Source organism: Capricornis sumatraensis, chromosome 5 (genome assembly GCF_032405125.1).
Source record: "Capricornis sumatraensis isolate serow.1 chromosome 5, serow.2, whole genome shotgun sequence".
NCBI lineage: Eukaryota > Metazoa > Chordata > Mammalia > Artiodactyla > Bovidae > Capricornis > Capricornis sumatraensis.
Window position 1 is genome coordinate 113,368,199 of NC_091073.1, and position 72,089 is coordinate 113,440,287.

A 72,089-nucleotide genomic window follows, 5' to 3' on the forward strand; every position below is an offset into this window, starting at 1 on the left:
TTGGAAAATACTCTGATGCTGGGAGGGATTGGGGGCAGGAGGAGAAAGGGACGACAGAGGATGAGATGGCTAGATGGCATCACTGACTCGATGGACATGAGTCTGAGTGAACTCCAGGAGTTGGTGATGGACAGGGAGGCCTGGCGTGCTGCGATTCATGGGGTCGCAAAGAGTCAGACACGACTGAGCAACTGAACTGACTGAACTGAAATAAACTTACAAGCTTTTGCACAGCAATGGAAACTTTGAAAAGACAACCTGTGGAATTGGAGAAAGCTTTTGCAAATGATGCAACTGACAAGGGGTTAATATCCAAAATACACAAACAGCTCACACAACTCAATAACAACAGCAAAAAAACCCACAAAATAGTCCAATTAATAACTGGAGACTTCACCAGACATTTTTCCAAATGAGACATAAAATGGCCAACAAGCACATGAAAAAATGCTCACCATTGCTAACTGTTAAGAGAAATGCAAATCAAAATCAAAATGAAGTATCACATCACATTGGTCAGAATGGCCATCATCAAAAAGTCTATAAACAATAAATGTTAGAGAGGATGTAGAGAAAAGGGAACCCTTGTAAATTGTTGATAGGAATGTAAATTGATGTAGTTACTATGGAAAATAGTATGAAAGTACCTTGCTGCTGCTGCTGCTACATCGCTTCAGTCATATCCAACTCTGTGTGACCCCATAGATGGCAGCCCACCAGGCTCCACCGTCCCTGGGATTCCCCAGGCAAGAGTACTGGAGTGGGTTGCCATTGCCTTCTCCTATGAAAGTGCCTTAAAAAATTGCAAATAGGACTACCATATAATCCAACAATTCCACTCCTTGGTAGACATCTGGAAAAAATGAAAACACTAACTTGAAAAGACACAGGCACTCCAATGTTCATAGCAGGACTATTTATAAGAGCCCAGACTTGGCAGCAATCCAAGTGCCAATCAATACATGATTGGATTAAGACATGGTATGCATATGTGCACATACAAACACACATGTACACAGTGGAATATTACTCAGCCACAAAAAAGAATGAAATACTGCCATTTGCAGCAATGTATATAGACCTAGAAAATATTTTGCTTAGTGAAAAGTCAAATAGATAATGACAAGTACTATATGATATCATTTATATATAAATTTAAAAATAATACAAATTAATATACAAATACAAAACAGAAACAGATTAACAGATCTATAAAATGAACTTGTGGTCACCAAAGAGAGGGAGGGACAAATTATGGAAATGGAATTAAATGATACAAACTACTATGTATAAAATAGCTCAGTTACAAGGATATCCTGTATAACAAAATTATAGCCTTTATCTTATAATAACCTATAATAGAATTAATATTTTATAAAAATATTGACCACTATGCCATATACTTGAAACGAACACATTATTGTAAATAACTATACTTCAATAAAAAATATGAACCCTTACATAAGGTAATAAAAAAACGTTTAATTTAAAAAAAGAAGTTTTGAGGAACTTTGGTTCAAATCAACTTTAAATTGGTATTTCAGGTTGTTTTTTCCGTGTGGTGTTTATAATATTAAGAGAGTATAACATTTTTGGGGATACACATACATTTTTGGCTCAATAATAACTTTACTATGAACCAAGAAATCACTTGAGACAAGGAGATTTAGTTAATCATGCACATGCTGAGAGATTTGGAAGAAATTTACTGATGTCTGCAATTTAGTTTGAAGTACACCAAAAATAAGATGGCTTTGTAATGGGAGATAGAAATGGAATAATATTTACTTGATAAAACATTTATAAGGAAATGATAATTTTGGAATCTAGGTGATGACTGTCAGCTCATTATAAAAGTTTTCCAACTTTGCTAGAGGTGTAAAGGTTTTTTGACAATAAAAGATTAGAAGAAAATATAGTGTCTGTATGAGGTATCAGTGCTCCCTGAATTCATTTCATATTTTCCACCCATAGGACTGATATAGAAATATGGGGGTGGGGTCACTCTAGCTGTGTTAAAACATTTTCTCTGTACTCTTACAAAATAGAAATTAGGAAAAGGATCAGGCCCAGAGGAAATAGACTTATCCAAACCTGAGCCTGGTATAATTTATAATTTATATATATATATGTATATTTCTTATGATAGGAGCCAGTTGAGCTGACTGTTGATATAAGCGACAAGAATTTAGGGGATTAGTATTTTAGCCATTTTTTCACATGATTAAGATTGAATATTCAGTTCAGCTCAGTTCAGTCACTCAGCTGTGTCTGACTCTTTGTGACCCCATGGACTGTAGCATGCCAGGCCTCCCTGTCCATCACCAACTCCTGGAGTTTACTCAAACTCATGTCCATTGAGTTGGTGATGCCATCCAACCATCTCATCCTCTGCCATCCCCTTCTCCCCTGCATTCAATCTTTCCCAGGATAGTGGTCTTTACAAATGAGTCAGTTCTTCACATCAAGCCAAACTATTGGAGTTATATTAAAGGCATGCAGAAAGACATATTTGTGCTCAATGACTATGATTATTTAATGAAAGAAAAATGAACATAGAAATCCTGACAATTAAGTGAAAGACAATGTTTTACCATTTGTGTAGTGCCTTTGGAAATTTGTTTAATTTAATTTGTATTGGAAATTTGAAAAAATTATCAGTTAACCATATCTAACTAAATACACAAGGTTTTTTTGTTTGCCTTTTTTTTTTTTTAATAATCTCCAGGGCAACATTAGAAAATTTATGCTTTCATCTTTATGGTTCCTGAATCATTATGATGTTGTAATTAAAAGCCAAATGAATGAATTAGACTCTAAACACTATAAACTCACAAATCCTAGAGACTGCTTATGAGCTGAAGAGTTGAAGATTTTACTATAGAATGTGAGATAAAATATACATCTCATTTTTTTTTGCCATGACCTAAATTCAAGACTCAAATAATATTTACTCAGCTACTCATCCTTGCTAATTTTCATATCTCTTTTCCAAATTTTCTTTTACAAAATTCTCTACAGAACTTGTTCAAACTCTTCTTGCATTAGAAATTAGAAAAAAAAAAAAAGTCCACACTATGGACTTTGGGAACATTGCTCCTTTTACACCCTGATCTTTACTGAAATCAAATTCTTATTCAAGGACTGCCTTAACTTGAATGTTGCAAGGAGCTAGTTGCTCTATATATCATGAAAGTGAAAGTGAAAGTCGCTCAGTCATGTCCGACTCTTTGCAACCCCATCAACTACACAATCCATGGAATTTTTCAGGCCAGAACACTGGAGTGGGTAGCCATTCCCTTCTCCAGGGGACCTTCTCAACCCAGGGATTAAACCCAGGTCTCCCACATCACAGGTGGATTCTTTACCAGCTGAGCCACAAGGGGAGCCCAAGAATACTGGATTAGGTAGCCTATCCCTTCTCCAGGGGATCTTCCTGACCCAGAAATCAAACACAGGTCTCCTGCATTGCAGGCGGATTCTTACCAACAGAGCCACAAAGGGAAGCCCTACACATCCTAGAACTTGGGAGAAAGAACATTGATATCCTTCTAGGAACCAAGACCATTACACACTTACTTTTATGCCCAAGTCTTTCTCTCTGTGTGTTCTCCCAAATCCACTGTAATAATTAAAGCCAGGTTACTTCCTCTCAGTCACTGATTGTCTGCTTCACTGAAGTCCTCTCAGTGCGTGGCTGCAAACCACCCTGAACAGCTTCAACACCCTGTGATCAACCAAACACATAGCTCTGAGTCAAATCTTTCTTGGTACTGTTGGTTCTAGTTGCTAAGTCCAGCCTGACTCTTGCAACACCATGGACTGTAGTTCACCCATCTCTTTGACCAATGCTCACTTCAGCCCCAAGCTCTCATGAGCAGAACTCAGATCTTGTCATTTCCCTAAACTGTAGCAACTTTGAATCTCAATTTCCATCATAGAAATCTCACTCTCTTACTCTTTCTCTCATGCTGTTTAGAAATGCAGACCTTTTCCTACCAAACACTACTTCTCTCCAAATTCTAGGCTCTTACACATCCTAGAACCTACAGTTCAGGGGGTTCGTGGTCCATCATTTTCAACCACTTATCGTCAGCACCTTCAATGCCTAGGTCTATTTTCCTTCCATTGTCCTTACCTTACAAATCGCCAACCTTGGATTAATCTACCCAAATTCCCTCTCTGCTCCTAATAGCTAGCTACTCAGTATGGCTGAATAAGAGAACGCATCAGTCAAGAACTAGTGCCAATCCAAGGTCATGGTCTCCAAGCTCAGCTGGGTCTTGGCAGTACTATGATGCTATTTTACATGAACCTGGCCATTTTCACATGCCACATGACTAGCCAAACCTGTAGCTCTACATATCACTGTAGAGCCATGCTCCAAATTTTCTGAGAAAAATTATGATTTTCCTAAATGTCCATTACCGTTTCCAAATGTTCTGCTCATTTTCACTTTCTCTCCTTTGAGAAAAGCTATATCATCTTTGGAGGGAAAGTTATGACCAAACTAGATAGCATATTAAAAAGCAGAGACATTACTTTGCCAACAAAGGTCCATCTCAAGGCTATGGTTTTTCCAGTGGTCATGTATGGATGTGAGAGTTGGACTGTGAAGAAGGCTGAGCGCCGAAGAATTGATGCTTTTGAACTGTGGTGTTAGAGAAGACTCTTCAGAGTCCCTTGGACTACAAGGAGATCCAACCAGTCCCTCCTAAAGGAGATCAGTTCTGGGTGTTCATTGGAAAGACTGATGCTAAAGCTGAAACTCTAATACTTTGGGCACCTCATCCAAAGAGTTGACTCGTTGGAAAAGAGCCTGATGCTGGGAGGGATTGGAGGCAGGAGGAGAAGGGGATGACAGAGGATGAGATGGCTGGATGGCATCACCGACTTGATGGACATGAGTTTGAGTTAACTCCGGGAGTTGGTGATGGACAGGGAGGCCTGGCATGCTGCGATTCATGGGGTCGCAAAGAGTTGGACACGACTGAGCAACTGAACGGAACTGAACGGATATCATCTTTAAATTCAAAGTATACTTTTTCACTGTGTCCCATTTCTGACACTCCACTGCAAGTTTTCACACCTGGGTTTTAGAAAGACTGATAAAGGGGACAAAAAGAAAATTTTTAGAAAGAGGCTAGATTTAAGCTGACATAGGAAATTTAGTTTTAATCACAATTAATCAAAATTCAAATTATGTACATTTTTTCTAATAAAGGGTTAGGAAAATTATAAATGAAAAATTATCAAAGTTTGGGATTTCCCTGGTCATCCAGTGGTTAGAAATCCACCTTGCAATGCAGGGCACTTGGGTTTGATCTCAGGCCAGGTAACTAAGGGGTTTCCTATGTGGCTCAGTTGGAGAAGGCAATGGCACCCCACTCCAGTACTCTTGCCTGGAAAATCCCATGGATGGAGGAGCCTGGAAGGCTGCAGTCCATGGGATCGCTGAGGGTTGGACACAACTGAGCGACTTCACTTTCACTTTTCACTTTCATGCATTGGAGAAGGAAATGGCAACCCACTCCACTATTCTTGCCTGGAGAATCCCAGGGACAGAGGAGCCTGGTGGGCTGCCATCTATGGGGTCGCACAGAGTCCTACATGACTGAAGCGACTTAGCAGCAGTAGCAGCATGTGGCTCAGTGGTAAAAAAAAAAATCCACCTTTTGATGCAGGAGATGTAAGAGACACAGATTCTATCCCTGGGTCTGGAAGATCCTCTGGAGAAGGAAGTGGCAACCCACTCCAGTAGTCTTGCCCAGAAAAATCCATGGAAAGAGGCGTCAAAGGCGAGACTTAGCAACTGGACATGCACCCACATGATGTTTGCACGTTGCCACTGCAGCATCAATAACAAGAAACTTGACCCAGAATGGAACTGTGATTTTGACAAATTTTGCAACTGGGGATTATCCTCAGTCTTAGGTAGTATAGCAGTTAAGAATACAGATTTTGTAGTTTGGATTTCTGATGGTAAATTCTATCCTTGACAATTACCACAGTAGTAAGCAATGTGAAATTTGGAAAGTTACCTAACTCAATGGTCATACACCTTAGGTGCAAAGTAAGGAAAATTAAATATTCAAATCATTAGTCTGTTTTGTAAATTAGTTAATGCATATTAAAATATGGTATAACATGTGAAGCACAGTAAATGCTCAATAAATTATAGCTATCATTAATATTTGATTGTAATTTTGTCAGTAATTCAAACCAAGCTAACTGAATTGCTTTCCTGCCTAAACTCAATATACATGAATCGTGAATGAAAAGCATAACTTTACATTTGAGGAATACAGCTGTTCAGTATTTTTATCAAACTGAAACAACTTTTTACTATGTATTTTTCTTCTTATCTATTAAGTTATAAAGAAAGGTAAAGTTGTTTAGTTAGGAATTAAAAATTGTCTTAAACATTTGAGAGTTCTTGTCCAAATCGACTATAATATCCAAAGTGGCCATTAAAAATAATCATTTCTTCTGTGTTAAAAAATTGATAAGCCCTTACCTTACAGATCAGCTTACCCCTACATCACTGACATTGGCTTTGCGGCATTACATCATTAAAGGCATACTTGTACCATGAAACACAAATTTTCTATTTTTTTTAATACTCAAACATGTTTGATATGTTAATAGTGAGGTGCAAAAATACATATTAAAATGTTTTCTATACTCTAAAGCATTGCATTATTTACCAGAATTGTTGTCTTGATCTTTCAGAAAAGATCATTCCTATATGAAAAGGTAGGAGCCATCATTGATAAAGGGGCTGAATATTAGCAACAAAGATGATCCAGATGACAAGAGGCTCTACAATTTGGGGATAAATTGTAATTGAAAGCATGTGTGCCTGAAAAGAATCAATGAGATGATGCTATATTAACAAGCCTAGGCAGATGGTCTATTTCTGTCTAGAGTAGTCAGATGAGACTACTGCAGCTAAAAATCATGGCATCCATTTCAGAACCAGAATTTCTAGATATCATCTCTTATGTGGCATATAAAAATAAATGCATCCTTTTATAGACCAATGCTGTCATGTGGAAATAGCTATTACACATGAAATATTGTCTTTCATTATTGTTAATTATAGCACAGTTTTCATGATTAGATTACTTATTTTTTATGTGAGCCACTACTGTGTATAAACAATGGGATTTTAGCATGAACTGAATGACTATATCTGATAGATAATTTAAAGATCATCAGTGATGTATTGGCATATACCCAACTAAATATTATAATATCATTTTATAAAGAAACATACAAAAGAAATGAAGGAGTTAATAAGAAAAAGATGAGGGTAGTCTCTACTGTGTAAGGAGGAAATAGGAAGTTGTTTAAACATAATTTATATCAGAAGCTTAAACACACATGTATATACATATATATGAATCATTCATATTATCTTAACCAGATGGTACCCTATTTTTTATCACATTGTTTTTTTGGTTATTAAATGTTTGTGGCAATTATCGTACAATTAATTACAGGACATGTGTATCGTGCACCAAATATATTGCATTAAATATACTGCATGTAATTTACATCTAAATAGTAATGACAGTATTATGATTCTAACTTTATTAGAAAATTGAAAGTCAGAAAGGTAAAATAATTGGAACATATTTCCAAAAATATTGAATGTCTGATCTGTGCTTATAACAGTCTTGTATGACATGAAATCCCGTCCTTATATTTGCCAATGTTTGATTGTCAAATAGAACAAAACTAGAGGGACATGTGAATATCCAATTGATTGATTGATGTTCAGTCAGTCATGAGCTACTCTTGGCAACCCCATGGACTGCAACTAGCCAGGCTTCCCTGTCCTTCTCTATCTCCTGGAGTTTGCTCAAACTCCCGTCAGTTGTTTTGAGGAAGCCATCCAACCATCTCATCCCCTATCACCCTCTTCTCCTCCTGCCCTCAATCTTTCCCAGCATCAGGGTATTTTTTTTTTTTTCCAATGAGTCAGCTCTTTGTATCAGGTGGCCAAATAATTGGGGCTTCAGCTTTAGCATCAATCCCTTCCAGTGAATATTCAGGTTGATATCCTTTCGGACTGATTGGTTTGATCTCCTTGTTGTTCAAGGGACTCTCAAGAATCATTCTAGCACCACAATTCCAATTAGGCATCTAAAACTGTTTTCATAAAGGAGTCTTAGCAGGCTGATGACTGTTCTTTTAATATAGGCTATACTCCAAAGTCCTCTAGCTCCTTGCCATGTTTACTGCATTCATCCTCAAAAGCCAACTTTAACTTCACCCTGGGCATCTTGTTTATCACCTACGGCCAGCCTGGTGGTCTGTAGATTTCTTTGCTCAAATCTGCGGCAGCACTTACTGCATTTCAGTGTAATTCCCTGTTTACTCTTTCATCTCCCACCCTTGACTATGTGCAGAGTTGATGTGAGACATTTTATAAAGTCACTCAGAGTTTGGTAGGAAAGCAAAAGTCCCCAGGCTTACTTTGTCTTTATAGTAAGAGAATCCCTTATTTAGCGGAGAAAAACAAAGTGAGGCTTTTGATCCTGAACTGAGAGTTACTTGTTAAACACCAAAAACACCAATGTGCTCCCTCTATCTCTCAAGGCATCTTTTGGTTCAGAATTTCTGCAGTGTGCAGTATGTCGGAGCTACCCCACGACTGTCTGGACTCTTTGAAAGAGACTGAGAAATCAATGTACATAGCAGTTCTGCAGGATCAGATCTGGAAGAGTTGCCTCAGATGTCCTGCCGCTTATGGGTGATGATGTCTACAGCACACATCGTATGAAATACACTCTCCTTAAACCTCCTATTTACAGTCTTGCTGTATAGATTTTGTCATTTTGGATGTAGCTGCCAAGCTGCTTTCTGCTCAGTGTCTCCAGAGTCAGTGTTATGGCCGGCTTCTAAGGACCTTGGGACATTTTTGGATTATGACACACAGAAACATTCATGCTGAAACCTGCCTGGAGATGGACTCTTCTGACATTAAAAAAAAAAAAAAAAAACCTGCTAAGATATGGGTTGTATAATGTTAGGGAAATGACTCAATGGTGTAGTCATTATGTGCGTATTGACATGGACACCAAACAGGATCAATTATTTACTTGGATGACTGCTATTAAACATGTGAAGTAACACTGCCATTGGAGGATCTTTGGGCTGGTGTTCAACATTCATCTCTACAGGACGTGCAGTTAGCAAAGGCAAGCTATTGTTCTTAAAATTGATTTATAAGATTATTTTTAGTGTTATGAATATTCCCCAGAAAAAAATGTATATCATCCTGCTGCTAAGTCACTTCAGTCGTGTCCGACTCTGTGCGACCCCATAGACGGCAGCCCACCAGGCTCCCCTGTCCCTGGGATTCTACAGGCAAGAACACTGGAGTGGGTTGCCATTTCCCTCTCCAATGCATGAAAGTGAAGTCGCTCAGTCGTGTCCAACTCTTAGCGACCCCATGGACTGTAGCCTGCCAGGCTCCTCCATCCATGGGATTCTCCAGGCAAGAGTACTGGAGCGGGCTGCCATTGCCTTCTCCTGTATATCATCCTATATTCCTTTAATTTTCAAGATACTTGTACTTGCAGTATTAATTTCATCCATTATACTTCCAACCAGATAATCTAGAAAGAACCTCCTTTTACCCAAAATTATATTCAGTGATTATTTTTACCCCAAAGCAGTGTTTATGCTTTGTCATCTATAAATAATATCTAGATTACAATATGCATTCATAAGGTAACAAAAATTATAAATACTTTTAAATGAAGTAACAAATGCAAAAAGTGTGGTGAAATGTAGGCCACGTATTTTTAGTCTCCTGAAAATCTATATACTGGGCACACATTTTTAAGTATTTAAAATAGAGAATCATGATAACTACTGATAAAAGTGTTTTTATAAGCCTTGTCTATTTATATTTAAAAACATGAAATTTAAAAATTAGTTTGCAACATTGATGAAGGGGATGTGTACACCTACCTAATCTAAAAGATACTTAAACAGAAAAATAAAAAGTACAAATTAAAAGGATCAAAAGTGTATTAAAATCATGAAACACTAAGATGTATTAAAATGTACCAACTACCATAAATTAAATAACTTCTGCAGTTTAGAGCTAAGCAAATTTGGGCTTAGTGGCAGACAAAAGAAAAAAAAAACTAGTTTATTAAATATTCATTCACTTGTGATACAAGGAAATAAATGAGCTTTTCTGAAAATATCCGTTTCTTGACAGATAATTCCATGAAGAATTAATTTCTAAATACACACCTAAGCCACATTGCATAATATGTTTGGCAATATCTTGGAGTAAAATATAATTATTTTAACGTTTGTATCAATATATCACTTATTTTTGAATGGCCAGCTTATAAGAAAATATCATCTCTAATTTTTAGAGAAATATGTAAAATTTCCTACATGACAGCATTAGTGGGAAGTCACTCAGGCATTAGACCCTTCAACACAATTATTTCCCAGCTCTCGGCTGAAGCTCTGTGAGGCATGAAGCCTATAAAATTGGGAGAATTCCCTTTACAAACAAGAAAAAATTAAATCTCAAATTTGGGACATTTACAAGAATATGTCCACGTGTTTACCTAGGATTTGAAAGGATCCAGAAAGTTAATTGTATTAGTTCCTTGGGCAGCAACTTCAGTCCTGCTTCTGGAAACGTGCCCATTTTTCTGAACCCTTGAATCCCAACCCAGATCTCAGACCAGAAACTTGAGTGAGCATAAATAGATTCTTCCCTCCCATTAACACTCTCTCCCTCCTGCCATGCTCACTCCAAATTTGATATCCAAACATATTGATAATTTTAATTCCTAATCCTTACCATTTTCTTTCTCTGAAGTAAGCCAACAAACCCCTTCTGGCCCTTGGTGATTCTAAACATTCCTCTTCATTTAACCTGTGCAGTCAGCACCTTACTGCCATGCAATCTAAGCAAACAGGTGGTTCTCAAGCTGAGAGTGGGTCACAATCACCTGAATAGGTCTTGAGAAATCGAAAACATCTGGGATCCTTTACTATAGACTTGTGTGATTGGTTCCGTGCAGAGAGGCGGGAGTGGGGAATGGGGTAGAGGTTCTTACTGTGAATTTTTTTTGAAATAAAAATACCTGACATAATTTATATACAGACAGTGCTCACAGTGAGCTCACTTCATGTTTCTTTTCCTCCTTCACAAGGCACAGTATCTCGTATATCACAAGCATTCAATAAATACATAATTAGCATGTGAAATGGTAACATTAAAATATTTCCATGGAGTAATTTCCAGATGGAGTGAAGCTCTAAAGAAAGGGATTGATGCTTGACTTTCCATGGGGATTAAATTTAAAGACCCTAGTACGGTCTGATCATTATTGGAATCACAAGAGGTACTTGCTAGAACTTTGATTTTCAACTATAACCAGACCTTCATACCAATCTCTGGGTAATTTACATTTTCATTAGCTTACCAAGTTATACTGTTATGTACTTTCATACTTTAGTGACACAAAGTGAAAAGTGAAAGTGAAGTTGCTCAGTCATGGCCAACTCTGCGTATGGACTGTAGTCCGCCAGGTTCCTCCGTCCAGGGGAATTTTCCAGGCAAGAATACTGGAGTGGGTTGCCATTTCCTTCTCCAAGGGATCTTCAATCTTCCTGGACTAGAGATCAAACTCGCATCTCCTGCATTGGCAGGCGGATATTTTACCACCAAGCAACATGGAAAGCTGTCACAAGTAATCCTGTGGTTAAACTCAGAAAATAACATACTTTTCAGATATCATTTGTACACTGATAGAACCTTATGTTGAGAACATTTTAAGGAACTATATACCCTACCTGTTATAGATGTCTCTCTTCTGTTATCTCTTTACCATGAAGGGAGACCACAGCATTGCTGCGAAAGTGGGTGTGCGTGTATCCTTAGGGGGGAAAAATGTTTTTAAATTCCTAAAGAATTTAGACAGGGATTCAGCTGCAACTCCAGAATTCTGAGGAGAGGATTTGGGTCTCTTTAATATAAAGGTCAATAACCCATTTCAACTATCTTTTTTTTTTTTTAATTAGATTTGTTATTTCAACTAAAGTTGAAGTCAAAGAAAACGCAATCCTAACCCAGCACTTTAGGGCAAGGATGACTGTTCTGGGATCATGCTCAGTGCTTTGCCAGGGCATCAAGCTGGTCTAAGTATTTAGATGTTTAGAGCTATGCTTTTGCGGGATGGGGTATATTGAGGAAATCGGAGGAGTGATTCTGATGAATTCCTGCACTCTGTGTAATTTATCTCCATCTTCCACAATCCTATGAGTATTACATTGCCCAGACTTTTAAACAAAAATGTTATCTTGGGAATGAGGGATTTTTTTTTTAAGCTGTCTCAAAAGATGGCTATTTCCGTATCAAAGCCGGTACTTGCTGGGAGAAATCCGTGCTATAACACAAAATCCCCGTTGGATTCTGATTTCTTCTTGCTAAGAGCTTTGATCTGGTCTTTTTGTTCCGGAAGTCTTAACAAACTGTTGCCGGAACTTCTGCCTGCATCTCAGATTCTTTTTTTCTTCTTACTTGCCCAGTTCTAGAGCCGCTTGACCTTGTCTGAATGGTAAGTCTTCCCCGTTTAAAAGGACAGTGTTCTGCCTGATCTGATTGCTCTGCAAATCAACCCTAGCACCTACACTTCACTAACTGCCTCCCGCTAACAACTCCGACCTTAACCCCCCGATGTGGCCCTGTGGGGCCCGGTTAATATACTAAGTTTCAGCTGGACACCTCTGCCTCCGACTGCTTCGTCAGATATATAGGCTGCTTGTTTCTCCAGACTTTCCTGTGTCAGAAGCTGCTGCTTCTTTTTTTTTTTTTAAGACGTGGATTTGCTGTGGTGACAAAGCAAAATTTCCTTTTAGTATGTTAAATGCGATTTTGGCAGTAGCTGCCAGCAGATCAGATCATCAGAGGTTCTATTCATTAAATTGTCCACAATCACCATTTTTATTTGCCCGGTTGGAAGCAATTCATCATCATTAAATGTTGCAGGGAGGCCTTGGGAAAGAAACTGTTTGTGAAACCGATTGTTGGTATGCCTTGCTAACAGTTGGTAGATGAGAATGTTTCAGGCACAGAACAAAATGTTGTCACTTCCTAATAATTTGTTTATCAAATGATTTTTGGCGATATTCACAAGGCTTTGAGGGTAGACAGTAAAGAATTTTAGGAGGAATGCATGGAACTGTTCACCTCCAGATACAACACTTGTAAATATTCTGCAATATTGTTATGTGTATTCATTTGATGAGGCTTTTTTCTTTAGCTCTGGATATTAACAATGATAATTCCACAAACAATAAAATAATTCTTTATGTCTGCCTAAAGATTCACAATTTCCAAAATGTTTTTATGTGAATTGTCTCATTCCATCACAGCAAAAGCTCCATGATGCAGGCAGGGTAAATTTTAACGTACCCATCCTACATCTCAAAGACTAAAAGCCCACTGAAGGGACCTGGTTTGTCTTCTACTAAGAAATGGTGGCCCAAAGCACTTGCTTTCCTCTACTATACTCAGGGTTTCCTCCTGATGAAGTTCACCCGTAATTACCAACTATGCATCAGAGGAAAGCAAAGCTGGCTAGTTGAGCCTGGTAGAAAGTGCCCAGGACTTCTGTAAGTTGAGACTTTTAAGTCCTAATATTCCATATAACACAGTTTTAAGAGAGAAGTTATGTGATCAAGTCTGCATTTAAGAAAAAGAATAAAATAGAAAAAAAGGAGAGATTACTCTGGCATAATAGATCAATAAAAAGGGGAGCACACATGAGCGAAAGTCAGCATCTATCAATTCACAATAGGTTAGAGATGCTGTAAAACTAGAAAAACAAGCTGAAAGATCACATGAGTTTTGTATGAACCATATTTAGGGGGATTGGGCACCCACACAAGTTTACCCTAATGTATTCTGGACAAGATCCTTCTAACTCAACATCATTTTTTCTTTCTAGCAATAATCATTGGAAAGTACTTTTAAGTATTATGTGTCTATTTGCTTAAAGAAAAGAACTCATGTTACCACTGCAAGTGTATTGAATATTTTATAAAACAAACCACAGACTACTCAGGAAAATGCCCAACACAATAAATCCAGCGCAACTTGCATGCCTTATCCTCTTAAATTTTGCTTTTAGATTACACTCTGCTTCATTTAATACACATTGTTACCTGATAGCTCAGCTGGTAAAGAATTCGATTCCTGGTTCGATTCCTGGGTTGGGAAGATCTCCTGGAGAAGGGATAGGCTACCCATTCCAGTATTCTGGTCTGAAGAATTACACAGACTGTAAGGTCCATGGGGTCACCAAGAGTCAGACACCACTGAGCAACCTGCACTTTCACTTTCATCACAGCACTAGAACTTGGTATAACAAATAGATTAAGGACTTGATTTGCTGGTAAAGAAAACTAAGTTCAGACCTAGCTCTGGAAATTATTTCTTAAATGAACTTGGACCAGTTAATTATAGAGGGTATCATTTTATCATTGTAGAATAGTGATAGCAATGCTTACTTTTTAGGTTAATTTTATATATATATATATATATATAAAATCCTGTTTCACTTACATATTTGAATTTACATATATATACATAATCCAGTTTCTATATCAATCTAGTTGCAATGCCTAGAACATAATAAATAAATGCACAATTAATATTTGTCATTTCAACTAACCTCTAAGGCTTCATTTGAGCAAAGTGTCAGAAAAATGATAACGATGGCCTGAGAGTCAGTCTGATTGGCCAAACGGACCTCTTGAAACAGAATTCCTCATATATTGGCTGCTTCCAAGTTTCAGAAAGTGTTAGTTACAGGGTGAGCCCGGAATATCTCCTTGTTCCAGAAAGTCTCAAAGTGCTTAAAATAAAAATAAAAAAGCAGGATCATTTCACATGGCTGCAGAAGCCAGTGAAAAGGGGTTCCCATTAGTCAAAACTGGAACATTATTAAAATTAAGTACAATAATCAATTATAAGCCATTGAAAAAATTGAAAAATGTGATTTCATATTGATAATGAGTAGACAAATGAATATATACATGTTTGCATGCATATAAAGAGACATAAACAAAGGAGAAGGGAAGCCTTTTGCTTAAGTAGAAGGGGGAAGACCACCTTATAAATGGATAGGTGCAGGTCAAGTGGGGAAATCATTTTCTATCTTCATAGTAGGGATTGGATCAGCCAAAAACCATCACTGAATGTTAGGTCTGGGGAAGTTTCAATGAGAAGCAGAATATTTGCATGGTCTTAAAATTTTTCCCAATTGAATACTTACTAATTACAAGGAAAAATAAAGTAATTATACATAAAGATAATTGTTCAAGTGACCAAAAAGATTTCAATACTAAGAGACAGATGGATTTCATGACCCTGAAGACACTTCACCTGGGCAATAAATACCACTCAGAATGAAGACATCTAATCTAATCACAAGTATATACCAGATAAGTGCAAAATGAACATATTTCTCTCAAATACCAAAGAAGAAGGCAGCTGAATTCTTCGATAGATTAATGTCCTAAAAACTAAGAAAGCCTGTGTTAGTATTCCAAATTAAGGAAATCTGAAGAGGTGTGAAAACTAAATACAATTTCTGACTCTAGACTGGGTCCTGTATTGGAAAAAAAATCTACAGAGAATATTATTGTGTTATCTGACAAAACTGGAGTGTGAATGATAAATTCCGTTAAAATATTTTCGTGTGTTGTTATAGTCATGTTAAGGCTTTTGAGGTTAATACAGTAATTGTACTGTAGTTATATGAAAACATCACTATATTTAGGAAATACTGAAGTGTTTACGGGTAAGAAGCCATGATATTTGAAACATTCCTCAAAGGATTCAGGAAAATGTGTGTGTGTGTGTGTAAATTATATGTGTGTATGTGGTGTGTATAAATAGAGACTGAGAACAATAAACAAATGAGGTAAAATGACAGCAAATGGGTAAATCTAGGGAAAGAAAACATGGATGCTCTTTGTTCGAATTTTATTTTTGCAATTTTTCTGTAAGTTTTAAGTTATGTCCAAATCAAAAATTAAAAGATAAAGATAGAACTTTGAATAGCAACATATTATTTTCATCAAAATAGAATAACCCTAGTAAAGATCTCTGAGCTCAAAATCTGTTACTACATTTATTTCATTGATGCATTTTCTGAATGCCTTACTGACATGTATTCTTTTTTTTATCCAGTGGAAATGAGGATCTATCCAAAATCACAGAGTTTGCTTTGGTGAGTTTGTGGGTGGATTTTGCTTTTCTCATAGTATTTTTTTCCTGCCCTTTGTCATTCAATTTGCTAAGCATTCAACAATGGCTTGTTTTATGAATAATAAAACGCATACAAGTTTTACTTTCAGTTTTTATGGAAGAGAAGGAGCTAAGGGCAAAGACCATGTCTTATAAATGCTCTGAGTATTTTTATTGAGTTTTTTAAAATTCACAGTTGTAAGATTTTACAGCTTTGAAATAAGAGACTTTGTCATTCTGTATCTCTACTATGCATATAGATTTAGTGGGCATATCTTTTTTAAAATTACATATTATATGATATAGAACCAGTGATAAATTAATAATTTCACCTGTGTTTTGTTTTGGGGGACATTCTCACAATGCTAGGAAGTTAAAAAATGCTTTCAAACCTTTATAATCATTCTATGCCAGTTCTGGAAAAACTTCAAGTTCTGCTGAAGATATTTTTGTATCCAGTAAGTTTCACATTGCTATTTTCTTTATCATTTCTTCTTTAATTATGTTTTAATTGGTTGTTTATAATAATAAATAAAATGCTGTTTTTGGTTCAGAACACTCACAATACATGAGAATGATTGAATTAAACATTTACCAATATTTGAACACATAGAAAATGCCAAATAGATAAATGAAAGTATTTAATTAAGTTGAATTTTAATAATCACATCTTCATTAGCCTATAGTAGATATTTTTGGTACAAGGAGATTTAATACACTGACACCTGAAAATCCATGCATCTAAAAATAGATATAGTTGAACTACTGAAAAATTCTAGTTGAATTTCTCTGCCCTAGTCTCTCTAATAAGATATTTTAAGTGTTCAAAATCTAATAGAATTGCTTCAGGCTTTGGTTTGAATTCTCAATGCACTGTCTAAAATAACTTCAGGACTAAACTGTAGCGCTTTAGCTATTTCTGAAACATGGTAATGGAGCACACTAACTCTAGTGAGTACTACTGAATGAGGAGGGAATGGGCAGAGGACTTACATAAGTAAATTCCTTAAGGAAAGTTATTACAGCATTGAGTTCAGCTCAGGGATTTTGATCTGAATACAAGCAAAATATATTTATAGTCTATGGAATTATTTACTGAAGCCAAATTATTGATGTGTTAATCTGCTCAGGCAGCCATAACAAAATACCAGAGACTTAAACAAGAGAAATTTCTTTTCTCACAGTTCTGGAGGATAGGAAGTCCAAGATTATGGTGCCAGGAGATCTGAGTCCCCATGGACGACTCTCTTCCAGACTGGCAGATATCTATCTTCTCTTTCTGTCCAAACAACTGGGAGAGAAAGGGAGGGTTGGGAACTCATGTACACCTGTGGTGGATTCATGTCAATGTATGGGAAAACCAATACAGTATTGTAAAGTAAAAAAAATAAATAAATTTTAAAAAATGATAAATAAATAAAATAAAATAAATAAATAAAGCATGTTAATACCTTTATGAGGGCCCCACCCTCATGATCTCATCAGGACCAGTTTATCTTCCAAAGGCCCCCTCTCCAGATGCCATCACAGTGGGGTTAGGGATTCAAGGTGAATTTGGGGGAACACAATTCAGTCCATGACAATTGTCTTTGAAAGATGTTTGATAATCCTCTAACATGACCTTTAATTATGTGCAAATCAGGTGGCACAGTGGTAAAGAATCTGTCTGCCAATGCAGGAGACACAGAAGACGAGGGTTCAGTCCTGGGTTGGGAAGATCCCTGGAGTAGGAAATGGCAATCCACTCCACTATTCTTGCCTAGAAATGTCCATGGACAGAGGAGATTTGTGGGCTACAGTCCATGGAATCACAAAGAGTGGGACACAACTGAGCATGCACGTATCCTTAATTTCCACTATTGATTGTGAAGGATGGTATAGACATGTTGAGAACATATGGTATAGACATGTTGAAAATAATATCTTTAATAAAAAAAAGAAAATGTTTAACTTATGTAAACTTATTGCCACTGCTAAATAGTCTTGAAATTTGAAAACTTTGTATTATAATTCTTTATCATTCTGAAAGAAGACTAAAAATGGCACAATTTCTTCACACTTTGCTAATCTTATTATCTAAAAGAAATGGGTGTTTTTAGCCTATCTCATTTATTTTTATGGAGAAAGAAAGTATATTTCATTATAGCTCACAGTACTAAGACGAAAACTAAATCAGATAGATATATATTTCTTGTCCTTTAAAATATGTTTAATTCCCCATTTTCATTTTTGTTTGGATTCTCTAGGTATAATTTCAACTATAGAATATATGTTATGATTCCTAACTAATAAAAGATAAAAGTAGAAAACAAACTGAGAGGATGAAACACTTAATCTTAAAAACACAGAAGGAAAATAAAGAATTCTGTATTTGAAACCACTGTTTAAATCTCAAAGCACAGAAAAAAAAAGTGTTTAAAATATGTAATGATATGGCCCATTAATAACTGAAATCAACAAAAATTTTATAAAATTAAAAGTACTCAGATAAATATTCTTTTTAAATCTTTTAATTTGTACTCAAAATTTTTCCTTCGTTAATATAAATAATGTATATTAATATAAAACTTTCTTTTTATTAGAAAAAAAGCTTTAGTCATGCATATTTTGCCTTCTGATAAGAATATAGAGGCCTAGAATTTCTCTGATTATATATTTAATGTTATCAATATTTTTATAACATTAATGAACAATTGATCAATATATTGTTCATTAATGGTCAAACTGCCACCGTGGGCTGAATCTGGTCCACTGGCTGTTTTTATAACTTTATTGGAACATAGCCACAGCCATTTATTTGTGTACTACCTATGGTTGCTTTCATGCTTCAACAGGGTTCAGTAGTTTTAACAGATCTTCTGGCCCTAAAATATTTGCTACCTGACAGATTACAGAAAAAGATAACCAGCTCATGCAAAAAAAAAAAAAAAAAAAAACTTTACCCAAAGAGTGGATATTCTTTTTTTGTTGTTAAGCAGAGTTGAGGGAGAGAATATGCTTATGTATTTTTCATGGTGCTCATGTATTTTCATTATTGCCTTCAGTAGCATTATTTTTACATATATGGGCTATAATTCTATAGTTGTCCTTAATTGTTTGTGAATCACGCATTCTATAATATGTGGTCTGTTTTACAGGAAGTCTTTTTCAAATTGTTGTTTAGGACACATTTGTAATGTCAAATTTGGAGATTTAGAGTACACTGTGGTATAGAGTACACTATGATGGTGATTGCAGCCATGAAATTAAAAGACTCTTACTCCTTGGAAGAAAAGTTATGACCAACCTAGATAGCATATTCAAATCAGAGACATTACTTTGCCGACTAAGGTCCCTCTAGTCAAGGCTATGGTTTTTCCAGTGGTCATGTATGGATGTGAGAGTTGGACTGCGAAGAAAGCTGAGTGCCAAAGAATTGATGCTTTTGAACTGTGGTGTTGGAGAAGACTCTTGAGAGTCCCTTGGACTGCAAGGAGATCCAACCAGTCCATTCTGAAGGAGATCAGCCCTGGGATTTCTTTGGAAGACTCCAGTACTTTGGCCACCTCATGCGAAGAGTTGACTCATTGGAAAAGACTCTGATGCTGGGAGGGATTAGGGGCAGGAGGAGAAGGGGACGACTGAGGATGAGATGGCTGGATGGCATCACTGACTCGATGGACATGAGTCTGAGTGAACTCCAGGAGTTGGTGATGGACAGGAAGGCCTGGTGTGCTGCGATTCATGGTGTTGCAGAGTCAGACACAACTGAGCAACTGAACTGATCTGAACTGAACTGATGTTATAAAGCCTTAAAAATTCAGGCCCAATAATATGTATTCCGTGACATTTAGGAAAATCTAGAATAGCCTCCAGTGGCTTAACTACAAGTTCCTCACTCCCTCCAATGGAGGAAGTCCTCTAACCAAACAAATGACCATCCCTCTTACAGGGTCCAGGCCCAGTGCCTGATTATCCCTGAGCAGTAGGTTTTATCTCCCTGTCAGCTGTAGAATTAATCGGTCATACCACAGGCACCAAGAGCCACCTCCTCAGCTTGATCATATGAAGCCTGTCATACTCAGGCATTGTCATTCGCTTCGTTTCCAAGTAGAACTCCATGTGGTCCAGCATGGTGTATAGTATCCTTCATCCCCAAGCTGGGATGCTCTGTGACTAATATGCTGCTGTCAATCTCATCTATCTAATTACAACTATCACTTTAACCCAAGAAAGGGACTCGGTCTTCAGCAATGGAGTGAATAGGAGGTGACTAAAATATATCCCTCCTAAAGGAAATCAGTCCCGGATATTCATTGGAAGGACTGATGGTAAAGCTGAAACTCCAATACTTTGGCCACCTGATGTGAGGTACTGACTCATTGGAAAAGACCCTGTTGCTGGGAAAGACTGAAGGTGGGAGGAGAAGGAGATGGCAGAGGATGAGATGGTTGGATGGCATCACCGACTCAATGGATGAGTTTGAGTAAACTCTGGGAGTTGGTGATGGACAGGGAGGCCTGGCGTGCTGCAGTGCGTGGGGTCGCAAATAGTTGGACACGATGGAGCGACTGAACTGAATTGACTGAAAATATATCCCCATGACTACCAGTTCTTTGGCACATTTGCAGCTTTTGAAGCCTTAAGACATTCAATAATACATGTACATACTTTCAACTTTTAGTGACTATTTTTATTAAGGTTTCTGATAAATTTATACCATTTTGCTTGCCCAAATTCACTAAGCAAATACTGCAAAATAACAGTAATCTAGTTCTTCCCATGTATCTCCCCTGTCACTTTAAAAAATTTTTTTTTCAAAATAAACAATTCTTATGTACATTCCCTTGCTTCTAAGAGACTGGTTTATATTCTTAAGAAATGTCTGCTGAGAAAAATAAAACAGTCTCATTTTCTGAACAGTGATAGTTGAGTTCCAGTGTGTGTTTTTGGTGAGACTCTATGGAAGCATGCTCCTAGTGCTGAACTCTAAAGAGATTAATCTGGCTTTCACAGTATCATCCAGGACCACCGCAGTGCTCCTTGGCAGCTAGAAGTGTAATTCAGTGTCTCTGAAGCTGATCACCAAGGAAGCACTTAAGAGGTTGCTTTGATTCCTGACAGCATGTATGAAGTTTAAAAAAATGGGGTAGGGAGCCACAGAGAGGACTTGGCAGAAGAAGCATTTCTCTGTATACAGAATGTAGATATGCAAAAAGTTCAGATATTAGGGAAACTGTATGTTCTAAAATAATGAACTTGGGCTGCATTTGGAAAGAACATTTTTTTTAAATATTTTAAAACATTTTAAAAGATTTATTTAAATATTTAAGTTTTTTATTTTTTAATCACAATTTTAATAAAAACAACTTAGTCAGTGGGTACCTCAGTGCAAACATCAGGGCATGCTAGCTGGAGCACAGCAGTGACAAGGTGAGATAGTGGGGTAAGGAGATCCCCTGGGTAAGAAACATTAGGTGACATGTGGCTTCAGGGAAGGATGGAAGAGTGTCCAGAGCTTCTTTGTGCCAGAAAGAAGGGCATGGGGGTTAGCAGAACTGAAGAAGTGTTTGATTTGAAACAGGGAGATCTGGATGCTGTGTGACTACACAAGCAGAGCATGAATAAAAATCAGGTATGTCAGCAGACCCCAGTGTTTAAATGGATCATTCTGAGAACTGGATGGGGCAAAACACATAGACGCAAACTTGGACAGACAAGGACAGATCAGGATGAAATAATGTCCCAACCGTCCTAACTCCCAACAGTATTATTCTAGAATGACATTCCAGGAAGAAGCCCACACAGTGGGGTGGGAATAGCATTAGAGAACTCTGCAAAGACTGAGCTTACACCTATAAATCAATTAACCTAGAATTGACTCATACGTCTTCTGATGTTAGAAAGAATTGTTGTTCAGCAGCTAAGTTGTGTCTGACTGTTTGTGACCCCATGGACTGCAGCACCCAGGGCTTCCCTGTTCTTCCCTATCTCCGAGAAATTGCTCAAGTTCATGTCCATGAACTGAATGGGGGGGCTTGAAATTAAAGCATTGCTGAATGAGTAAGAAATTTCTTGCCACCTGGTTAGATGTCTTGTCACTTTCCCCACTGTCTTTTCAATACCTGATCCAAAGTGATTAAGCTGATTTTCAATCCTTATTACTGTTAACATATGAATCACCCTCTTAGTGATGATATGAAGCCTTTGTTATTTCCATGTTCAGAAGGGTAATGTTAAAACATATATGCACTAAATGGGGTTATTTTTATGCTCTTTAATAATGCACACATATTAATACATTAGTAGTCATAGAATAGAAACGTATCCTGCAATTTTCTCTTCTCATTTAGAAATAGCTCAAAATATTTATGCAAATTGTTTTAACTTTTGTTATATATACATGTCTCTTAAAATGGCAATGTAATATATATGAAACATTTAGTGTTACATTTTACTGACAAATAACTCACTACAGATGCTTATATGCCATATTTGATGCCTACACACTTACATCCTTCACCAACTTCTATTCCCTTAGGAAACTGAATTTATTTGTATAAAATAAGAGTGTAAGATGATCTGCTTCTCTGTTTTCTCTTCACAGCCATCTCAATATACTGATTTAAATTTCTGTTTAACACTAACTTTGGAGTTTTTCGGGTTTTTTTTTTTAACTTTTATTTCTTCCAATTTCTTCAAGATGACTATAAAAAAGTCTTTCTAAATGTCCAATAGATTATACATAAAAAAGGAAACACTCTCATAATGAAAGCATCTATAATTATGTCAATGAAACTGAAACAAGAGAATCTTCTACCAAATTCAGAGGCCAAGGCAGGGCATCAATTGTACCCAGATCAGTGGTATTTTATCTAACAGCATTTCTTAACTTGAAACTTTATAAAGACAGCAAAAGTAATGGTAAGGAGTGAGAGAACCTGCCATATTGAATGATCTCTTAGGAATTCACCTATGAATAAAGCCTACTAAGAATTTGATTGGGGTCACATTTAATCTATAGTTCTTTTTAATGTAAAGTTATTTATTTTAATTGGAGGTAATTACTTTACAATATTGTATTGGACATCTCAACCAGGCTCTGTCTTCTAATTTATGAATACCATGTCTCTCTCCACATTTTTCCATGTTTGTTGATTTCTTTCATCAGCAGCTTGCAGGTTTTAGCATATACCTTGCACATTTTGTGGAGGATTTATACCTTAGAATATATACATTTGTTTTGCTGATGCTTTGACTAGACAGACCTTTGCTGGCAAAGTAATGTCTCTGGTTTTTAATATGCTGCCTAGGTTGGTTACAGCTTTTTTTTCCAAGGAGCAAGTATCTTTAAATTTCATGGCTGAAATTCCATCTGCAGTGATTTTGGAGCCCCAAAAAATAAAGTCTGATGCTGTTACCACTGTTTCCCCATCTATTTGCCATGAAGTGATAGGACCAGATGCCATGATCTTCGTTTTCTGAATGTTGAGCTTTAAGCCAACTTTTTCACTCTCCTCTTTCACTTTCATCAAGAGGCTCTTAAGTTCTTTGCTTTCTGCCATAATGGTGGTGTCATCTGCATAACTGAGGTTATTGATATTTCTCCCAGCAATCTTGATTTCAGCTTTTGCTTCATCCAGCCTGGCATTTTGCATGATGTACTCCACACATAAGTTAAATAAGCAAGGTGACAATATACAGCCTTGATGTACTCCTTTCCTGATTTGGAAGTAGTCCAGTTCTAACTGTTGCTTCTTGACCTACATACAGATTTGTCAGGAGGCAGGTCAGGTGGTCTGGTATTCCCATCTGTTGAAGAATTTTCCAGTTTGTTGTGATCCACACAAAGGCTTTGGTGTAGTCAAAAAAGCAGAAGTAGATGTTTTTTCTGGAACTCTCTTGCTTTTTCTGTGATCCAGCGGATGTTGGCATATTGATCTCTGTTTTCTCTGCCTTTTCTAAATCCAACTGAAGAATTGATGAGCACTGAAGAATTGGTGAGCACCAAAGAATTGATGCTTTTGAACTGTGGTGTTGGAGAAGACTCTTGAGAATCCCTTGGACAGCAAGGAGATCAAACCAGTCAATCCCAAAAGAAATCAGTCCTGAATATTCACTGAAAGGACTGATGCTGAAGCAGAAGCTCCAATACTTTGGCCACCTGATGTGAAGAACTGACTCACTGGAAAAGACCCTGATACTGGGAAAGATTGAAGGCAGGAGGAGAAGGGGATGACTGAGGATGAGATGGCTGGATGGCATCACCAACTTGATGGACATGAGTCTGAGTAAGCTCCAGGAGTTGGTGATGGACAGGGAAGCCTGGAGAGCTACAGTCCATGGAGTCACAAAGTGTTGGACACGACTGAGTGAACTGAACTGAGTGTTGATGCAAATGGCTTTATAGCTTTGAAATTTTTTAATTCTGCTTTTTCATGACTGGCATATACAAATACAGTGACTTTTGTGTTAAAGAAACACATACTTTTATAACATGTATTTATGTGGAAGTTTGGGCACTATAGGGAAGGGAAATCTTAGTTTAAATAATGTCACTCCCAACCCTTACGAGTAAGTTAAGTGAAACAGTTTGATTTTTCTGCTTCTTCATTTCTTATTTTGTCATTAGATAAAAACATTATATGTGACATCATTAATAGTCACAATTAATGGAGATCATTAAAAATAATAATTTGAATGGAGAAAAATAGTGAAATCTAGTACTTTTATGAAAAATATCATTAAGCTTTCAATTAATCGACTGCTACCTAAAACCAAGTTGTTTATAGTATTACTTTTCTCCCTCTCTCTCCTTCTTTCCACTCCAGATGAGAGAGGAAAAAAAATCACTGAAATTATCTCTGCACACAACACAGATTCCAAAAAGTACTGTCTTTATACAAACAGCTGAAGATATGAGGACTTAAGGTATTTTCATTTTATTTTAATGTCACTTATGATTTAAGAGTGTCTCTTTAACACAAACCACTAATTATTTGGAATATAAATTGATCAAACTGTAAAATATATCATTCTTAAAAATGAAAATTTGAAGCAACAGGAGAGGGATAAAGGCATAAGATTGGCATGAGATAAATTTAGAGGTCTCCAGACACCTGACACTCTCTAAATTAAATCAATAAGTGCAACTCTATGGACCTTAGGTCAGCTGAAATGAAATAGTACAAATCAAATATTTCACAATATGTGTTAATGCTATATAGATGAAGACATAGGAAAATCTTAAATTTTGAAAAATAATTGGTTTGGAATTATTTATCTCAGTAGCAAATAAAAAAATCATATATATATATTTTTAAGATACTTTGAATTAAAGACCTGTAGATACCTTTAAAATATTTTTTTCATTTTATTTTATTTTTTAATATAAATTTATTTATTTTAATTGGAGGTTAAAGACCTTTATATACCTTTAAAATTAATAACATAGGCATGTAATGTATAACAACTATAGTTAATAAAATGGTATTACATATTTGAAAGGTACGAAGAGAATAAACCTTAAAAGTAGCTATTATCACAAGGAAAAACTGCTGTTACTATGTGGAGTGACAAAGGTTAACTAGACTTACTTGTGGTGATCATCCCACAATATATAAAATATTGAATCATTAACTGTGCATCTGAAGCTATTATAATGCTGTGTGTTAATTAAACCTCAATACCAAGAAATATTTGAGAAAGGACAATTTTAGGAACATAATAGGCACAACTACAGATACATTTTTAAAAATGCAGAAAGGATCTTATGGGTGAACATGATAGCTGTGTTGTAGATAACAGATGATTGTGTCATGTGCCTTTAAATTCTCAAAATGCATGCTTATGGTGGGAGCATTTTTTTAAACTTTTTGTTTTGTGTTGGCATATAGCCAATTAATAATGTTATGACAGTTTCATGTGGACAGCAAAGGGATTCAACCATACATATCCCCCATGGACAGAGGAGCCTGATGGGCTACAATCCGTGGGGTCGTAAAGAGTGGGATACAACTGAGAGACGGAGCACGCGTGCCAGCTGCAGTAACCCCAAATCTCAATAACTCCATGAACTTAGTGTTTTGTAACAGCCAGGGCTTACTATTTTTTATTCTGCAATCAGATTAAATATCTTTCACAGGTCATCTGTACCAACACCAGCAGACCCAAGCACTGGCCCTTAAATCTTCTGCCTAGAAGTGATATAAAATGTTACCTCTCACGTTGATTGACCAGAGAGAACCACCTCATCAATAACCCCTCTATAGGGAGAGGCAGAAAACTTTTGGGGGACAGTAATACATTTTACCAAAATTTCTAATAATTTCAAGGATGATAGCATACTTTTGTTTAAAAGTGTAAATTGTAAGAAAATATTCTGTTTCTAAATAACTTTCTGATTCCAATGCACAGTTTCACCACTGGTAAAATGTTGTGATCATTGTGATTTTAAGATGCTAATTTCTGATGATAGAGATTCTAATGTTGAAGGAAAGATAATTTCCTCTTGTATTATCTCTGTTATTATATTTTATTATTTTCACAAAATTAAACTTCATTCCCTTCCAATTTTTATTCACTTAACATAAAGAGTACTTCTGGTCTTGGCATCTTGAATTCACAAGGGCATTGTTTGGTCCAAGTTGCCAACCAGCAAAACAAAAGGGACCTAGGCTTTTATTATTGGCAGTATCCTGTGGGCTTCTCTGCGACCATGGCAGCTTTCTTAATTGTCCATGCCAATCACTTCTCTTATAGCCAGTGTTCTCAAACAGCACCCAGAAAAAAAGTCCTTTAGTTTTGGACATAACCGCATAATTCTCTTGGTGGTGAAGCTGACCCTTCAGCCATTCCTTCTGTTATTTTTTGCTCTACAGAAATCTCCTAAGATATATAGCATATCCAAAAATATATTTATTTCTTTTGATTGAAATCACACCTTTTTCAGGCCAGTCCTTTGCTTTCAGTTTTGGTTTTCGCCTGTCTCCTCTCCACTGCTCTGTGAGCTATATTTCCTAGGCAGCCATGTCAGCTGGCTTCTTGCTAGTTTGTCCATTGGGAAGTGCTGGTGAAGGACTGGAAGTTGGGAAATTGGGAACAGGAAGCAATGAAGAAGCTAGTTGTTTCTCTGCCTCCTCTTCACCTATGTGGAGTGTCCAGCCATGATTGCATATTTCTACATCCCCAGTTTCTGCCAGACAAGCCCATCATAGTTCCAGAAGGGGCTTCTGACCCTGGGAATTAATCCCTTGCTTCTCCCAGCTGGGGAGCTTTGAAGATATCTGCTGTGTCTAAATTCTGGTTTGCTCACCATCTGCTGTTTTGTTTTTTAGCACGTCCATCACAAATAGAAGAATTCCCTGTGGCATTCTGACTGATTACATGCTGGAAATATCACTCCAAGATAGTTTAACAGTATGATTTCAATACTATTAAAAATAATTCTTACAATAACAAGTCACCTACAGCCATCACAAATGGTGCAATAAAGTAGTCAGTCAGGGTGAGGTCTTCAAATCATGGTGATGGAACTTCAAACATATCGCTCTAGCAGAAATATGTTGTTGTTGTTCAGTTACTAAGACATATCTGACTCTTTGCAACCTCATGGACTATAGCCTGCCAGGCTCCTCTGTCCGTGGAATTCCCCAGGCAAGAACACTGGAGTGGGTTTTCATTTTCTTCTCCAGGGCAGTAAAAATGCAGCAACACAAATTTTCTATTTTTCCTATATAGGTCATCTATAAATGTACCAACTTGTACTTATAATTCACTATAACTGCACTGATCAATCAGAGGATCTGGGCTTTAACAGTTACTTAAGTATCCACTTCATCACATAAGATTAACTACTACTTTTATCATTTAGGATTGATCTGCTTCTATTTCAACCTATCTGTAAAGGGACTTGGATGCTTTTGAATTATGCTGCTGGAGAAGACTCTTGAAATCCCCTTGGAAAGCAAGGAGATCAAACCAGTCAATCCTAAAGGAAATCAACCCTGAACATTCATTGAAAGGACTGATGCTGACGTTAAAGCTCCAATATTTTGGCCGACTGATGCAAAGAGCCAACTCATTAGAAAAGACCCTGATGCTGGGAAACATTGAGAGCAGGAGGAGAAGGGGAAACAGAGGATGAGACGGTTAGATGGCATCACTAACTCAATGGACATGAGTTTGAGCAAATTCCAGGAAATAGCAAAGGAGAGGGAAGCCTGTCATGCTGCAGTTCATAGGGTCACAAAGAGTTGGGCATAACTTAGTGATTGAACAACATATAAAGGGACTGCATGTACCATTGGAAGATCTAGTTTCCTCTCCTTTAGGGTCATAAAAATCTTATCATGAGAAGTTTCAAATCATATGCCAAATCTCCCAATGTTTGTTTAGACTCACACAGTTTAGAGAACTTGGTGTACAAATAGGTAACTTTTCACAGAACAACATACTGATTCTACCTTGGAAGATAAGGAAAGAAGAGCAAGATTTTGTTTTGCTTTGTTTTCCATAAACAGCACTTCTATGATAAAATCCAAGAACAAAAATTTTATACTGGTCAAAATTTTTTGAATATTCCTATTCTTCATAAACTTTGATAAACCAAGTTTCCTCCCCCGACCCCCTTTTCCTACTCTGGTCTCATTCTCTCTCTTAAATTCCAAAAATTCTTACTTCATTTGCTAATTTGGCCTTTTCTGGTTTGTGTTGTCATTGCTTTTCTTTCAAATCAGGGGCCATTTATTCTAGCCTTCACATGGAGTCAGGCTTCTGAGAAAAGTCAAATTAAGATGTTTAAGCTCATCATTGCTTTATACCCACTTTCTCCTTACTCTATTAGAGGGAAAAATATTGACATGTTCTTCTCTTACTTAAACCTTCATACTTAAAATTATAATACAAGAGTATTTTAGAAGAAGTTTAAGAAGAAACAAGCATATGATATTTAAAAGAATGAAAACAATAAATCCCTTTGATATATGCAGAATGGATTCCCCAATGTTAGTAAACTGAAGAAAAGAGTCATTTTTGGATACATATCCCCCCAAAAATTGAAATCAAGATCTCAGAGAGGTATCTGCACTCTTAGGTTCATTTCATCTTTATTTATAATATGCAAACAACATAAATATCTATGGGCAAATAGATAAAGTAAATATAATAATTACACATTATACATAATACATTTCATTGTTATTCAACTTTTATGGACAAGGAAATTCTGTCATCAGCAACAACATGGATGACCTTGGAGAACATTATACTAAATGAAGTAAACCAAATGCAGAAAGACAGATGCTATATGGTCTCACTTATATACGGAATCTAAAATGATCAAACTCTTAGAAGTGGAGATAACAATGCTAAGGAGAGGAATAGAAAAGGGATGGTCAGGGTACAAAATTTTAGTTATGTAAGAATCAGCTCTGGATATCTAATTATAGCAATGTGACCATAGTTAACAATATTGTATACTTGAAATTTGCTAAGATGGTGATCTCAACTGTTATCATTATACATATGCAGACAGAAATGATAGCTGAAGTAACAGATATTTTAAATTATGTTGAATGTGGTTATTTTATTTCACAATTTATATCAAATCATCAAATTGTACACCCTAAATAGATACAATTCATAATTGTCAAATATATATCAACCAAAATAAAAAATGAAAATAGTTGTCTCAAGACCTATTGCATGGGGACTTCCCCCGTGTTTCTGTGGTTAAGACTTCACCTTCCAGTACAAGGGGTGTGGGTTTGATCCCTGGATGTGGAGCTAAAATCCCACAGGACTCCTGGCCAAAGAAACAATACATAAAACAGAAGCAATATTGTAACAAATTCAATAAAAATTTTAAAAAAGACCTACTGGGTAAAGGGTCTGAGCCAACATTGACACCTGGTGTCCCGCAAATTGATTGTGGTCTCCTTATCACAATGTGATCACGTGCTGTGCTGTGCTTAGTTGCTCAGTTGTGTCCGACTCTTTGCAACCCCGTGGACTGTAGCCCGCCAGGCTCCTCTGTCCATGGGGATTCTCCAGCCAAGAATACTGGAGTGGGTTACCATGGTCTCCTCCAGGGGATCTTCCCAACCCAAGGATTGAACCCAGGTCTCCCACATTGCAAATGGATATTTTACCATCTGAGCCTCCAGGGAAGCCTAAGAATACTGGAGTAGGTAGCCTATCCCTTCTCCAGGGGAACTTCCTGACCCAGGAATCAAGCTGGGGTCTCCTGCATTGCAGGCAGATTCTTTACCAGCTGAGCTACCAGGGAAGATAGTGTCAAGCATTTTTCTTGTTGGTTTCCTGCAAAGAAATTACTCTATCATTTCCTCTTTAGAAGTGTCTAGATACCAATCAAACCAAGCATGGCTGGCCTTTTCTAATTGTGTGTGCAAAAATATCAATTTTGGAATATCACAAGAGCCCCAATTTGGCGATTTTAGGTTGAGAGCTCTCTTAGTATAATTTCTCCAATTAACAAGGTACTTGAAAATATGAGCTCCATACATATTGCGCATGAATCTGGCTGGAGTGTTAGTCAGAGACTGGCTTTCTGACACTCCTTTGCTTCTGTTTTTGAGATTCTGTTTCCCATTTTAAGTTGAATTTGTCAGGGATAAAAATCACTAGTGAAATTTTATAGTGGGCCTGTGTGCTGCTTTTGAGCTTAACTCCTTCAGGAGTCACCCCAGAGTCGTTTCACCCTGTCTTACATGTCTCAGATTCTGCCTAGGGCAATCTAAGGCCATCATGGCTACTCAGATCTCTGAATGGCCAGTTCTGTGTGACCCTCTGACGAGCAAGGATTCTAATAAATGAGTGGGTTTCCCCATGGGACCACTGCACAGTATGAGGACCAGGTCTCGACCACTCCTATAAATTTCTCAGTCATCTCAGAAAAACCAAAATCAGCAGGGTGGATTCTTGTCCCTTTCTTTCAGAGCAAAGATCCAATATATTCTCCTTTTATCCTGACAAATTCTTATAAAGGCAGTGGAATTGAGGAAGTATCAAATTGACCTCTTACTTACAAGACCATATAATCCCCTACAATGGAGCAACCTTGGCATTTTTCAGCCAAGCGCCAGGTATTCTTTGATTTTTTTTCTTTTTTTTTTTTTGATCTTTTTTAAATTAAATTTAAAATCTTTAATTCTTACATGTGTTCCCAAACATGAACCCCCCCTCCCACCTCCCTCCCCATAACATCTCAGTGGGTCATCCCCATGCACCAACCCCAAGCATGCTGTATCCTGCGTCAGACATGGACTGGCGATTCAATTCTTACATGATAGTATACAATTGAGCCTCCCTGGCCCCAGTATATTTCCACTAGATGGGTATTCCCTGGAATCTTTCAGCCAGCCCTTCAACCCAGTACCTTTCGACTGGGTGGGAATATCTCAGTGTTTTTCAGCTGAGCCCCACTCAGGGTCTAGAGCATGAGTGGGTATGCCCTGGATGTTCCACCCATCCCCCACCCCCTCCGGTAGCTTTCCTACTGGAAGGAGGCAGGTTACCTGCTCCACCACCAAATAAAACTCAGAATCTCAACCGATATGGGAGATCTGAGAACCAGGAGAGACTTAGCCAAATTCATCTGCATTCCCCGAGGAGGTGGATGGGCGAAAGGGGGCTGCTGCTGGTACCAAAGCTCTGGTTCCTTGAAGGAAGTTAATCCACTCTGGATCGCTTCATCAGTCACCATAACTGTCAACTAAAAATGATGCCCAGCTTGAGCGTTGCAAGTTGGCAGGCAGCACCTCAGATAGCTCTGAGAGACTGCTCCGCGCTATGATCATAGGGAAGGCAAATTCATCTGCAGTATCCTCACGTTGATTTCCTGACCTGTGGAGTAAGATACATGCTGGTAATGCAGGCCAAGTGGAAGGCCCTGATACTGTAGTCTTCCTCAGCCAAAACACTAAACCAGAAGCAGCTATTAGTGTCTCCTTCAAAGTCAAACAAGATGCAGGAGTTGTGGTCCCCATCGTGTCTGCATTGGTCTTGCCAGTCTGGCCATTGAAAAACTCAGACGGAATATGTTAGATTATGGTGAACTACCATGAACCCAGCCACGTGGTGCCCCAGCCATAGGTTCTTGTGCTGGATGTGGTTCCTTCATCACGTACATTGGATAACTGATGTTTAGCTATTGATCTGGCAAGAAAGTTATTTTCAATCCTATCAGACAAATAGGATTGGTTTACATTCACTTTGGATAGACAGAAGCATACATTCATTTTGCTTCTCAGGGTCATAGATATTTCCCTGATCTCAGTCATAATGTAGGTAAAAAGTTGGGAAAAGATACTTGGTGATAATTTTTAGCCTTTACTACAAATGTCAGATAGAACTATAAATATGATTGGTTTAAAATTAATCACTTCGTGTAAATCAGGGATAAGTATCAACAAACTGCTAAAAAAATTAAATTGTGATGCTATGCAAATCATTGCCTGTCGTTTAGGCAATTAGGATAAATTTTCCAGAAACAGTACCACACACAGATTGAAAGAGTACAGTATTTAAAACAACTTGGATGAGAATTGAGAATAATGCGCTATTGAAAGCTGTGATAGATGACAAAAATTGGCTGTAATGATGACAGAAATACTGATGTCAAAATTTAAGGAGTTTGAATAAAATTAACTTATAAATTGTGACAGCAGAAAACCATCTTTTTATAGTAATATATTACTTAATATAATATTTTAAAATATGTATGCAACTAAATTTAAATTAAACATAACAGGTAGGCATGTGACTATTTAAAAATGTATATATTCAAATCAGCTATGGGGAGCTGTTTTCATTCATCTAGCTGAATCAGAAAAGATACAGTATCATTTCCCCAAGAGAGCTTCTTACAGCAGGATGTCTGTATCAGAAAGGTTCAAATCTGTACTATATTTGGAACCACTACCCCCATTTGACTCAGGAGCCTTGTACTGTTTCATTTGGAATTGCAAAATTTTTCCCTTATGATGATTTCTATACTTGATTTTTAGCAAATCATTGTCACTGGGGGCTTCTTTTGACCAATTTTTCCTCTGCCCAGTCTACTAGGCACTTCTCTACATATCTCAAAGCTAATTCGAAGTATGGCTCAATTTTTTACCCCAAGAACTCCATCAGATTAATATGAATTTCAGCTCTAACCAACAGTAGATGCCTGTTATTACTCTATAGTATACTACTATTTATACTATATGTCTGTATACTATTGTAAATTATAAGAAATAATCCTGTTGATAAACTACCATCTTCATTCTTAACTTATTTTTTTAAATAGCTACCTGGAAGCATGATTCTTGAACTTAAAAATATGATCAATTTAAGTCCTTGATACTTATAAACATATCTATTTATATTTTAGCTACACATCAATACGCTTTTTACAATTTTGTCACTATAGGTATTTTATAGTTAATAATTGATAATTTTAGATAAAAATATCAATAGACTGAACAAACCATTTCTTATCAATTACTGGAAATTATTGTGAAACCAATGTACATTCTTGTTTTATTTAAAGTACAAGCAACTCTCCCAAAACAAGGAGATTAATAATAATCATCAAAGGATATTTCTTTATCCATTCATTCACTGATGAGCACTTAGATTGTGTCTATATCTTGGGTATTGTAAATTAAAAAATGATAGTTATGTGATGATATAGAAGTCCTAGCTAATGCTACAATGAAAATCATTGCAATATATAAATAGATCAAACCAACATGTTGCATACTTTAAACTTACATATGTTATATGTCAAATATATTTCAATGAAAAACCAATAAAGAGTAGGTTTCTGGTCAGGGCAAGACCATAAGGTCAGCAAAGCTTTTGAACTTCTACAGATTTCCTTATTTAAAAAAAATAAAAAGCTAAGCAACTTGAAAAAATAAATAAGCATCTTCACCAAAGCTAGTTGCAAAGTTGAAAAGACACATGAGGGAATTGAACAAATAAATGGGAAATAATGTTATCCTGTTTCCCGCACAGCATAACTGGTGGCAAATGCTCTTGGTTGAGGCATATACTTAAACTTGGTTTTCTTTTGAGGATGATCTAGTTCAAGACCTATTTCCTTACTAGTCCTAAAATATGTTAGAATTAATATGTAAAATATATACCATATATATGTAAGGATGTGTGTATATATATATATGAGATGTGTATATAAGAATGTGATATGTATATATGTATGAGTTATCTATGTGTGTGTATGTATGTAAGTCTGTGTGTATTCTATGCCTTTAAATTCTAAAACATTTAGTGGTATCATGAATATTGTAGCCTGGCTTCCATTTATGACTGGTTATACTAAGTCTTTTCTCTTAAACCAGAGGATAAGGGGCTCAAGGGCAAAGGAAGTGTTTTGTTTTACCACTCCCCACACCCCTCTCCATATTTCGCTGCTCCAGACTTACCATTGTACACATATACCAAAAGAGTCTTAATGCTGAGAGTCACAGACCAGGAATATGTGTTTTCTTTGACTGTGTCATTTATGTACAATAGGCAAGAGCTATGTTCTGAATGGGAAAACAGAAAAGTTTTATAAGAAAAAATAGGGAAATGGAAGAGAGTTTACCTCCGGGAACTTATTTCTCTTGTAAAAATGTGCCCTCATCAGAGGTGAGCAAGTAATCCTTACGAACCTATGGAAGAAGTGGCCATTTTGCATTTTAAGGAGAATCATCTTTTTCCACCTCATTGTTAAAGTTGTCAAGGCTTTTATGGTTTGCTGATATAGAATAAATGAGACACAAAATTAAACAAAATAGTGGAACAATTGCTACAATAGCCATGCATTCAATAGGCAGAATGAAGCCTCCTTATGCCTTATAATACAGAGGAAGGTTATATGCCCTTGAAACTATCACGCTGTTGCAAATGAGATGAATGTGGGAAAAAATGTGACCCAGGAAGATGACAAAAGATTAAGGGCATGAACATCATTAGGAGGAAAGAAATAGTCAATGAATGAAGGGGCAGAGGACACTGCAGCAAGAGAGAAAACTGTGAATTATAAACTGTGATTGAAACATATTTGTGGTAAAATTTTAAAACCATGCTCAGAGAAACACCTTAGAGGACTATGTGGCATAGGAAGAAAAGGACAGGTCCCAAAGCAACTACTAATTGATTGCAAATTTGGTTTCTGACTTTCGTAGGTGTCTACAGTTTGGCAAGTTAATCTTTCTTCTTTGCATCTGTATAATGGGTCTTATAATACCTGTCCAGAATGAAAAGATTAACTGAGCTATTAACTGAACTAATTTATATAAAGTGGCTGGCATATAACTATTTTATTATACTTAAGAGAGCTGTCATTATTCAAAGTCCTTACTTTGAGGAAAGACCACATAACATGCATATAATAAGTTATAGTTATTATTATCATAAAATACTTGTTTTATCATTAGAGTTCTAATTTTAAACAACTTTAAATTTCAGGAATTCAAGAACCAGGTATATTTTTTCTTGCTATCAGGAGACATAAATAGCAATAACTGATATTATTAAATATACAAAAATAAACAGATTTTTGAAAAATTGACATTCTAAAAACAGCACCATACACATGGAGAATTAGATACATGTGCTAAGATTTACTGAGTCCACTAGAGTTATCATAAATAAATTTACATAAATTCTGAGTTTCTCTCATATCCTTTTCTGTGCAGTCATTTAAAAAAACATTTAGATTTAAAATTCCTAAAATTAGTTTCATTTGGCTAAATTTTTATTATAATGTTTTAAGTAAATTTAGTAATCCCTCCTATCCCAACTCTTTACAACCTTTAAAATACACTTTTTAGAAGGATACATTTATGAGTAGGTTGTAGTTTTTTTGTAAAAAGAAAAGAGAAATCTAATCTTAATAGGCTTGAATGGAATTGGAACCCTGAACCAATAACAGATGAATGACTTTTAAAATTTGCTTTTTTTCCCCCTCTAATCTTGTGTGATGTGTCATTCATCAAACTAGCTCATAACATGAGGTAATGAAATGGAGCAGGACCCTATGTTCTTACCCCTCCTGTCCTCTGCCTGAAGTTTGTCTGTAGAAAAACTTTAGACAAAGGATAAGTTTAATCAGGGAAGTGAGAAAATGCAGGAGAGAGGAGAACAGTCAAGCAAGAGCAAATAATAAAAGTGTTTAGTCATTAAACAAAGTCAAGGATTTTTTTGTTCCTCCTCAAGGACTATCGGTAATGTTTTTCACCATATCTGGTGAGCTTCCTTGTAGATACTGAAATCCACACCATGTGGAAGAAGTTAACTACAAGATAACCAGACTGTAGACGCGACATAAGGCGCTGCTATTCTGAGAACAGACCTCAAGGAAACTGGAACAAAGCCACTCTGGAACTAAAGACCAATTGTACTTAATCAAGATAGCACTAATCAGACCACCGATGACCAGTTTCAAGATGACTGCGCTGTTTATGCAAGTAGCCCCTCCCTCCACCTATATATCCTTCAATGCATGCATAAGTTGCTTTAGTCATTTCCGACTCTTTGCGACCCTATGGACCATAAGCCCACCAGGTCCTCTCTCCATGGGACGCTCCAGGCAAGAATATTGGCGGCTTCTCAGGCGGGGCTAGGGGTAAAGATCTAAATACACCCGCACATGCGCACTCAGTCATGTCTGACTCTTTGTGACCCCAAAGACTGTAGGCCGCCATGCTCCTCCATCCATGGAATTTTCCAGGTATAAACACTGGAGTGGGTTGCCATTTCCTACTCCAGGGGATCTTCCCAATCCAGGAACTGAATCAGCATTTCTTGAGTCTCCTGCATTGGCAGACAGATTCTTTACCACTGTGCCACCTGGGAAGAACTAGTGGTACAGAACCCACCTGCTAACACAGGAGACATGTATCCTTGAAACGTCCCTTTGAAAACTCTTGCCCATTGATTGTCACGGGTTGGGGGGAGTTGGCCTATGGGCAAGAGTCCACCCTTCCTGGGCACTCCTCCCCTATTGCCAGCATTCAAAATAAATCAAACTTTCCTTTCCACCAAGTTTGCCTCTTTGATTGCTTTGGAATAGCAAGCAACCAGACCCAGCTTTCATTAACAGTAACATGGCGTGTTATGAAGTATTACAATGAGGAACACGTTATATGGAGTTTAAGTTAATTGGTAGCATTGGAGCTTGCATATACATATAGGACGAGAAGAGGGGCTTCAGATCTTTAAAGTCTCTCATTTCCTTGGTATGTCATTTACTAATACAAAATAAAAATCAAGCAATATGCAGAGACAAAAAGAGATGACTCCTGATTTTCTATAAATGTATTACCTATGCATTGAATTACATATGATTGGATAGTTCCCTTTGAAAGTCTTAAAAAGTCATATGTTACCTCTAATGTGCCCCTAAGAATGTGAAATTTCTGATCAGTAATCAGACCACAGCAGGAGACAAAAAATTCCTTTGGCAAATACAACAGAAGATAAATTCAAATTCTTTAGCTCACATTTTAATGTCTAAATAATCTCTCTACCCTTAGTGTTCCCATATAGCTCTTCTCCAAAATGTTCTCATCATATTCCATGAATACATCTTTGCTGCATTATTGTTGACTTGCATTTTTCTCTTCTCTGCTCTTAGAACCCCTTCTCTTTTCTGATGTGCCATTTTAGAAGTTTCCTATTCCTTGAAACTTTCCAGATAATTGCAACTCAACACAATTCTGCCTTTTAAATATATAGCATTTGTCAGTTTTATTAGTTTGTACTACCATAAAGTGGCCAATTTTTCAGTTTTTAATATTTATTTTCAATATATATAATTATATAAAATATAAATATAAAATATTTTCTATTAAATATAATTGTATACATTTTATGTATATTATATAAAATATGAATGGGACATTTTCTAAAATTATATAGAATATAAATATAACTAACTGTGTAAGTTCCAATCAACAATAAAGTGGCCAGGAAAAGCATGACCTGGGGAGGCTGATTTTTTACACAGGACAATATTGCTTCACAAAGTACATCTAAAGATGACAAAATGTATCATATTTCAGAAACTACAAAAACATGGAGCCCACAAAATATTCCTTCTTGCTTCTGTATACAAAGGGATTTATAGCTTTCATTCCTTTAAGTATCATTTGCTTATTTCTACCCCAGCTTTTTCTGAAATACTCTTATAATTGTAAGCATGAATGATTAAGGAAGATAAAATGTCAGCATTTCTTACACTCTAACAGTAAGGAGAAAGTGAATCTAAAGCAATGATGAGCTTAAATACCTTAATTTTCTGTGTGAAGATTAGAAGAAATGGACCCTGATTTGAAAGAAAACAGGGACAATACAAACCAGATGAGGCCAAATAAAAAGAATAAATGGTATAGAAAGGAAGACTTATTGGAATTTAAAGGGGAGAATGAGGCCCCAACATGTTCTGTGACTTATGCTGAACCTTAATGAAAGGGTAACTTGGTTCAGTGGTTATCAAGCTGTGAGACAACCCTTTTGGGCTTCCTTGCCCTGTTTTGGTAAATACGTGAACTTGTCTTGCAATAAATAAAGAGATCTATGGGTTTAATCATATCTCGAGGGCAAAAGTTAACAACTGAACAGATTGAAGCAAATTTTATGACAAAGGAGCAAGAAAAACACACATCACCCACTGCCTGTGGAGGGAGGAGACCCAGCATACACGTTAAGAGAAGGTTACAAATATTTGTCTTCACAAGAAAATTTCAGTTAATTCCCAAGATTCCTCCAGAAAAGGATATTCTGGTGGGGCCATTTGGAATATACAGGGCTTTTTCTCAGGACTGAGTAAGCACTGAAAGCACTGAATTTTCCTCCTCCAACTGTATCACCAGGCACCCAAGCAAGGGCAGATTCACAAATCCGCAGACAAATTTACAAACTGAGAGGCATTGTGCATGCATGCATGCTTGCTCAGTTGTGTTTGACTCTTTTGACCCTTTGGATTGTAGCCCTCCAGGCTCCTCTGTCCATGGGATTTTCCAGGCAAAAATATGGAGTGGGATGCCATTTCCTCCTCCAGGGGATATTCCCGACCCAAGGATCAAACCCACATCTCCTGCGTCTCCTGAACTGCAGTCAGAATTTTTCTACAGCTGAGCCACTTGGGAAGCCCAGAAGCATTACTGTCTTGTAAAAGTGACAAATATCCTAGCTGACTTGCTAATAACTTTAATCTCTTTAAAATCACTTAAAGTGTGTCACCCAATCATTATTTGAAAGCATGTTATTCATAGAATTAAGTAGTTGTTGTTCAGTCACAAAGTCCTGTCTGACTCTTTGCGACCCCATGAACTGCAACATGCCAGGCTTCCCTGTCCTTCACTATCTCCCGGAGCTTGCTCAAACTCAAGTCCATCGAGTCAGTGATGCTATCCAACCATCTCATCCTCTGTTGTCCCTGTCTCCTGCCCTCAGTCTTTCCCAGCATCAGGGTCTTTTCCAATGAGTCAGCTCTTTGCATCAGGTGGCCAGAATATTTAGTTGAATAGGAATAAGGATGAAGGCAATTCCAGGCAGAGGCAAAGCCATGATTAAAGGCACAAAATTTTGTCAAACTGTCGGACATGTAGACAGCAGACTCTGAGAGTTGAATTTTCATATTACCAGTAAGATCAAGGAGTTAGGAGATAAAAGAAAGATCCAAATTGATTATAAATACCCTATGTGTTAACTAAGAGAAACTACTCAGCCAAAGATGATGGAGGAGACCCCTATTTTACAAGAAGATTTTAACAAATAATAAAAAGCAAACGATTATGAAAGTTTATTAAGTTGTACACTTAATAAACTTATAAATCTATATACAAGGAATATAATAGAACCTTTTCATCACAAAGAGTAATCATGAAGATCTTAAACTTCTAGTCCCAAAAGGCATTTGTAGCAAGAGCAAGGGCTTCCCTGGTGGCTCAGCAATACGTAGGGACTCTGCGTGCCAGTGCAAGAGATTCAGGTTCGATCCCTGAGTCAGGAAGATCCCCTGGCGAAAGAAATGGCAACCCACTCCAGTATTCTTACCTGGGAAATTCCATGGACAGAGGGGCCTGGAAGGCTACAGTCCATGGGGTTGCAAAGAGTTGCACATGACTTAGTGATTAGACAACAAAAACAATCAACAGCAAAGTGATGCCAAATAGGAACAGTTGATATCAATGGATTTTTAACTCATCCTATGAAAACAGTGGGGAAGTTGAAGGGAACAAGGAAAAAATTTGGAAGTAAGCTGAAGATGGTAGGTATACACTTCCAAAATCAAATAGAACACAGCATTGATGTTCCGATTATAATGGGTATATATGTATATTACCTGGATAATAAGGAGTGTTACTGATAAACCATCTATGCCACTGGGTTTCTTGGAAGGTGTTGAGTCTTTTCATCTGTCTTCTCTGACCAGCTGATTCTCATATTCAATTAAGAGAAAATGAACCCTTGCCTGACAGCATTCATGGTGGATAGTAAAATAAATACTTTACCTGGTTGGTAATCCGTGATGATCTAGAGGGGTGGTGCCTTGCTGATCCTGTTTACAGGGCCAGCTGTCTCACTATGTCTCACTGGGCACTCGCTTCCCTGAACCCATGGTAGGCAAGGCACGAGTTAAGAGGCTGGAAGAAAATTCGAGGAGCCGTAGCAACTGCAGAAACGCTTATTCTCTTCCGACTGGCGCAGCAGCTGTGTCACCAGACACGCTGGATTCTCTCCTCTCTTGGTTGACCCACTGGACACAGCCATAATGCAGCCACGCGTGGCGCTAAGGCTTTGCAGGTGGAGCTCATATAGGCGTACCCCACAAAGTAGCCCATAACCAAGCAAGTACCTCGTGACATGCAGAGTGCTATAAATGATCTCAGCTGTTACATAACCATGCAAAGTCATTGTTTACAGAACATGGGGCTAGAGGACGTGAGAACGTGGGGCAAGAGAACTTGATTGAGGCCACTGTGTTAATTTCTCCACAGGTGGGATGGGGCAAGAGGCTTGTGGGAGATTCAACAGGGAGGAGACATACATATACCTATGGCTGATTCCTGATATTTAAATTAAAATTAAAATAAATTTAAAAAAAGCTTTACCTAGGAATCTGGGAGTATTCGCCTGGTCCCCCTCCTCTCACTAACTCACCATATCCTAATTAATTTGTTCTCATTTTTTCATCTCGACTTGAAGTTCATGTCCTCAAAGTGACCAATGACGTCTTCCCTTGCTGTATGAACTCTTAACATTTCATTCTTACCTTTGTATTATATATTACAATTGCAGTTACATTTGGGGTAACTGTTTAACCAATGTCTTTTTATCACTTTAATGTATGTGATCCTTGAGTGTAGGAAAATGATGGTTTTGTTTGCCACCACACAGAAAATCTAACATGGTACTAGACATATAGTAATAGTGATAGTTGCTCAGTCCTGTCCAACTCTTTGCAACCTATGGACTGTAGCCTGCCAGGTTCAGATGGTGAAGAATCTGCCTGCAGTGCAGGAGACCCAGGTTTAACCCCTGGGTCCAGAAAATTACCTGGAGAAGGAAATGGCTACCCACTCCAGTATTCTAGCCTGGAGATTCCCATGGATAGAGGAGCTGATGGGCTACAGTCCATAGGTCGCAAAGTTTTGTACATGACTGAATGACTGGCACTATTCCTATAGGTAATACTAAATAAATATTTTTGAACAAAAAAAGAGTGAGGAACTGAAATTCCATGAGAAGTGTCTGAATTGGTCTTTGAAAAGTGTATAAATTTTTCAAATGATAAAGTCATTAACATTAGCAATGTAAATCTCTCACCATCAGGATGGAAGTTGAGAGTATGGTCAGAGATGTCTGATATGGAGATTATTATTATGATTATATTATTACAACTATGATTATTCTTTTTAAACTGTTTTTTAACTAGATGTGATTTTAGCCTTATAAATAAAAGTGGTACTTCAAATTATGTATGTGGTTTCAAAATAAAACATTTACCATATATTCAGGAGTCTAAAACTAGGAATGTAGAATTAAAAAGTGTTAGAAGTGAAATTTGAAAAGCGAATGTCCAGGTTTATGGTAATGGAAAAGGAAAAGAACATTAGCTAAGGAAATGGACAAGAAGTAGTCATACAGCTAAGAATGAGGGAAACGAACATTATTGATATGAGAGGAAAAATTCGAGAACAGATTGATTTTACAAAAAGGCAAAGAAAATAAGTGGGTTTTTTTTTTTTTTTTGAGCCCCTGCTACATGCTGAGCACTTTCTTAGCACTTTCTGTATACCTATATATCAGGGATCGAACCCTTAACTCCTACAAGAACACTAAATTCTGTCACCATTTTGATTTTTCATCACGTAAGGAAACCACTTCTCAGAAAATTTCAATAATGTGCCTGCTGCTGTAAAGCAAGTAGACTGTGAAATTTAAAATCACATTCAGGTTCAGCTGGGAGTTAATATCATGTCCATTCCACTATATTTTTTAAAAGATTTTTACAGTTTGATAACTTTTCAAGAATTTTGATAAAACTCATATCAACTCCTGTGTGTGTGTGTGTCCAAATCTTTGCAACCCCATGGACTGTTCCCGCCAAGCTCTTCTGTCTATGAGATTTTCCAGGCAAGAATATTGGAGTGGGTTGTCATTTCCTATCAGAGGATCTTCCCAACCCAGGGATTGAACCCAAGTTTCCTATGTCTCCTGCATTGGCAGGTTGATTCTTTACCACTGTGCCACCTTGGAAGCCCGAGTCATTCCTAGGAGAACAATATTTCCAAAAAAATGGCACAATGCTGTTATCCTTGTGGGAATTCACAGGAAAACAGATGCATCAACAGAAGAAAAATAACTGTGCTGAAACTTAAAAAGGGAAGGGCCTGGGAATAGTTACTTTCATATTGAGAGAGTTCAGGCCTCACTGAACTCTCACTCTCAAATGAACAGCTTCACTCAGATCTCCTTGTAAATATACTATTGACCTTGACTCAGTCTCCCTCACGAACATGAAATGGTATTTACACAGAAAAAGGAAGTCCCATCTGTTAAATGGCAATATCAGTATATAATTAAACCATATAAATTGCAATATTGTGAATTAACCTAGCATTGTTGATTCATGCTGCACTGCTACCTGGAGAATTTGGGCTAATAAGTAATGTAATTAATTAACAGTGTATACAAAAGAGATTTCCCCCAAAATTGAAGTGGGTCTCTTTGTGAATAAAGATGTCCTAAGGGGCTTCCCTACGGCTTGCTTAGTGGCTCAGATGGTAAAGAATCCTCCTGCAATGCTGGAGACCTGGGCTCAGTCCCCAGGTTAGGAAGATCTCCTGGAGGAGGGCGTGGTAACCCACTCCTGTATGCTTGTTTGGAGAATCCCCATAGACAGAAGAGCCTGGTGGGCTACAGTCCGTGGGGTCTCAAAGAGTCTGACATGGCTGAGCAACTAAGCACTGCACAAGGGGCTTCCTAGTAGCCCAATGGTATAGAATCTGCCTGCCAGTGCAGGGGACAGGGGTTTGATCGCTAATCAGGAAGGAACCCACCTGCTACAGAGTAACTAAATCTGTGCAGGGACCACAACTATTGAGCCTGTGATCTAGAGCCCAGGAGCTGGAAATACTGAGCCCACGTGCCACACTGCTGAAGCCTAGGCACCCTAGAGCTTATGCTCTGCAGCAAGAGAAGCCACCACAGTGAGAAGCCTGTGTACCGCAACTAACAAGTAGCCCGACTTGTGGCAACTAGAGAAAAGCCCATGCGGCCAAGACCCAGCACAGTTCAGTTCAGTAGCTCAGTCGTGTCCGACTCTTTGCAACTCCATGGACTACAGCACACCAGGCCTCCCTCTCTATCACCAGCTCCCGGGGTTTACTCAAACTCATGTCCATTGAGTCAGTGGTGCCATCCAACCATCTCATCCTCCGTCATCCCCTTCTCCTCCTGCCTTCAATCTTTCCCAGCATCAGGGTCTTTTCAAATGAGTCAGCTCGTTGTATCAGGTGGCCAAAGTATTAGAGTTTCAGGTTCATCATCAGTCCTTCGAATGAATATTCAGGACTGATTTCCTTTAGGATTGACTGGTTGGATCTCCTTGCAGTCCAGAAATAAATAAATAAAATAATTTTTCTAAAAAGATGTCCTAAAAGAGAAGAAAGAGGACACTTTTGATGTTGTCTGATGGTTTCAGTCTTTTTCTGGAAAAGTCTTTTTTTTTATCTGCACCTTCTGTTTTCTGGAATCTGAATCATTAGTGAAGATTGGTACCAGGTAATAGCTTGATTCCTGTGAATCTGCTCTGGCGATTTAACCTGTTTAATCATTTCTATGATTTAGTCATAGAAATTAGGAGGGACTTGGATAGAGAGAGCATGTTGGTAAGAGGGGAAGTACTGGAGAAACATCCTAACAGTCCTGCTTTTCCATCATCACCTAGGTATACACAAGTGAAGAGTTCATGAAACAGTCCATCTTCTCAAAGGAAATTCATTTGGCTGACATTTCCTCTGTGTACGTTTATCAAGAATGTACCATTTAATACTTGGCAGTACTAAAACCTATTATCTATGAGTATAAGCCTCTTAAATTGGACTAACTCACTTGATGAGCAACCAAGTTATTACCTTAAAACTAATTGTCAAGACCTGCATCTACAAAGCCTTTTGATGACTTCCAGAAATAATTCATTATCAATCTGTAATGGTGACACCAAAAGATTTTTATAGATAATAACTTCATATAAGTTAGATTGTTCTAATACGAATAGTTCTTGAAGGTACAACTTTTAAAAGCTTCATGATCAATTCCGAGTTTATATCTTAAGGAAATAAAAACACTAATTCAAAATGATATATGTACCTCAACGTTCATAGCCACCTTTTTGCACTAGCCGTATATGGAAGCAACCTAAATGTCCATCAACAGATGAATGGTTAAATAAGATGTGGTAGGTAGATAAAAAGAAAGATGATGGAATATTAGTCATAAAAAGAACGGAATTTTGTAATTTGCAACAATATGGATGCAAATGGAGAGCAACCTGCTTAGTGAAAGAAGTAAGTCAGATGGAGAAAGACAAACACTGTATGTTTTAACTTATATGTGGACTCTTAAAAAATAAAAGATGAATATAAGAAACCAGAGACAGATTAATTCATAGATATAGAGAACAAACTGGGTTTCCACTGAGAAGAGGGTGGGACGGGGCAAGATAGGGGAAGGAAAGTGAGGTACAAATTCTCAGGTATAAAATAAACAAGATGTAAGGATGTAATGCACAGCATGTGACATATAACCAATATTTCATTACAACTTTGAACATGTTAGCTGCTCAGTCATGTCTACTCTTTGTGACCCCATGGACTGTTTCCCACCAATCTCCTCTGCCCATGGGATTTTCCAGGCAAGGATACTAGAGTGGGTTGCCTTTCTCTTCTCCAGGGAATCTTCCTGACTCAGGGATCATACCCAGGTCTCCTGCATTGCAGGCAGATTCTTTACCATCTGAGACACCAGGGAAGACCATAATAACTTAAATAGAATATAATCTATAAAAATATAAAATCATTGTGTTGTATACTTGAAACTAAAGTAACTTTGTAAATCAACCATATTTCAAGTAAAAAATTCTTGAATAAAAGTTTGCCCCGATGATTAAAGAACTAACCTTTCTATGAGAACAAAATTGCATCCTAGCAATACAAAACACAGGTACTTCCAAATATCCTACAGAGTAAACACACACACAAATGACAGGGATATTGCCAATTCTGGTCACAGCAATGGATTCTTTACCTTTGAATGGTTCATTGAAAATTGAACTCAATTTACTCACTGCTAAATAATCTCATCCTTATTGTTTCAAAATCATTCACCAATTTTAAATTTAAAAATCCCTATATGGCTATTCCCTTCTCCCCACCACCAAGCTGTGCCTGATGCATAAAAATTGTCATTGAAAAACACCTCAATGGCAAAACATTGTTTGCAATTGAGAACACCTGCCTTTGTAGTATTATTTGAAGTTTCTATTTAAAACAACGGTTATTTTCTATAATACGTTCATACATGAATTTCTCTCCTGACAGGTAACTAAATGGACAGTCTTCTGGTTCTCTACTTGAACTGCTGCTGAGGACTCCAGGATCCTCAGAAGTGAATTTAGCACATGGCACACAGTCTGTATTTCATAGGAGATTATCTTGAATGACCCCTCTACATTCAGTGAAAAATCCACCCAGAAACTTCACGTGCCTGCAGTAGTAAACACAATGAAATATTTTATGGAATCTGGTAGCGATTCTAATTCCACTGGTACTCTTCAATATTTTTTATGGCTGATTATTCTATAATGCTTTAACTTCTAACTACAAAAGATCTTAAATATACATCTTTGTTATTAAAGTTTAAAATAAGATTAAAGTACAGATAAGCACATTATTTCTAATGAAGATCGCATACGATGGATTCATACTAGTTCAAAACATCTTTTCTTGTAAACATACATCAGGAGGTATAAAATATTCCAGTTTGTGTTTTTATAGGAAATGTAAGAGACTTTGATCTGTGATCGCTCATCCTCCAGTCAGTTGTCATTTTGGGCACTGAGTATATAGTTCATCCTATCAGCTAGATCTTCATTACAAGGCAACTAAAACTTTTATGAGCCTGAGATGGAATTCTGCTTGTATAACATTCGTGATCACAGCAAACTGAGTGCCTACACCTATCCCTGGACTCATTACTCTGAGGATTTGAGAGATTTGAGGGACTAGAGTCTAACTTCTCATCGACGGCAACAGTTCTTTTCCTAATAACACCAACAAATGTCACCCAGCTTCTAATTTAATACTTTTATATCAGAAAACCCACGAAGTCCCAAAGAAATGTATTATTGTGTGGCACAATTTAAAGAGCCCTGGTTCTTGTTAGTGCTAGGGAACTTGAATTTTTCCTAGTAATTTTATACTTTGGATAGCTCTTTGTTATTGAACGAGAACTCCTGAATCTAACTTCCTCATTCAAGACAAACTCAGTATGTACCAATTGCCTCCCTCCCTTTCCTTTCCTTTCCTGCATAAGCGCTCAGTTGCTTCAGTCATGTCCGAGTCTTCGTGATCTTATGGACTATACAGCCTGCCAGGCTCCTCTGCCCATGGGATTCTCCAGGCAAGAATACTGGAGTGGGTTGCCTTTTCCTCCCCCAGGGGATCTTCCCAACCCAGCAATGGAACCCGTGTTGCTTATATCTCCTGCACTAGCCGGCGTGTTCTGTACCACATGGGCTTCCCTTGTGGCTCACCTGGTGAAGAATCTGCCTGCAATGAGGGAGAGATGAGTTCCATCCCTAAGTTGGGAAGATCCCCTAGAGAAGGGAAAGGTTACCCACTTCAGCATCCTGACCTGGAGAATTCCATGGACTGTTTAGTCCATGAGGTCGCTAAGAGTCCGGTATGACCGAGCGACTTTCACTTTCACTCTCTTTACCTCTAGGGCCACGTGGGGAGCCCATCTTTCTGTCCCTCTCTTACTCTGTTACTGCTGCTGCTGCTGCTGCTAAGTCACTTCAGTCGTGTCCAACTCTGTGCGACACCATAGACGGCAGCCCACCAGGCTCCCCCATCCCTACGATTCTCCAGGCAAGAACACTGGAGTGGGTTGCCATTTCCTTCTCCAATGCATGAAAGTGAAAAGTGAAAAGGAAGTTGCTTAGCCCTGTCCGACTCCTAGCAACCCCATGGACCGCAGCCTACCAGGCTCCTCCGTCCATGGGATTTTCCAGGCAAGAGTACTGGAGTGGGTTGCCATTGCCTTCTCCGACTCTGTTACTGGTACCTACTAAAATCTTATTTAATACAGACACATCCTGTTCTCTCTGCTCATAGCAGACCCAATTCATATGCTCTGAGAAAAATTAAACTGGTTCCTAAGTTTATGTTAATATGATGCTTTAAACACCAGAAGTTGGTGGCTTCACATATCTAAGACATGCATTTCAATCTTGCTGATGTCTTCATTTTAACAGTAAAATAGGTTGATTAAATATTTATATTATTACTTTAGTAAAGAGCACTGCAATTTTAGAACAAAGTATATGCATGGGATGAATGATTTGATTCTCTGTAACATTTAGGGTATGTGTGAGAAGTCTATTGGTCTACGAATAAGCTAATATTTCTTTACTTTTGGGCTTCCCAGGTGGCGCTAATGGTAAAGAACCTGCCTGTCAATGCAGGAGACATGAGAGATGCGAGTTCTGTCCCTGGGTCAGGAAGATCCCCTGGAAGAAGTCATGGCAAGCCACTCCAACATTCTTGCCTGGAGTATCCCACGGACAGAGCAGCCTGGAGGGCTACTACAATCCATAGGATCACAACGAGTTGGACACAACTAACATGACTCAGTGCAAACGCACATTCGTGAAAACATTGAAATATTAGCAGTTAACAAATTATTTATTTATTGAGTACCCACTATATTTAAGGCTTTTTTTTTTTTTTTTTAGATGGTAGGGATAAGAAAGTGCTCAAGAAAGCCTATGGTCTCAGTTCAGTTTAGTTCAGTCATTCAGTCATGTCCAACTCTCTGTAACCCCATAGACTGCAGCATGCCAGTCCTCCCTGACAATCAGCAACTCGTGGAGTTTACTCAAACTCATGTCCATTGAGTTGGTGATGCCATCCAACCATCTCATTCTCTGACTTTCCCTTCTCCTCCTGCCTTCAGTCTTTCCCAGCATCAGGTTCTTTTCAAATGAGTCAGCTCTTTTGAAAAGAGGTGGCCAAAGTGTTGGGGTTTCAGCTTCATCATCAGTCCTTCCAATGAATATTCAGCACTGATTTCCTTTAGGATGGACTGGTTGGATCTCTTTGCTATCCAAGGGTCTTCTCTTTGCTGTCAAGAGTCTTCTCCAACACCACAGTTCAAAAGCATCAGTTCTTCGGCTCTTAGCTTTCTTTATAGTCCAACTCTCACATCCATACAGGACTACTGGAAAAACCATAGCCTTGACTAGGCGGACCTTTGTTGGCAAAGTAATGTCTCTGCTTTTTAATATGCTGCCTAGGTTTGTCATAGCTTTTCTTCCAAGGAGTAAGCGTCTTTTAATTTCATGGCTGCAGTGATTTTGGAGCCCAAGAAAATAAAGTCTATCACTGATTCCATTGTTTCCCCATCTATTTGCCATCAATTGATGGACCAGATGCCATGATCTTAGTTTTCTGAATGTTGAGCTTTAAGCCAACTTTTTCACTCTCCTCATTCACTTTCATCAAGAGGTCTATCAGGGTTGGTTAAAATTGAACAAGCAATTAAATTTGAACATTACAGCATATGAGTGAGAGGTGAGAAGTACTATGGAAAGATGCGGCAAGGCCATCCAACCAGGGTTTATGGAATACAGTGGGCTCTTCCAAGTGAAAGATTGAATCAATGAAACATAAAGGAAAGATGTATTAACAAACTGAATTTAAAGAGAAAACATGTTTTTTGTAGGAGAAAAAGAAAAAAAAAAAACCTGTCTGAAGATTGGTGATACTGTATCTTCTTAGGTAAAAGCAATAAAGTTCCTATGATTGGTGTATGACAGAGAATACTGGAAACACACTGATGGGACAGGAAGGGTCCAGGGCAGAGGGACTTATAAACCAAGCCAAAGAATGCAGACTTTATGGTTTATGACAGCACACTCCATGTCCTCAGCATATTCGGGGATTGCTAACACTTAATTTTTAGTAAAATTGTGTTGGGATTCCCAGGTGGTGCAGTGATAAACAATCTTCCTACCAATGCTGGAGACATAAAATGCAGGTTTGATCTCTGGGTCAGGAAGATCCCCACAAAATGGCAACCCACTCCAGTATTCTTACCTGGAAAATTCCATGGACAGAGAGGAGCCTGGGCTACAGTCCATGTGATTGCAGAGAGTTGAACACAACTGAGTACAGCACACAAATTCACAGGTAAAATTTTTTTTTAATTTATTCCTTTCTAATTTAAATTTTATTAAATTGTGACTAGAATAAATATTGTGTGATAATGTCATTGACCACATACATCTTGCTGTGTTCATTTTTTTTCCGTTTAGCTATTGCATTGTTCATCTTTTCCTCATTTATTTTAAAGAGAACAGTAGACGTTAAGGGATATTAATTATTCTTAAAAGATTTTTTCCCCAGTGATTTCATTTATTTTGTTAAGTTTTTTAAAAATGCTGACTAGAAATTTTGTAATTATTTAAATAGATGGCTTAATAGATGTTTAATATGCATATATCTTATCATGTATGAATAATAAAAACCTGTTAAACTATTATTGTGATTCTGTTTATATAATTATACACATGATTATATCATACATTTATATTCACCTCAGCTAATATGTGGAGAATTAAGTGGGGGAGACCAAAATTTAGAGCACAAAAGCTTGAGGATTTGTTGTGGTCATATGTAGATTAAATGATTATCTATAACAGGAAGAAGTAGAATCATTATTAAGATAAACTAAAACTAGGGTCTTTGCTAAGATGTGTTTTAGTGAGAAAGCATGTGAGTAACAACTAGCCGTCTTTCGGTGATGTATTTATCAAATGTCAGCGATGGCAATAGCCTCATAAGAAAGAAAACAAAAATTGCTGAGTCACTTATGAAAAGAATTGTGTATCTTCATGTATCTATTTGGTACAACAATTCTGTGGGATTAGGCTATATACCATATTTTATCAATGGATAATTTGAAGCTTACAAATGCTAAATTATTTCTACAAAGTCACTGAGGCCAGGACATAACAGAAGTTTGAAAGTGTATTAGTTGCTCAGCTGTGTCTGACTCTGTGACCCTGGGGATTGTAGCCTGCGTCTGTCCATGGAATTATCCAGGCAAGAATACTGGAGTGAGTAGAATACTGGAGTGAGTAGCCATTCCCTTCTCCAGAGCATCTTCCCGACCCAGGGACCGAAGCCAGGTCTCCTGCATTGCCAACAGATTCTTTACCATCTGAGCCACCAGGGGAGATCCAACAAAGGTTTACTTGGTTCCTCTTCCAAAACTGATTCTAATATAACGAGGGAAGAGAAAAGAAAAAGAAAAAAAAGGGGGAGGATTGGAAGTATAAACAAAGAGAGCTGACAAAGGGCCTTGATCATTTTTGAATTATCAATCATGGGAAAAATTAAGATTTAGACATCAAAGAGAGAGAGCTAAATTGTCAAAGCCATTAGTTAAGCCTAAATTTTCAAGAAGAAATTCTTAGGGGATCAGAAAATTAAAGCATTAGCAAGCAGTGCAGGGAATTAGTGCCATGGGCCTTCTAATCCTAAAACCCAACAGAACCCCGCCTTCCCAGGGACAGACCTCTCAGTGTCCTCCACCTCTTGTTTATATTAATAAGAAACTTTTAGCCTCCTAGGCCTTCCCAGACTTGCAAAGAGCAAACTTAATCAGAGAAATGCTGACACAAAGGAATACAGTCAGACAAAATAAGAATAGTTTTGCTACCAGTAAAGTCAAGCGCCTCTAGTTCTTCCTCAAGGGCTATAGGTAATATTCTGAGCCATTTCCTTGAATTGTTTTGCATACATTAAAACCCCACCAGATGAAAAAAGTTAACTGTGTGCTGATCACTAGCTCTTAGTCCTCAGACTCTCTGAAGCCAGGGAACTGATAATTGACATTCCCCAACCATTACCCTGCTACCTCACCACCAACCAATCACAACCTTGCAAACCTCATTCCTCATGTTGCCTCTGAAAGCCCTTCCTTCAAAGCCATAGGGGAATTAGGTAATTTTGAGCATGAGCTGCCCATTCTCTTTGCTTGGCACCATGCTGGCCGCCTTGCAATGAATGGGAGAACTTTGTGTTGGCTTTGTAATAATAGATTTTCAAGTAACAGGATGAAGCTCTTTAGAAGAATAATTGAACATAAAAATTTATCCATAATTTCGACTAAAATGTTTGTTGTTAAAAGATACATGTGACATATCTATAAAGTTAAAATAAACTTTGAAAGGAGTTTTGAAAATCACTGCTACTTCTACTTCTTAAACATGTTTGTTTTTTCAAATTGACTTTCAGATCTAGTCCATAGTCATGCATGATGTTGTTATCATACATATACCAATAAGAAATGGCGATTTCTTAAGCTTAAGCCACATTTTCAGCCATTCAAAATTAACATATTTTCTTATTTGTTCAAATTTACTTGTGTAACAGCATATTTTTCAAAGTCACAGCTTAACCACAGAAGAAAATTGTCTCGAAATGGAATTTGGTAAGTAAATGCTGAAATGTTAGCTACAGAAGTCTTAAGAAGTGAAGTCCACTTCCCAAATTTCTGAACTTGGTGTGACTGAGAAAACACAAAACTATGTAGAAAAAGATATTGCACTATTACTGACTTCTTTGGTGCACTCTGTCCTCATGTTCTACAATTTTTTTCTTCTCTGCAATATATCCAAAATTTCTTTGGGGTTTAGTTTCCCTCTTTGTTTTTATGATTCTTCCACTTTGTTGCCAAAAATATTGGCTACGTCTACTAGGTAAAAATGAATTTCTCTCTCTGATCCAGGAAGCATGTAAAATATTATTTAATGTTGATTATTCTGATTTTAGTTCCTATTCTATAATAATTAATGTATATGGATCCCAGTATTCAGCGTGATCAATAAAATCATCCATCATTTAAGAGGGTACATTAAGCATTAGCCTTTCATAAGTCTTTTTTCTAATACAAATTTAAGAAAAGCTAGTCCCTGTTTATATAAAATGAGTACCTAATTACACAGAAAAATCTGAAACAAATGATATTCTTGGGTTAATTTGATTATATTCATTAAACAATTCCTTCAACAATGATTTGTACTTTACCATTTTGTGGTACATAATTACTCGGGGGGGAAAAAATGTCATATCTGTACAGTTTTGATATCTAAGAAAATTTATTTTCAGTACTTTAGTCATATTGTAGCATCATTTTTAAAGGAGTTTCATGTGTGATGAGCTTAGTAAAACATGCTTTTATATAGTTTATTTTAGGGATGTTATGCACTTCCAATGCCACAATGTACTCCTAAGAAATATTATTTGCTTATGTACATATACAAGAAACCCACTTTGATTTAGCTAAAGCAAAAATAGAGAAATTTGCTATTGGAATATACTGAACACTCATGGAATCAAAGGGAAAAGGGACTATACAAGCTTCAGGAAGCCTGGAAGTAAGACTATAAAAGTTTTTCTTTTTGGACTTCAGGCTCACCTTCACTTTTTTCTCCTAGCACACTGGTTTTTGCTTCTTATCTTTTCACATGGAACAATCATCACAGTTCGAGAATCATCCCACATCATTTCACACTGTACTATGTGTGTATATGGGTGCATTTCTTAAAGGCCAAAGTTTTTTTTATTACAGCCATCAGCATTTTGTTTGGATTGCATTTTTCTGGAATCCGATGGCTATGTGTCTGGATTACAGCAGATGCATGTAATTTGTCATGGAGATCACATAACAGGATACTCTTGTCGCTAGGGAGACACAAAGAGAGGCAAATGTTTAAATAGAGCCTAGGAAATAAAGTAGAGAGAGATGGATCAGATTTGTAAGTTGAAGTTTTTTATTTTTAATTCTGAAAGTGGATACCAGATAATGTTTCTTTGTAACAATCTCAAATTTTTCAATTAAAATGTCAATAAAAATACAAAGTCATTATATTTGTATGGATATTTGAACAACATATTTTTTGCAAATTATTTCCATAATAATTTGTGGTCTTTTTCAAAAGTGAAATATTATTAAAGTATGAAAATATCACTGAAAAAACTTTAAAATCAAAACATGACATGTTGTTTAAGTAGCATTCATTAAGCAAACTGTTGCTAAGTCCAGGAAGGCAAATCCAAATAAATCTCAAGTATTTTAAAATTTATAATCATTCAGCACACTTATTTATACAGTGCATTTCGTAATGACTTTATTGCCTATAATTTATTTGTCTCCAGAATGTATTTTTAGATGTGTGTTTACTTTCTAATAAATATTACTTAAAAATAATAAAGTTTTTACAATATCTATTATTAAAACAGTTTATTTTCAATAACATATTCAATGCTACTAGATTATAACTTCTTAAAAAACATAGAGAATTAGTTTATCATACACAATAATGAAAACATTTTTTGTTTTTCAAATATAGTGTTAAATTATATATTTCTTCAAATATATTCAGTTACTATTTAAATTAGACTTTCTTCCTATTGCTTTTGATATATTTAGAGAAGCCTTAAATGACTATAAACGGATGTGGTGGGGAATATTGGGAAAATGAATATCTCTAAATGAGGCCTAAGGGCAGTCTTTAATTATCCAATGGTTTGATGACAAGACTCTTTGCTCAACTGAGATGAAAATATCACAAAAACTGTGTACATTGCAAGATAAGTAATTTTAAAGGTTTGGAAGTGTTTTAAATGTATTACTCTTAAAAATTTGGTAAATAAATTACAATGGTTGGGACTTCCCTGGTGGTACAGTGGCTAAGACTATGAGCTCCTAATCCAGGGGGGTCTGGGTTCCATCCCTGATCCGGGAATTGTTAATAGATCCCATATGCCACAACTAAGAGCTCACATGCAGCAAATAAGACCCAGCACAACCAAATAAATAAATGAATAAATATATGTTTTTTAAATCACAATGATAATAAACCTGCCTCTTAGCATTTCACCTGAGCCATCTTTCCATCACCAAAGGAAAAATAAGTTATGCAACTATTGGACTTATTCTCTACCAAACAAAGTATTAAATGTAAGTATTATCTCATTTCAAACCCCATCATATGCATTGTACACAATCCTATGTATTAGTCATTATTATCTCCCCCTTCGTCACCTGTGTTTTAATAGAGTAGGAAGCAGAGGTTCAGAGAGATTAAGGATCTTGTACAAAATCACTCAGCTAATAAATAATGGCACAAAGATTCTAACTGATCAACTTTATCACACTGGTCTAAGCCTCCTGTGCATCCGTGCTAAGTTGCTTCCATCATGACCGACTCTTTGGAACCCCATGCACTGTAGCCCACCAGGCTCCTCTGTCCATGGGATTCTGCAGGCAAGAAACTGAGTGGCCATGCCCTTCTCCAGGGGATCTTCCCAACCCAGGGCTTGAACCCAGGTCTTCTGCTTTGCAGGCAGATTCTTTACTACTTGAGCCACCGGGGAAGCCTTCTACCATGGGGAACATCTATCACTAAAAGAGTTTGTATCTTGACTTGCTGAAATGGCAAGACCGATGAAGCTGCAATGTGAAAGAGTATTCTAATTGCTGTCAGAGATGCAATGATTGAAAAATAATTTAGGGGACTAAGGTGTTTTCTTTATTCTTAAGTAAATATTATTAAGGGCAATAATATGAAATTATGAGCTATTAATAAATTAATGTAGATTATCACATTACTTTCAAACTGAAAGAATCCATCACTAGCCTCGTAAAGTGGAAATATTATCAGAGAAGAAAAGGCCAGTAAATAAGAGCCAATTACAAGGAAGAATTGACATTTAGAAGAACTGATTTAAGACTAAAAATTGTTTTTATCTATCCATGGTTCATGAAATTTATGCAGACATAAATTTAAGTTAATAATTGACTTACATAAGATTGTGGCTATTTTTCTACCTTGATTTTCCAAATGATCTTTCTTTTCATGTTTTGACTTTTATGTAATGCTTGATACAAATTAAAGTTTGTATCAGAAATCACAAATACGCAAAATCCTAATGAACTTTAGAAAGGGAGATATGAATAACTTGAATCAAGATCAACAGTACAGCCGAAACATTTGAAAAAAGAGTTCAGCACTGTTAGATGAGAATTATGATATTTGTGTATTTTTCTATAATTAAAAAATAATAAATCAGACGTAAAAAATAAAGGATATAAGATTCATTATTAGAGATCATTGTATGATGGGAAGAAAACAACTTTTGTTAGGCCTGTCAAAGTAGAAGAAAATGCACTTTAGAAAGTCTAAAGATCGATCTGAATTGGCTTATCAACAATGCAAATTACTCTCCCTTCACAAGAAGGGGTTCATAAATGAGAGGTTTTCTGAGAGAGAAGCCTCACTGTAGAGTAACCTTGGCTATTGCACTTCCCCAGATCATTTCATCTTCTCTTCCAACCCTGCAATTATTAATCCTCAGTGGGTAGTGTTTAAATTGTGGTCCTTCACAGAAGAAGGCTATAAAGAGAGAACAAAGACTTGTAAAGTGCTGGAGGAAGAGGATCTCAGGTCTATTTGGTTGATTAACAATGCTTATCACATAGAAAATTGCAGGAAAGAGACTGCAGCCCAGGAAGGAGTTCTTAACTCTCAATTTCATGGTTTTAGGAGAGTAACTGGAACAGAGAATTCAGATACAAAAGCATCTTAGCAGTGACCAATGGTATTAAAACACATAGGATCTAATAAGCAGCCCCTTCATGCAGCTTAGTGCTTAGGGAAGACATTTAATTCACAAAGCAAGTTACTCTCTAATAATTGGAAACTCTTATCTGGCTTCTAAAATCTACTTCAGACATCTGTTTGGCCCCAAAACAATCTGATAGGATCCCCTTGATGTGTGAGATGAAACAGCATCACCTTAACTAGGTGCTCTGAACACTATATAGCAAACTCGCCACCTCGTGGACATTTAGTATAATTTTCCTTTTTATTTTTTATGAATCTGTTCTGCAAAGGATGTAAATCATCCATTACATTTCATATTAAGTGTGCACTGTTTGTGTTTATTGATACTTTAGTCAGAAAGTTTCTAGATGCATTTTACCCTCTGAATACTTTGGGAGACACACAAAAGACTCCTCTGAACAAATTTAAATAAAATCTCTTTGGCGATACCAAATTAATCAATGCCTGCAAAAAGGACCAGCCCTTTGTAAAAGTCTACATTGTGAGTCCTTATTCCATATGATCATTATCTACCGCTATAGTGAAAAAGCTGGCTTAAAACTCAATGTTCAAAACACAAAGATCATGGCATCCAGTTCCATGACTTCATGGCAAATAGATGGGGAAAAAATTGAAACAGTGACAGACTTTATTTTCTTGGGCTCGAAAGTCACTGCAGATGGTGACTGCAGCCATAAAATTAAAATATGCCTGCTCCTTGGAAGAAAAGCTATAACAAACCTAGGTAACATAGTAAAAAGCAGAGACATAACTTTGCTGACAAAGTTCTGTCTAGTCCAAGCTATGGTTTTTCCAGTAGTCATGTATGGATGTAAGAGTTGAACCACAAAGAAGGCTGAGCACCAAAGAACTGAGGCTTTTGAACTGCGGTGCTGAGAAGACCCTTGAGAATCATTTGGACAGCAAGAAGATCAAACCAGTCAATCTTGAAGGAAATCAGCCCTGAATATTCATTGGAAGGACTAATGCTGAAGGTGAAGCTCCAATACTTTGGCCACCTGATGTGAGTAGCTGACTCACTGGAAAAGACCCTGATGCTGGGAAAGATTGAAGGTGGGAGGAGAAGGGAAGACAGAGGATGAGATGGTTGGATGGCATCCCTAACTCAATGGACGTGAGTTTGAGAAACTCTGGGGAATGGTGAAGGATGGGGAAGCCTCGTGTGCTTCAGTCCATGGGGTCTCAAAGAGTTGGACATGACTGAGTGACTGACAATCCCCGGATCCACTTAAAATGCATTGTTTTTGCTGGACCATTCATCACATTTCTACCCAGCATCCACATATGCTGAGGGGTTAAGAGATTTGCTCTCTTTGCTATAACTGTCTGGTTTGGAGGGAAAGTTCCACTCTACTCTTAGTTAAGAATAACTAATGTAGCTTTCTCTTTTCCTTTTCTGCCCCTCTCTACTGCATCGTTATTAGAATACACTTTCAAGGCCAAAACAAAGAAATCTCTCACATTTGGAATTTAAGCTTGATAGTACACCAAGTGCAGCTATTAGATTTTCCAGGCCTTGCAGAATCCTGTGAGACCCCAAGAGAGCTGTCAATCTGCCTTTTCATAGTGCTAAAGAGTCGGACCCGAATGAGCACACATGCACACACACACACATAGTCAGGGGCATGCAGTTTCATTTTACCATCTGGCCCATTAGGAGTGCTTCCCCAGATAGTAATCTTCATCCCAGTAGCCATATAGTGAAATTAGAGTTGGAGAATTATAGCAGATTCTAAAAGGTTTAGTATGTTTGCTACCAGAGTTTCAAGAATGGTTGATATCCTTGTCTCCAAATAACCCCCTATCTGTGTGCTCAGTTGTTCAGTCGTGTCCAGCTGTTTGCAACCTCATGGACTATAGTCCGCCAAGTTCTTCTGTCCATGGAATTTTCCAGGCAAGAATACTAGAGTGGATTGCCATTTCCTTCTCCAGGGGATCTTCCTGACTCGGATCAAACCCGAGTCTTACACATCTCAGGCACTGGCAGGCAGATTTCTTTACCATTAGCACTGCCTGGGAATTCCCAACCCTCCATTTGATGACTAATTAAACTATCTCTACATTGTTGTACTTTGCTCATGGACCAGCTAGATTCACGGTATATACTTACACATAGTTCCCTAGTGATCCCCTCAACCATTCCATGCTAAGCAGAGAATGAGTTACTAGAAGTATCTTCTTGTTGTTGTTGAGTTGTGTCCAACTCTGCAGTCCCATAGACTGCAGCACGCCTGGCTTCCCTGTCCTTCACCAACTCCCAGAACTTACCAAAACTCATGTCCGTTGAGTTGGTGATGCCATTCAACCATCTCATCCTCTGTCATCCACTTCTCCTGCCTTCAATCTTTCCCAGCATCAGGATTGTTTCCAATCAGTTGGCTGTTCATATCAGGTGGCCAAAGTATTAGAGTTTCAGCTTCAGCATCAGTCCTTCTATTGCATATTCAGGGTTGATTTTCTTTGGGACTGACTGGTTTGATCTCCTTGCAGTCCAAGGGACTTTCAAGAGTATTCTCCAGCACCATAGTCAAAAAGCATCAGTTCTTCGGCACTCAGCCATCTCACACTATTGCCACATCCTTGTGTAAAAGTCCTTTCTATGTACCTGTACTGAAGGCCTGTCTTTAATGCGTGGCTTTGTTGTTGCTATCATTCTAAGGGCCTTTTTTCATCACTCCACATTTTTTTTTATCCATTTTGGTGTCAGAAGCTTGTATTCACTCCTTTCTACCATTAAAGGCTTACCTATTATGAATTTTCAACGACATAAATCAAACCTCAGCCCATGTAATAAATGTTTTCACTCAACACAAAATGGTCACAACAAAATAGAATCTGGAAAAGCAATGCAGCTCATAACGTGAAGCGGCATTAATACATAGCTAATACAATGACAATATGGTTACAGATTTGCTATTAAACATAATCAAGTTTTCTTGTACATGCTAGTAGGGCAATAATTCTGTGTTGCAAGTATTATGTTTAATTGGCAAAAATGTTTCACATGAAAAATCTAGGGTTGACTCTTAGCAGATGTTTATCTGCAGTAAGCAGGATTGGAAATTTCCAGAGTCAAGAGGAAGGAATATTATATTTAGTTTTTTAAGCACAGGAGCTAAAAAAATTGTTAAGAAACTGATGATTTTTCAGGAATTGTGTGCAATGATATGCATTTTAACATCAATAGTCTTGCAGTTTATGCCATCACTTGTCTCAGATCTGAGGCCAGTATAGAACAATTTCATGACATATTACTATTACATACACACACATACACACGTACATACACAACAACAAGAAAAAATTTTTGAGAGGCGACATGTTGAAAACCTTTCAATCAACCAAAATGACTTTCTTTGGTGATCCAACATTGGGTTAAAAACTTCTTGTCCCAACTTGCAAGAGCCAGCTGTTAAATATTCAGGGATTTAGTGAGCCAGTTGTTAAACAAACCTGCTATTAGTATTAAATTATATAATTATATACAATTTTATAAATTGTTTATTAATTATATTACAGTTGAATAAACTATATTGAAAACAAAGATAATAAATACTCATCAGGTCCTGATTATGTCAATATACTTTACTGTTATTTCTGCTTTTTGAGTTATTTATATTTATTTAATCTGTATTTTGTCGTACACACCAAAAACATGAATACAAATTCCTGTTTTAGAAATGACATAAAACACAGAGCTACCACACCTCTCTGTAGCTCCTCCTGAGTGACATTGTGTTGGTGTCTTGAAATCAGCCCTGATGAGAGTTAGCTCTATATACCTTGGAAATTAGTACATGCTACATTTCAATGTTGTTGATCAAGTTATCTGAATTTTTTCTCCAGGGAGCTGTTTATCAATCAACTAGCAGGGTATCAATGGATGAAACCATAATATAGGCCTGCAAGACTCAGCTCAGGCATAGATCTGTGACATTGGCCAGTTTGTTAAGCTTTTAAGCTTCATTATACACAAACTTACAAAATGAAGTTTAGGAATGGGTGGTCTTTGTAAAAACACTGAATTTTAAAGTAGAATCCAGCTTTGCTATCTAATGAGCAGAAATGTAGCATAAAGCAGTCACATTAATTTAGCACTCACACAGAAAAACATAATTTATTTAAAAATGGCATACAATTTATCTCAATAATGCATCAACTTCGTTGTCAGGAGTTTTATTTTAAAAGAAGAGAGAGAGAGAGAGAAACAGGTGTTCAGGAAAAATTCCAGATAACTTGATCAACAAGCAGATTATATATTGTAAAATATATAACAGCTACATCTAATCAGTTTTATCCTATAATGAAAATTCACTTATTCTGTGGCATTTAAAGGTTTAGAAAAATTAAAAATCAAAATGCAAATCTGCAAATTGTGTTTTTCCTACAAGTAGTTCAAATGTATTAAACATTATGGAAATACATTATTTAAATTGAACATTGAAATGCATTTATCATATTTGATTTCATTTCGGTTACAGACAAGAGCAACTTTGCTTTGCAGTATAAGGATCTCTCTATTCTAATTGTGATATGAAAACATTGCCTAAGAAAATCTTTTTTAAAAACTGTAATTGCTTTTTTTTGAAGTAAATAGTAGTAGCACCATTCTTATGTCAAAGGAGAAAGGAAAAAGTAAAAACATTTAACAGTATGTCTATTCTGGTCCTCATTCTATTACTTAGCCCTTTGAAGGAAAAAAAAATCACGTATTTTCAGTAGAATGAATTTTCAGAAAAAATATGCATCATTAGTAGAATGAATTTAGTTTTTTAATAACTACTTCCTCTCATACTATTTATAATAAAATCTTCTAAATGCCATAGAATCGAGCAGCAAAAATGTTAATTACTACTAACTTCAACTTGAATATAACTATCTTGGTGATACATTAGAGCTCTCGACCCTGTAAAAATACAGTGGTTGTCTTGCAGAAATGGGTCCACCAGGCCTCTCCAGTCCTCACCAAGACCTCTGGCTCATAGTAGATACTCAATAAAACACAATGAGTGAATGAATGCTTAGGTGGATATGAAATATTTTCTCCTTTTGAGATTAAAGTCATAGATTCATGAAAAATAAAATGTGAGAAGGGCTTTACAGTGGAAAAGATAATGTAACACTCATTTCAAAATGCAGTTATTTGTTCTTCCTGCTTCTATTCAGTTAGTTCTTCAATGGTTGGAATTGCTCTCGGTCAGCCAGCCAGCTGGACTCAATCGAGGGTGCCATCGTGAATTACCATACAGAGAAAAGGAGGAGGCCAGGTCTCCATCTGGAGACATTCATAATCTCATATCCATAGAGAGCTGCTATAGGATTTTTTTAGATATAAAAATAGAGTATACTTCCTCCCTGGGCTTCCCAAGTTGGCGCAGTGGTAAAGAATCTGTCTGCCCGTGCAGGAGACCCAGGTTTGATCCCTAGGTTGGGAAGATCCGCTAGAGGAGGAAATGGCAACCCACCCCAGTACTTTTGCCTGGAAAATTCCACAGACAAAGGGGCCTGGAAGATTACAGTCCACGGCCTGCAAAAAGTCAGACAGAGCTGAGCCCCCAAACACCAGCACACACACTTTCAACCCACCCACCATTCAGAGGCAATTTCTTCAAGCTGATCTCTGAGTCGGTGGTCTTACATATTCCCTTTTGGTCAGCTCCTGTTCACCAAGCCCTGCAGTTACCAGCCAGCTGTCTTCGCTGAAGGGTGTCAGCTGTGGATTCCCCAGTGGAGTGGTCTCTGCCACCCTGACCACAGTCAAGTCCACGACCAGGGAGCCCTGACACGTATCTGGATGGTAGTGACAGAGTCAGGGTTTCGTGGTTGTCCCTCCCAAAGGAGATGATCCTCAGTGTTCTCAGTGCCTGCCCTTTCCCTAGAGATGTATGTGCTCAGGGGTGGTGACAGAGAGCTGAAGGACGTGGGCACATTATTCAGTGTTCCAATTATTAGCAAAAAGGCAAGCAGATGGAGCAGAGAAATAATATCTTTGGCTAATTATCCAAACGGATGAGCTGACAGAACTTTACACTCTCCCACGAGAGCGGAAGGGTCGTGAAGCCCCTGCCAACTCTGGCCAAACTGGCTGGCTGCCACCAAGCCTGGGACCTGCCGTCTGCCTTCCCTTCCGCTCACCTGAGGCTCCTGGGGCCACAGCCCTATGGGGTCACACAGAGTCGGACACGACTGAAGTGACTTAGCAGCAGCAGCAGCAGCAGGAGAAGCCTTTTGTTGTTCCTGTTTCAGTGATAGCCTCCTTGAATGCCAGATTTGCTTTTACATGTTAGATTAAAAACACTTAAAAATCAAGTTTGCTAAACATAGAAGCCTAAATGGGTATTTAAGCATCTACATGTCCTTTTGAGCAATGTTATGATGCTCCTGTACATTATTTTTCTTGCAAAAGACTCACAGAAATCTCACTGATGGATTTCCCATCCACCCAAGCATCCCTTCATCTCTCCAAATCACCTTGCTAAGGACTTCTGTCTTTCTTCCTCAGCGATGGTTGCTCAGCATTTCGGCAGAGCACGGATGGCTCCATGCTTCCAAGCTGAATTTGTGCACCAGCCTGTTCGTTCCACCCTGTTCAACAGCTTTTGCTGCCCTCCTAATCCTACGCAGATGTCTCACAAACCCAGCCTGTGCTTGTGGAGGACTGGCAGGAGAAACAGGGCAAATCCATCACCCCAGCAACTCAAAGCATAAGACCTGTTTAACAGTGAATCAATAACATGAAACCCAATGCAGAGTAAGTACATTCATACTATGTGTTCTACCCAGCTTAGTCCTAGTAATGCAAATCTTAGGTATTTGCAGGAAATATTGTAAGCTCTCTCCACCTTTTCCACTCCACTGAATCTCTCAAAGGCTCTAAGTTACCTTTTTCTCACACCATTACCTCCAATACAAATGAGCTCCTTCTGGGGTTCATATTTCTCATCTTCCAAGAAATATTCCATTTCCTCCATGTACCTGAAGACCCCCAGCCTTTTAAAATTCCTAGGAAGTTCCCTCTGCTAAGAGAAATAATGTGATCTATAGCATTAGATTAAGTGAAGTGTTTAATTTCAGATAGCGATTCTAGCCCTTTCTGGATAACGTAAGGATAGCAAAATGAAATTTGCTAACCAAGGAGTTCAGAAAAAGCAATCAATCATTAAATGTGACTTGATAGAGTTGTGGGATTCCATTTCTCTGATTAACTTGGCTGCTTTTGGTGAATGGGATCTGACTTTTAATATGGTAAAATATTAAGTTTACTCCATGTGGCATGGTTTAAAAAAATCATGATATGTATCAGCCTTTGGAAAAAATAAAATGAAAAAAAAAAGTTGCCATACAAATGGTTAAGTAACTAAACACATGAAGTATAACTCACTTTATCACTCATGTATTATCAAACCAAGCAGGGTTTCTTTCTGTCTTGTTACTGTTGGAGATGTAAGATCACAGGCTTAAAGTTAGGAGGGATCAGAGATCGCACATCCAATCACTTTATTTAGAATACTCCTGTTATCTCTATCACATATATGATTTAAAAAAAGGTTTAAGCATATTTTAAAAGAAGAGGGGAGCTTGCCTCAACTGTCATAGCTAATTTATATTTGAGTTGAAATGTGAACACTAGTGCAAAGCTAGTATTTTTTGACACTTTTCTGTCTAATATTTGATCTATAAACATACACACACAGACACTCTTAATATGTATCCTCATTAGTACTCAATGGATACTGTGTATTATGCTGTGCATAGGTGGACTCACCCAAAGGGTAAAAATGATGAAAATGAATGAATGTGCTACTTACAGAAGTGTAGCCAAGGAGTGGTGAAGCATTTGAGACTGGCCACGTGGGGAGACCATCCTCACCTCTCAGACAAGAGGGTAAGTCAAGAACTGATGACAGCCAAGTGTGAAGGAAAGGGGGTGGGGGGGAAAGAGATTAAATCACAGGACTCAGCCCCTGTTAGACCAGAGGCCGATAATTAAGAGATGGGGGTCAGTGTAGAATTAATATCCCAACTCTTTTCTTCTCCCCCCAGTTAATCTGCCAGTGTCTCCAATCGGACAAGGGAAACCAATGGAAAGTCAAGGTCCTAAGTGATGAAACTTATGAAGGTGACTATTCCTGGGGATCAAACCCCAAAGAGAAAGGCAGGCAGTGGATCTGAGGAGACACTCAAGAAAGACAGAGAGTAGCCAGCACACTCACCAAACGATGGCTGAAGAAGGTAGCTGAAATTTGAGCAAAAGTGTGTGCATACAATGTTAAGTACAATATTATTTATAAAGGTATATTGAAAAGAACATAAATCATTGACTGTAAATTACTGGAGAAATCAATTCTAGATGTGACTCATAACTTTTCAGTTGAAAATTATGAAGTGATTAAAAGCATTCTCTAAAGAATATTTATTGAAATAGGCATATCTATGTTCTAAGTCAAATCTTAGGCTATAAGCAACTACATGTTTTTATATACATGCACATCTGTATGAATATGAACATATATGTATAACTACATATTTATATTGACATTTATATAAAAACTAAATTGATTTGAGAGGCATAAAATGGAGAGTTTTAATTAGATTGACATTAGGATGAACAATAATGTTTGTTCTCTTTTAAGTTTGACTAGAATCAAGGGGCAGAGTGAGGGGTAGGGACTTTGCCTTGAAATTGATGAGACATTATGATTTCACAAACACTAAATACATTTCTTTCACAAAAATAAAACTATTAAGATAAAAACTAGATTTCTCTAGGTGAAGGTCAGTATTTGCAATGTACCTTGTATTTTATAAAATATTATGTATTTTTAAATATGATATATTTTTCAAATGGAATATATTTTTTAAAAATATTAAAAAATAAAATCAGTATAGGCCAGCAAACATCTTGCAGTTCAGATTTATGATTACTCATCAATATAATTCATTGGTTCTGTAACTTCTAATTTCTATCTTCCTTGTTTTCCTCTTCATTTGTATGAATTTAAATGGAAAAACATATTGCAATTTTTCCTACTGAAAACTATGATTAAATTAGGATATTAAGTGATTATGCACTGAAAAAATGTATATTCTCTACAATGAAATGCCATACATTCAGCATCTGTAGAATTTCATTACCCAGTTTCTCAGATCTCCTCAAAACCCACATATAGATTAGACATTTATTCTGCAGGGATCAATTTCTTTAGTGTAAATTTTCAGTTGTGCTTGACCATCGGAAACATGAGACAATAACAAGAAATATGAATACTGTAACAGACAGAAAAATATGTGACACAGATCCCAAACTCTAAGTGCTCAGAGAGATCAAGCAAAGCTCTAATGTCTCTCATATTCAAAAAGAATTCTTGTTAAAGGAAAGAAAGTGAGATCAAATGTAAATACTGAACCAACGGTAATATTTGGAAGTCAACAAAGGGTAGCAGGCTAAGGAAATGCTAAAATATTGAGAAATTTTTAAAAAATAAAAACAAATAAAACTTGGAACTGCAAAATCAATAACAATAATAATGTTTTCATCCAGTAGATATTTTTATTTATCACTCATCTTCTACTATTTCTATTTCACCAGAATCTTCTCACAATAGTTTGATTAATTTATATATAAATAGTTTGCCAGGAAGGTCCCGTGGATGGAGGAGCCTGGTAGGCTGCAGTCCACGGGATCGCTAGGAGTCGGACATGACTTCACTTTCACTTTCCTGCATTGGAGAAGGAAATGGTAACCCACTCCAGTATTCTTTCCTGGAGAATCCCAGGGACGGGAGAGCTGGGTGGGCTGCCATCTATGGGGTCGCACGGAGTCGGACACGACTGAAATGACTTAGCAGCAGCAGCAGCAGCATGGTCAAATGGAGGAAGCCACAGAAATAAAATACAAGACCAAGTGTGAACCATGAAATGCTTCCATCCAGAAAGGGAGAAATCAGGACTGGTTCAGTTTTTCCAGGACAAATAATCCTGGAAATTGGGGAGGTTTGAGCTGGCCTCAAAGAAGGATACTGTTTTAAACAGATCTTTGAATGAGAAAAACAAATAATATCAGACTCTAGATATTCGCTGGGAACCGATAAACAAGAAATGCTCACCTTTGTTTTCCATCAGTCATTGGTCTCCTCACATTTTTTCCTTCTGCTTTTCACTCTACATTCCCCTGTCCCTCTGTCTGTCTCTTTTTCTTTCTTCCCCTCTCCCTCCTTTCTTCCCTCCTTCACTCCCTCTCTCAAATTGTCATAGTACATTTAATAACACCTATTGTATCTTTTATTTCCTGCTCTTCCATTACAGGGAAACTGCAAATTGCAACTTTCATGTAATTTACCATGTATTTCCAACAGTTAAATTGATCTTTATCTGAATATAATCATCAATCGATTATTCATATCTGATACAGGATGATCAATTTTATCTAACTGAAGTGGAAACCTAAAGATCCTTCTCTGAAAAGAAGCAAGGGAACCTAAATCTCTTTGCTCATCAATTTTCAGTGCAGAATTCTCCTCCACTTGCTGAATGGCAACTTTCAAAGAATGATACCCAGGCTCCATGACTTACTGGATATTACTGACCTTGAGCAAGTCAACTTGTCAGTGCCTCAGTCTATTCTCTGCAATGGGGATAGAATAGTGGATGTAAAGATTAAAATGAGCTAATATTTGTGAAGTTTTAGAATGGTTCCTGGCACTTAGGAAATGCTATATGTATATGCTAAATAATATATCAAAAACCAGATTACCTTCAGGAAATTTAGCTAGGTGGCAAGCCCGCGTCTGAGCAGCCGAGATAGATATGACTAATTATGCTGAATTTCAGGTCTAAGGTGGAAAGAATGAAAAAATATGCCTGCCAATTAGAGTATATTGAGAGTCACATCACTGAAGAGATAGCCTTCATTTTGTTCTTCAAAAACTGTTGAAGTGGTTGCAATCTAAATAAAAATAGTCCCTTGGGCTGCCATCTAATAAGTATTTTCTTCCTCTTTAATCGCTTTAAAATTAAAATAATTTGGAGACTGAAGTAGCAGGAGAATCTTGTCTTTGGGGTCTCGTGTTTTGGAAATGCGTAACTGTAAGAAGACGACCATGCAAATCCACCGTCATGATGATGAGAAATCATGCCCGGAAGGCACAACACTACTTAAAATAAATATTTTAGAACATTTTTCAAATCAAAGGTCATCAGTTCAGTTCAGTTCAGTCGCTCAGTTGTGTCCGACTCTTTGTGACCCCATGAATCGCAGCACGCCAGGCCTCCCTGTCCATCACCAACTCCCGGAGTTCACTCAAACTCGCGTTCATCAAGTCCGTGATGCCATCCAGCCATCTCATCCTCTGTCATCCCCTTCTCCTCCTGCCCCCAATCCCTCCCAGCATCAGAGTCTTTTCCAATGAGTCAACTCTTCGCATGAGGTGCCCAAAGTATTGGAGTTTCAGCTTTAGCATCATGCCTTCCAAAGGAATCCCAGGGCTGATCTCTGTTAGAACGGACTGGTTGGGTCTCCTTGCAGTCCAAGGGACTCTCAAGAGTCTTCTCCAACACCACAGTTCAAAAGCATCAATTCTTCGGCGCTCAGCCTTCTTCAACAGTCCAACTCTCACATCCATACATGACTACTGGAAAAACCTTAGCCATGGTATGAACTGAATAACTGTTTATAAACTGTTTGAGTGGAACATAGCCTTGACTAGACGGACATTTGTTGGCAAAGTAATGTTTCTGCTTTTCAATATGCTGTCTAGTTTAACTTTTCTTCCAAGGAGTAAGTGTCTTTTAATTTCATGGCTGCAGTCACCATCTGCAGTGATTTTGGAGCCCCAAAAAATAAAGTCTGATACTGTTTCCCCATCTATCTCCCATGAAGTGATGGGACCAGATGCCATGGTCTTCGTTTTCTGAATGTTGAGCTTTAAGCCAACTTTTTCACTCTCCTCTTTCGCTTTCATCTAGAGGCTTTTTAGTTCCTCTTCACTTTCTGCCATAAGGATGGTGTCATCTGCATATATGAGATTATCGATATTTCTCCTGGCAATCTTGATTCCGGCTTGTGCTTTTTCCAGGCAAAGGTCATAGATCCTACTAAAAATCACAATTCCCAGAAAAAAAAATCAATTCAAGGTTTTAACTCTAATACAAATGGAAATGATAAGAAATGTAATTTATAGTAACTTATACGCATTTCTGTATATTAATACTCAAGGACATGGGACTTCCCTGGCAGACTTTGCGCTCTCAATCCAGGGGGCTCAGGTTCAATCTCTGGTTGGGGAACAAAGATCCTGCATGCCAGCCACTATGGCAAAAAAAAAAAAAAAAACTCAAGTACAATGAGATTGGAAAACATCAAGCAGTTCGTAGAGCTCACCCTATTCAAAGTCCCTATGGTTTTATGAACTAAACACACAGGCAAGATGGGAATCCTGCAAAGGTTATTCTATTAAACCCCAAAGTTTCATTTTGAAAAGGTCCTGTTCTATTTAGAAATATAAAAAGGGAATAGTTGATTGTTGAAGCTCTGAGAATGGTAAAATTTTTGAATGAAGAAGCTTGATATTGACTTGTTTTGACAGATGATTCCTGTGCCATGAAGGGAACTGGATGGAACCAGGGCTCTACAATTTACTCTAGAGACTGAAGATGGGTTAACTTCATTTCCATAGTTGTACACCAGCATTCTGGTGCAATCTGTAATAAGGAGCAGCTTCATTGAACACTTAACCAAATATGACAGATTGCAGGAAAGGCAATGGAGCTACCGGCTGTGGCTACCATGCCTGACTACTCAACTAAGTGACATAGCTTAGCTCTTGTTTCATTCAATTCTCATTCTTATACATCATGAGAAACACGAAAGGTGGAAAAGAGAATTCAAAGAAACTGTCTTCAGGACTCGGGATTGATCTTGTGTAACTTTCCGCCTTAACTGGGTCAGGTAGAAAACTGTTTCCTGCCTGTGTTAGTTCGCTGGAGCTGCCATGATGAAGTCCCAAAGCCTGGACAGGATGAACAAGAGAAGTTCATTTTCTTACTGTTCTGAAGGTTAAGTCCAAGTTCAAGGTGTCCTCTTCTTGGCTTGTACATGGCCATCTTCTCCCTGTGTCGTCCTCATGTGATCTTTATTCTGGACCTTTCTCTGTCCAAATTAGAAAAGGCAGTTTCTTTGTTCATTCCTGAAACATGGAAGCATTAGTATGTGTTAAAAAATGGTGGGTGTCCAGTAGGGGTCCTTTTGTTAAGACTTCATGCTCTCACTGCAGGGGGTTTTGGTTCGATTCCTGGTCAGAGAACTTAAGATCGCACATGCTATGCAGTGGGGGAAAAAATGAAAAAAAAAAAAATGGTGGGGGTAAAAGAGGAGTAGGGAGGAGATAAAATTAATTTAAAAGGGTTCATGAATGTTACTCAGAAATAATTCATTTCATTCTATCTCAATATTCAAACCTCTTGCTTTTCTTAATTTTTGTAACACAAAATCTTTTGGTTTTCTTCCCAGCCACTGAACATGCTGTCTCAGTCACCCCTGTTTCTTCTCCTTGCTCAGCTGAACTTCTGAATATTTGAGTGCTCTAAGGCATCTAGTGCCATCACTTCATGGGAAATAGATGGGGAAACAGTGGAAACAGTGTCAGACTTTATTTTTTGGGCTCCAAAATCACTGCAGATGGTGACTGCAGCCATGAAATTAAAAGACGCTTATTCCTTGGAAGGAAAGTTATGACCAACTTAGATAGCATATTCAAAGGCAGAGACATTACTTTGCCAACAAAGGTCTGTCTAGTCAAGGCTATGGTTTCTCCAATGGTCATGTATGGGTGTGAGAGTTGGACTGTGAAGAAGGCTGAGCGCCGAAGAATTGATGCGTTTGAAGTGTGGTGTTGGAGAAGACTCTTGAGAGTCTCTTGGGCTGCGAGGAGATCCAACCAGTTCATTCTGAAGGAGATCAGCCCTGGGATTTCTTTGGAAGGAATGATGCTAAAACTGAAACTCCAGTACTTTGGGCACCTCATGCGAAGAGTTGACTCATTGGAAAAGACTCTGATGCTGGGAGGGATTGGGGGCAGGAGGAGAAGGGGACGACCAAGGATGAGATGGCTGGATGGCATCACTGACTCAGTGGACGTGAGTCTGAGTGAACTCCAGGATTTGGTGATGGACAGGGAGGCCTGGTGTGCTGCAATTCATGGGGTTGCAAAGAGTCGGACTCGACTGAGCGACTGAACTGAACTGAAATGAAGACGCTTGTTACATTCCTTTCCTTCCATATCTTCACATTCATTTTCAGACAATCTTATATAATTTATTTCCATCCCCGATTATTATCTCAAACTCCAGACCAGACATCTATCGATATACTGAATATCCGTACTTGAATTTCTCAGGAGCACTACAAAATTTTAATTATCTGAAAGAGAATAATTCTTTTCATGCCAAATCTTCTTCTGCCCTCACTCTTCTCTTTTTGGTAAATGATATCATTGCACATACAGTTACTTATTAAAAATTAAAAATAGATACATAAATGCACAAAAATAGCAGGCATACTGGATTTCCTCTGTTCACATATAATCCATTAATAGGTCATTTGACCTTACTTCAAAATTTAACCCAATATATCCATTTCTCTCCATCTCCTTTAGAACTATAGCAGTTCAAGATATCATTATCTGGCCTGACTTTGCTAACTGGCGTCTCTCCTTCCTGTCCTGGTGCCCTGTCTGGTTCTGATCTGTTTTGAACACCTCATCAGCTACTTGCTTCCTGCTTGTTCCTGGCCTCTAACCAAACTAAGCTACCACATTGCAATTATATTAAATGCATCACCTCTTTATAGCTTTGAAAAAGATATCCCTTTTGCAAATAAGAATAAAGAGAAGGAGGAATGGGAGGGGAAGGGGAAGGAGAAGAAAAAGAAGATGAAATGCTTCTCCTTTATATTTTCATATGATTGATTTATTCTTTGGATCTCAGCAAGAAAAAACTCCACTTCCACAAGAAGTCCTTATTAATCCTCGGACTGCAAGGAGATTAAACCAGTCAATCCTAAAAAAAAAAAAAAAAAAAAAAATCAATTCTGAATATTCACTGAAGGACTGATGCTGAAGCTTCAATACTTTGGTCACCTGATGTGAAGAGCTGACTCATTAGAAAAGACCCTGATGCTGGGAAAGATTGGAGGCAAGAGGAGAAAGGGATGATAGAGGATGAGCTGGTTGGATGGCATCACCCTTCTAAATGGACATGGGTTTGAGCAAGCTCTGGGAGATGGTGAAAGACGCAGAAGCCTGG